Here is a 67500-nt window from a genome sequence, read left to right on the forward strand (position 1 = left end):
TTTCTCTTCACAACCTCCATCACAGACTCTATTCCCATCATCTTCCGCAAGTCATCATTTGTCTTCCTCTCTCTCAACGATACTCCACACATCCACCGAACCATTCGCATTTCCACCGTTTCCAGCCTTTGTTGCTGCTCCATGTTCAGTACCCATGTCTCACTCTCATAAATCATCGTACTCCTCACACATGCAGCATACACCTTTCCCTTCAGCTTCAACGACACTCCCATCTTCGTGAGCACGCTACTCAGTTCCCGAAACTTCTTCCATGCACATCTCACTCTCGCAACCGTCGAAGAGCCTTATCCACCTTCTCCATTCAGCATGTCTCCAAGATAGCAAAATGTTTTCACACCTTCCAGCTTCACACCATCTCCAAGATCCAACTCAACAATTTCTTCACCTGCAGCTCCCTCCATACACACCTTACACTTGAATGAAGCTGCCACACTGGTTAATGACCCTCTCACACCACTACATTTTCGATGAACCCATTCAGCACACATTGTACACTGAATTGTACACATCTTGTACAATATATATATATATATATATATATATATATATATATATATATATATATATATATATATATATATATATATATATATATATATATATATATATATATATATATATACCGATTCCCGAAAAAAATAAAAGCTGAGATTCGACCAATGTGGAGAGTAGTGTGGATGGAGGGGAAGTGGGTGAGTCAGGCTTAAAAGAGGAAGAAAGACATTTCCATACTATTTTACTCTCCAAAACATTCAACGTGTAGTGAATGTGGTTGTGTGCCGATTCTGTCTGCCAGGATCCTTGCATTTCCAGATACATTCCTCCCAAAGCAAATACTTTTCAATTCTAACGGAATTTAAAATTTGTTTCCACAAAAAATCAGAGTGGTCGAGAATGAGCATTCAACTTTGCAATCACACAGCAATCAAAGTTTACATGAAAAGTTAATTGTAACCTTACAATTAATCTCCGACACAGTGCCTAAATTAACTTTATGACTGAGTTGCTGTCTTTATTATTAGGTAAATAAGAATATTAATAATATTATAATGTCACTTGCAACTAAAACCATTGCCCCACCCTCTCCCCAATTTCGCAATTGTTGATACAGCATTAGTTCATGATGACACAACAATAATTGTCCTTAGAGAACAAAACAAGTCATTTGTCATGGGCAGCAAATGGGTGAGGCCTGTATGGGTGAGGATGGGTGCTATCCGCTCTACAAATTTGACATGACCCTCATAAATTCTTATACCTCTGCAATCTCGCACAATTCACCGAGACCTGGGGGTGAACCTGGAGCATCTCTTATATGCTTCATAACTATTTGTGGGGGAATTTCCTGACTCACACTGTCGGTCCTTCATGGCACCGACTACACTCTCTTTGCACTCACATGCCACAGGCCATCTCCGTTCTCAACAACAGCCAACCCTATTGATGAGTGCACCAGTTGCATAATGAATGGCCCTCTCCCCAATTTCATTTTGCTGCTCTTCAAGAAACAGCTTTAAAGCTTGGAGCTACAGAATGCACTTTTCAAAGCTGATTCCAAATGTTTGCAAATACTTCTGTGTTAGATCAACTTATTTCATGACTTCACACCAGAAAAATAAGATAATTCACAAAAGAGAAATCACATACAGCAGAAAGCAAAATCTGAGCTGATCGTCTTGTATCCACATTATTTTTGGATCAGATAGTGCTTTAAGGGCTAAGGTCAACTTTTCAAATTTTCCTTCATTGGCTTCATAGCATCATGATGACACTCCATCTGGTCTGGAAAAGTCTTTTGACTGTCAGGCCCATATTCCCCTTCAGCACCTCCCAATGATGAGGAGGAGGAGATTGAGACCTACTCTGTGTTGAGCATTGGTACTGCTTCAGCAGTCTCCTTGGCTATTGGGCACAATCCTGGATGGATCGCCACTCCGACACAGTATACCAGCATGCAGGCACTCATTCTGCGGACCTCGGAAGGATGACAGGCTGAGTCAACCCCACCTGGTATTAATTCAACACCTGAGCGGGATTTGAACTCAGGACCCTCGGATCCATAGCCCGCCATCCTATCTATTAAGCCAACACTATGGATGAGGTGAGACTGAAAAGAAGGAATAGACTCTCTCGAAGGTTCCAAAGAAGTTCACACATGAAGAGGTGCTTTCAAATGAGTGCACCCCGCAAAGGCTCAGAGAATGATTTACACAAGCACAAACAAAAACTTTAGATTAATCTCTGATTTTTGACTGAACACATGGCCAAAACATATAGGCTAATGAGTTTAAACTGATGTCAACCCAAAGGATGAATCGTGACGTTCCCTGCAATGCATAATGCCAAGGTAACTTATGAAAGATTGCTTCTAATTGTTGCAGAAAGCTAATGACAAATGAAAAATTTCTGGGATCGTGATATCATGCTTTATATTGTCTCCTGCGACGGTGCTTTACCTATGGACTCTTAAGGAGAAATTAAAGAACCGTCAACAGTCGACTCTCAGCAGCTACTTCAATCCATCAACATCTCCTTCATCTACAGATGAACTAATGCCAAGCACATCATCAGTTCTGCCTCTTCCTAACGCCTCCCATGCCATCCCACCCTGCAATGTAAAATTGTGTTCCTGCTCTGTGTTTATTTTCAGTTCAGTGTTTTGTGAATTACCATCTGCACTTCTGACTCAAACATTATTGCGTGAGATCTCGCGAGAGCAGGCAATATCAGCAACAGCCTGACAATAAAGCAGTTATCTTAAACACACCCTTCTCATTCGGGAACTTGGACACAAGATAATTTTGGTAAGTGTCATAACTAAATTAACTTTATTACTGAGTTACTGTCTTTATTATTAGGTAAATAAGAATATTAATAATAATATAATGACACTTGCAACTAAAACCATCGTTATTTCATCGTCCTGATATTTAAACTCTCCCAATGGCACCCCCACCGCCCCCCCCCAACCAGCTGTTACCCGAGAAGGTCCACCCTCCCCGCATCTCCATTAGTATGCCAATGGCGGAGAGCCAATCCAGATTTTCCGCAGGGATTGGGATGGGAATGCACCAATCATGAGCAGAGGAAAAGGTCCCCCTGAGCTGAGATTCGACCAATGAGGAAAGTAGTGTGGATGCAGGAGAAGATGGTGAGTCAGGCTTAAAAGAGGAAGAAAGACATTTCCAGACTGTTTTACTCTCCAAACATTAAACCTGTCGTTAATGTGGTTGTGTACCTATTCTGTCTGCCAGGATCCTTGCATTTCCAGATACATTCCTCCCAAATCACATACTTATCAATTCTAACGGAATTTAAAATTTGTAACCCCAAAAAATCAGAGTGGACGAGAATGAGCATTCAACTTTGCAATCACTCAGCAATCAAAGTTTATATGAAAAGTTAAGATTTTCACAATTGTTGATACAGCATTAGTTCATGATGACACAACAATAATTGTCCTCAGAGAACAAAACAAGTCATTTGTCATGGGCAGCAAATGGGAGAGGCCTGTATGGGTGAGGCTGGGTGCTATGCACTCTACAAATTTGGCATGACCCTCTTAAATTCTTTGAACTCTGTAATCTCGCACAATTTGCTGGCTGCATAGTGTGGCCCTGACTTAGGCCTTGTTTCCTGGATATGTGCTGCTGGGGCACCTGAGACCTGGTGGTGAACCTGGAGCATCTCTTATATGCTGCATAACTATTTGTGGGGGAATTTCCTGACTAACACTGCAGGTCCTTCATGGCACCGACTGCACTGTCTTTGCACTCACATGCCACAGGCCATCTCTTGGGTGCCCAGCTGAAATATATGGACTTCTAAACTGCTCCTCTTCTCCAATATCTGGTTGTTCTCAGCTATTTCAATTCAAATCCTCCTTTCAACTCTCGAGCCACACTCCCAGTCAAAAAACTGCCTGTTGGCACTCACAGCTCCTGATTCCCCGACAAATGTCCCTTGCCAAATGACTAGCATTTTCTAGCTGCCATTTTCCAAAACTTCCAATGATAATGCTTTTGAAAATTAGAGAATTCATCATGCACATGACCCCACGAAGTCTTGATAAAAAAGGATGTGTGAAGGTTCTTTTAAACTCTACTTTGCGTTTCCAAGAACAATCTATGTTTCCTACGAGCTGCGATTTGGCTGAAGTCTTGATATTCTCTCATGCTGAGAGAGCGAGCGGCAAAGTTCATTGGTAGAGATAGCGTAAAATTGTGTAATCTTTTTATCGAAGTACTGCTAAACTGGAGGTTTTTGGATGTGGCAAGAAGGCAATTTGTGTTCTTCAGAGTTAAAATTAATAATTTAATTGAATAGAATATTTTTAAAGGTTGTATTAAAAAAAACAAAAGAAAACATTTTTTGGAAGTTTACCATTGCTGATGCACCATCTTTTTCACCACCCAATGTGACATGATACATCAGTTATTCGCACCTGTTCTTTGTCAGGTCAGGTCAGGTATGGGAGCATGTGCCAGGACAGCACGTTCTTTGTGTACTTTGTGATGTCCCTCAAAAGAGTACGTTTTCTGTTTGGAATGATTTTAAATTTTGTTTGACTGCCAGACAGGCAGACAAGCAAATAAAATTTACCTCACTGTGCGCTTGCTCCCTCGGGAGGACATTCCATACGTTTTGCCAAATTCAGAAATACCGTATTGCTAAACTGTAGGTTCCTGTTCCAATTCATGTTCTGATTCGTGTTCTACATTGTTCAAAATTTTAAATCGAAATATAAAAGGAGCTGTGCATGCATGCGAGTTCCACCATTTCATTGGACAGTTCGACTGACTCTGCCCACAAATTCTATATTTTACCCTTTAGAACCATTTGGAACTACCCTTAACAACATGAGAATTTAGCCTTCAGAATTGATGTTTTTTTAGATACATAGTCAAGGATCAGGATGGATCAGGACACAGAATGGATCAGGATGCAACATAACAAAAGGAACAGCAGGAGAAGGGATCAATAGACAATGGACTCACAGGGGACACTGACACCAAGACTCAGAACAGACACTCCAACCATTACACGACTAAGTCTGGTGGATATAATCACAGAAACTAGGAAAGAATGGACATGTAGGTAATCTTTTTCCAGCAGTGGAATGAAATCAGATAGGTTTCTCAAGTCAAATGTAGAAGTTGCAAAAACTTTTAATTCTGAACATTATAATCCAAGACTGAGCAGGTTTCCACCTTGCCCTAAAAATTTATGTCCGATATTATTTAAGAAAACAACAATATACTCTGTTATATACTCATTTAACGATTATTCAAAAAAATAGCCAGAATTCTTGAAACAAAGAAAAAGGAAGAACTTACTGTGAGCAGTGAACATCTCCTGGAGGTTCTTTGTAGGATTGTTCAGGTGTTTCCATCGTTCCATGAATTGGAAAAAGTCCACCAAGCATGATATCTCCATGTTGTGCGATTCCATATCGTTCAACACGAGTTCGAGGCATACACGTCCTTCCACTCACAGATGGTAACAACAGAAACAGCACGAATGTTAAACTGTGCACAACGTATATCACGTATCCAAGTATATACATCCCAGGTAAATGAACACAGCTGCTCTTTGCAGAAAGCAAAGTTTACAACATTTTTAGGAAGCAAGTTAGTGAAACACTCACTCAAATGAAATCAACTATGTCAGGTTTCATGTCCTTTTAAAGGTAATTTAATTCCCAAATCAACAATCAAGCAAATGTATATTTCAAAATTGTAATTGTCAACTGAAATACCATATCCCAAAAGTACCAAATCATAAACTAAATTTACATTTCCCTGTTAATTACATCAATCATGTTTAATATTATTCGAGTTTTGCCTTTTTGATCAATCATTAACTGCTATTTAGCTTTAATGGAGCATTGATATGAAAACAAATATAATTTTCAGTGGAATTGCAAACATTCAGTGAGAATCAGACATATTAACTATTTGCTGCACGTGCTTCTTGATGATATAATATCAGAGTTCTGTAACTGCACTGACATAGTACAACATGTGTGTGATTCCGACTGTTACTGTGTTCATGGCATGAATCCTTCACAAACTGTTGTTGTAGTTTTCTCGAAGAATGCTTCAAAATATTTTCAATTTCTCTAAATTTAAATCAACATTTTGAATGAGCTGTCATCCCTTTTGTTTTTTGTTAAAATTCCGTTTGTGTCAATGATTCTGTCCATCTGTGCATCCATTTATTCTTCGACTGAAAAGCATCCCCCTGATTTCTGATGCTTTTGTGCTCACAATGAGGAGAGAAGCACTTAAAAAGCGCAAAGAAAACAGAAAACCCACTCAGTGGGAGTACCTCCGATGCAGATGCCCTTCGCTAACTGGATGACTGGATCGGGGTGAAGCCGATTGGACCCCCATTGCTTGATGATAGGAGGAAAAGCATGGGGTAACCTTCCTGGGTCAGATTGAGGTGGTGTGTCAGGGTATGCTGAGGTATCGCCCACAAGACGGCATCTCCTCGGGTTAACCTAAGGCAGTCACTTTGGGTGGGTGCATGGAATGTCCTTTCAAAGTAAGGGTGACAATCTTTCTCTGCTATCATCTGAGTTCCAGCATTTGCAGCACTTTCTGACGTTCACAGACTGGATAGTGGTGAGATCATGGTGGGTGGTTACATGTACTACTGGTATGGTTGCTGTGATGGCTACCATGACCAAGGAGTTGCAGTAGCTGTGTCCACAGGCTGACTCCCATGATAATTGAGGTAACACCTGTCAAAGAGTGTGTTATGAGACAGGATTTGTCAATCCTTGGGTGTCATTTCCTTGGTCTGTGAACTGTGTATGCTCTGACTGGGGCAAGTGAGTTCACTGTGAAGGACGCATTCCATGTTTTGCTTGAGTCTGTGGTTAATCAGTGCCGCAGGCGAGATACTCTTCTAGTCTTGGGGGGATTTCATTACATCGACTGGCACTGACAAGGCTGGTTGTGAGACAAACTTATGTTGTTTCCTATGGGTCTGCAACTGAACATCAGAATATCACTAAGTTCCTTGACGTTGCAAGATGTCATGGATAAAGTGTGGCTGGATCATGGTTTCAGCACCAACAGCCTCATTGCTGTAGTTGTTATTCTAATGCTGATGGTGTGGCAAAATAGATCGACTATGTGCTTGTTGATGGTTGCTGGAGGATGAGTCAGAACTTGAGGGTTCCAAAGTTATGAGTTCCTCAATGTTAACCACAGGCTTATTGTCGCAACCCAGAAGTTGCAGCATAAATCCAGGAGAATGGCACCATCCAGTCTAGGCTGAATGTTTGCAAGGTCAAGGGTGAGGGGGTAGCTGAGGAGTTTGCGAACAGGCTGAGAGAGGATTTGGAGGGTTCGTGAGTGCCTTCAAGGTTATCCTCCTTGATATTGCTGGTGGATGTGTTGGAACCCACTATCAGGCGAAAAAGAACTTTTCCTCCAAAGGGATAATGGATTCCATTGACCAGTCATTGTGCCAGGCTTAAGGGCAGAGCTGAGCTGTTCAGGGAGTTGAGGCATAAAACTGCACATGCACTGAGGGTGGACAAGGAGGCTAATGTGCAAGGAAGCTGTGAAGGGGAAGTGCATCACTTGTGGTTAAGTGATTATTGGCCTGCTTAGACAGGAATTCATGCATTGCATGCCTCCAAGCCCATCCCTCGGTTTACTGCAGTTAGAGTAGTGGGTGGTTTGCTCTTGATAGAGGAGTTAAAAGTCAAGGCCATCTGGGCCGGTTATTTTGAGTGGCTGTACCAGGCTCACCACCTGTTGAGTTGAATGTGAGGTGTGTAACTATCCCTATTGCTGACCCTACAATCCACTGTGAACCACCTTCGTTTGTGGAAAAAACAGACTGTGGTGAACTACTTCAAAGGGGCTAAAGCTCCTTTGTTCTGTGGTATCAAGGCTGAACTTCTCAAGGTTGGTGGAAATGTTCTCATGTTGTTGTAACAGGTCTGTGCTCTGTTTGGAGCAAGGCCTCCTCCAACCTGACTGAAAGAGGGACCTTGTTGTCCCTCTTTGGAAAATGAAAAGTGGTCACCAGGACTGCAAAAACTTCCAAGGAGTGACACTACTCACAGTGCTGGGCAAGGTCTTTGCTCAGATAATTATTGATAGTGTTTGCCACCATCTGCTTGAGCACCAGCACACAGAGCAGTCAGGCTTTACAGCAAAGAGGTCAATGAGTGACTGTGTCCTTGTTCTTCTCGTCCTCACCGAACACAGATAAGAGTTTTGGCAGGGGTTGCTTGCAGACTTTGTTGACCTCCACAAAGTGTTTGATTCAGTGAATCGTGGGATGAGGGAGAAACCTCTGAAGGTTTCTTAGACTTGTTGGGGTGCCACCAAAACTGATGAATCTGGCACTGAGAGTGCTGTGAAGTGTGGTGGTTGCATCTACAACTGATCTACAGTTGTTGCTGGAGTTTGCCATGTGGTCTGCACTGGCTCCAACATTTTTCAGCACTTGTATGGACTGGATTCTCGGGAGAATGTTGGAGAGAGGCTGTGGTTCATAATTTGGGAATGTCAAGATATCTGACATTGATTTCGCAGTTGATGCAGTAATCTTTTTATAAACTCTGCGTATCCTTTTGGCGGTCGTGATGGCACTGAATGAGTCACATAAGTCACTGGGATTACGGGTTTCCTGCATCAAAAATAAGATCCAGGCTTTCAATGACTTCTTGGTATCCTGTCTGTACCTGTCTGCTATCTGCTATCTACTATCTGTTCTTCTATCCTGTCTGTACCTGTTTTTGGCGAGGATGTTGAGGTCTTGGAGAGATTCACTTACATTGGCAGTGATATTCATATATCAGCACGTTGTGAGCCAGAGGTCAATACATATCTTGGTCAGGCCGAGGAAGTTATTTATTCACTGGATCATGGGGTGTGGTGTTGTCGATACCTATGCAGGAGGATGAAGTCCAAGTTTTTAAGTCCTTTCTTCTTCCAGTCTTGCTCTATGGACGTGGGCCTTGGAATCTGAACAAGGATCTGAGATGGAGACTTAACTCCTTCGATACTAGGTCTCTTCGGGGAATCCTTATCTACTGCTGGTCAGACCTTGTGTCCAACAAGCATTTGCTGAGAGAGACTTAGAGGAGATTTGGTACCTGTATAGTCCGTTAACATCAGCTGCGGCTGTACGGAGAAGTGCCTCGTTTTCCTGATGCTGATCTGGCTCACAGATTCTCTGAGCAAGGGAGCCTCGTGATTGTGACAGGCCAACGGGCCGACTACATGCCTCTTGTTTGCAGCAGGTTGATCGGCATCTCAAGGAGATGGGGATGGACCAGGAATCTGTCTGGGGGATGGCAAGATGGAGGCCCCTGGAGTACCGGCCGAAAGTAGACACAGCGACACGCTGCACCCTGACCATACCTGACTTGCCCTGAACATTTTTTTGTATAAAGTCCAAGCTTGTGAAAGATCAAGAACACAGAACTGTTCAGGACAAAACAGCACAAAAGGAACAGCAGAGAGATATGGCAGACACCAACAGCAGGGCCGAGGGACAAAATAGAAATGGGCAAACAATCGGTTGGGTAATGTTGAAGGGGAGGGGGAGAATGCATGGGGTGGTTTAAAGGTAGTAGAAAAGGGAGCTTAAAGGATAACAAAGGGGAGTATATTTTAAAGGTACTTTAAAGGGAGAATTGTGGGGGATAAGGTGGACACTGAAGCAAATTTCCACTGGGAAATTTTGTGGATGGTGGAGAGGTGTATGAGTGGTTTAAAGAGAGTATAAAAATTCATGGTTTTGTTTGGGGGATGATTCTGGTATTCGTACTTACTGGCGGAAATCTAATAATCTTGACCACTCACTTAAAGAGGGCTGTGGAAGGTGAGATGAGCCACAGCTGCCTTACCTCTTCTTCATTCCTTGCCCCCATGATTTCTCTAAAATTCACCAAATTCCTTAAATGTACAAAAATTATATTTACAAAAAGTTCATAAATTTTGTCTGCATTTTCTGTTCAAGAGAGGGCAAGGGGTGGGTGGGAGGGAGGAAACAGGGAGGGGAGAAGTGGCATGACAGAGGGGAAAATTGGTGTGAGGAATGAAGGGAAGGGGTGGGATGAGGGCAGAGGAAGGGGTGGGATGAGGGAGGAGGAAGGGGTGGGATGAGGGAGGAGGAAGGGGTGGGATGAGTGAGGAGGAATGGGTGGGATGAGAGAGGAGGAAGGAGTGGGATGAGAGAGGAGGAAGGGTGGGATGAAGGAGGGGGAAGGGGTGGGATGAGGGAAGAGGAAGGGGTGGGATGCGGGAGGAGGAATGGGTGGGATGAGGGACGACGAACCCAGCATTGCCCAATAACGCCAGTTACCTTTGCTCATATTTATTAATTTGTGATGCCTTTTTGAGTGAATCATTCACTTTCTGTGCTGGTTTACTATTTTTATGATCCACTTCATCAATTCAATCAACATCCACCCATTTGGACCATACTCTGTGCAGAGTGTTGGTGCTGCCTATGCAGTTTCCTGGGCTATTGAGCACAATCTTGGACAGGTCGCCACTCCGACGCAGGATACTCGAATAGTTCAATCATCCCAGCAAGCTGGTACTCATTTTTCTGACCTCAGAAGGATGACAGGCTGAGTCAATCCCAACTGGTATAAATTCAACAGCAGAGCAGAATTTGAACTCAGGACGCGAGGATCCCAAGCCTGCCCCTGAACCATTAAGCCAACACCAGCAAAAATCGAATTGAAATATCACAATTATGATGTAGTAGTCATGGCGACTATATGTTATAAATTTCAACCTGATCGGAAAAGCTGAACGGAAAAATGCTTGTTGGACACAAGGTCTGACCAGCAGTAGGTAAGGATTCCCCGAAGAGACCTAGTATCGAAGGAGTTAAGTCTCCATCTCAGATCCTTGTTCAGATGCATGGTCCAACTGCCAGAATGAATTATTATTTTGAATCTGCGTTCAGGGATTTAGTTTGATGATGTCATTGGTGGTATCGATGCAATTTCTCCAAAATCAGCGCAATAGGTTTGAGCGTGATATATAGCCTGGTGTTGGCGTCGTGGTTAGGGTAGCGGCTTGGGATCCAAAAGGTCCTGAGTTCAAGGCCCGTTGGCTGCTTGAATTAATACACACCAGGAGGTTGACTCCGCCTGTCATCCTTCCGAGGTCGGCGAAGTGAGTACCAGTGTAATGGGCCCGGTGTATGCCCCGGTTAAAATAGGTGTACCATATCCCTGTGTCGTAAGTGGCGACCAGGGTTGCGTCAGGAAGGGCATCCGGCGTAAAACCTGTGCCAAATCACGATGCGGATCATAACGGATGATCTGCTGTGGCGACCCCTAACGTGACAGCCGAAAGAAGAAGAAGGAGGGTTTGAGGGTGATAAAAAAGGTTGCCATTGAAACTTTATTCAAAATTAATGATTTGTGATTTACCATTAATGGAAAATGTACTCAAATATGACCTGATTATCACAATTCTATGTGCTTGAACATGTATCTACTTTTAATTTACATTTCAAATAATCATATATTTTTATGGATTGAAAGATGATCAATTTGCCTCGGAAAGGTGTCCAAAACAGGTTGAACTAGAAGGGGAGCAATGGGGAGAGTGCAAAACCTCCACCGCCAATACTGCTGGGTCACTCAAGTGAACCGTATATCTTATTCATTAAATATGATATCAACAGTGCTGACAGAGTTATAGTTCTTTTCTCTAACATCTTCTTTTTTTTTTTCTTTTTTTTTGGGGGGGGGGGGTTAGAAATCACTTAAAACATGTAGAAATGCAAAAAAAAATTCTCAAATTTTTTTTTTTGGGGGGTGGGGGTTGGAAATCACTTAAAACACGTGGAAATGCAAAAAAAAAATTCTCTTTTTTTTGGAGGGGAGGGGTAACAATCTTTTTGGGGGGGGTTGGAAATCACTTAAAACATGTAGAAATGCAAATAAAATTTTCTCTATTTTTTTTTTGGAGGGGGGGTAACAATTTTTTGAGGGGGGTTGGAAATCACTTAAAACATGTAGAAATGTAAAAAAAACTTTTTTTTTCTCAAACCTTTTTTTTGTGGGGGGGGGGGACCAAGTCCAAAATTTAATGGCATGATCCTTGGACCATACCTAGCCCCCCACCAAGTTTCGTCGAAATCCGTCGAGGAGTTTTCCCGTAATACTGTTCACAAACAAACAAACAAACAAACAAACTGGAGGGGAAGCACTCGGGAGAGTGCAAAACCTCTGCCGCCAATACTGCTGGGTCACTCAAGTGAACCTTATATCTTAGGGCCCTGCCACACCTTGACGTTTTAGGCAGCAATGGCAACGTATAAAAATGGATGTAAAACGCTGGCGTACGCTGAAATTTTGATATTTTTTTAAAAGTTTTGGCGTATTCATAACGTGTTGATTGTTTGCATAACATATTAGCTAACGGGCACACAACGTTTCGTTGTGTTATACATAACTTTTACCAACGAATGCTTACCTTGTGTTCGGCGTTCAAAACCTATGACAAATGAGAGTTTAGCTTACCCTTTGCGTGCTATTCGTATCACCAGCAAACTCGTGGCATAGCCAGTTAAATACTTGCCGGACGCCGATTGAAATCAAAACTGCCTGAGAATTTGAAGTGTTAACATTGCAGTCACACCTTGACGATTTTGCCAGCGTATGCCATTCTATGAAAAATGTGTTTACAACGCGAGGCACACGTCAGATACGCTACAGGTAAGTTGTGTATACGTTTAGAGTATGCTGGAAATCATTGAAGTACGCTGGCATATTACCTCGTCCATTTGGTACGCCGTGAAATTTCAAGCATGCTGAAAATTTTAAGACGTACTCGATGTAAGGCTCACACGTTTCGCATGCATTGGCATCTGTTCCAAGCACGTTCCGCGATCGTTTAAACACGGCGAACGCACGTTAGTTCTAGGTTACTCATAAGTCGAAGCACGTCAACGTAATGGCCAACATACTTGAAACCAAATTTCTAATCGATGAATAACGTGCTTTGAACAAATGAGTAGCATCAGCTTAGCCTATGTTTAACGTGCTTGGAAACTATGAGTAACGTGCATTGAAACTATGTATAACTGGCCTTGAACCAATGACTGGCATGCTATGAACGTAAGAGTAACATGCGTTTTCCCTATGAGTAGCATGTTTTTAACCTAAGTAAAACGTGCTTCTAACCTTTGAGTAACATGCTATGAACCTATTTGTAATGTATGTAAAACACACATTGTCGTATGTAGAAGAATTAAATTGACGTCTTCCGGACAACTATAGAACTTACTGAAAGTGTTTCTAACTTACTTCTACCGTGTACTGGCGTATTGGCAGCGTTTAGGGGAATTGGTATATAAAATGGGCTTCACATTAAAAACCCATCATTGTTCCAGACTCCATGGTGAGTAGATGTGAACGCTGGTAGTATCAATAGTAGCAGTACTATTACGAGTAGTAGGTGTTCGTGACAGTAATAATAGTAGTAGTAGTAGTATTACTAGTGGTAGTAGCATTGGTAGTAGCTGTATGTCTGTGTCAGTATTAGTATGTGAGCGTGATGTGGAGGCTGTGGGGGATGATGGATCCTCGTTGCGTCAACGAATAGGAGAATACTTTGCACCATTGTTCGATATTCTGCAAGGGCTAATTTTTTTTCCTCATTCCGAAGATGAAATATTTCTTTGTTTTACTATTGAAATTAATAAAAAAGACTTTGACGAATGCATAATGTACTCGTAATGAACACAGAACGCTTCGTTAACTTATAGATTAGTTATACCAACGATTGCTTATCGTGTTTTAGGCATCCACAGCCTATGCCCAACGATAGTCCAGCGCATGCATAACGTGGGAGCGCATCGTTTATGATTACGTGACGTATGCTATCCATTGACTGCAACTGAACTATTTTAATAAACGGCTGTCACTCGCCTATTGTTTTTTGACGCTGGTGCAAGGCAATTCAAATCGTTTCCATTGAACGAGTTAACTTGCTGTCACTGGCCTATTGTTTTTGGACGCTTGTGCTTGGGCAATTGAATTCGTTTCAATTGAACGAGTTAAATCGCTTCCACTGGACTATTAAAATGATTTCATAATAATCATTGGTTAACCTTCGACCCACTCTGGCTAGCAGCTCGTCGAACATCGCTGGAGGCATTCGCAGGAAGTTCATGAGGGATGCAAGGTCCTCGTTCCAGAGTTCCACCATGAGCTGGTCATATATGCCGTAATGGCATCGCCTCCCGATCCATGGTCTGACCCAGTTCCTTCTCCTCCATTCACGTCTTCTTCTCCCGGCTCTATTGGCACGCAACTGGTGCAGTGTCAACTCGATGAGGTCATGTTGATGTTCGAGGACAGGTAGATATTGTCGTCTCAGCCTTGCCGTATCCTTCACCTCTCGGAATGACATCAACATGTACTCACCACGAAGTCTAAAAGAAAGACGGGTTCCTCCTGCGAAGGCCCTTTTTATATACCAATTCCCCAAATCGCTGTGAATATGTCATTCTACGTCAGCTGTTTGTTAGAAACGTGTTCAGTAAGTTGTGTGGTCGTCATGAAGACGTCAAATATGTCTGCATACGTATTTGTTCGTAGGACATGCTCTTCAACTAATTCCCAAGCACGTTACTCGTAGATTATAAGTCACGGGTTCCCTAAACATTACTTTGATGTGTTTCGATGTATGAGAAACTTTCTAGTAGCACGTTGCGAGCTGTGAACAACGTTCGTGTAGTGTGCTTATAAAACGTTACCTCGAGTTTATCAATAAGTTTCAGGTTTGCAAATGTTACCTCAACGTGTTTCCACATATGAGTAACATATCAATAACGTGTATCAATGATCGCATAACGTGCTTAAACCTTATGGCCAGCGTAGCGGAACGTGTGAGCCAAATGCCGAGTACGTCGTGAAGTTTCAAGCACACGAAAAGTTGAGAAAAACCACAAAGTTCAACGATTAAAGCCAGCGTACTATGACTTATAGCAGTGCTTTTCAGCATGCTCTTAATGTATATAAAACCTACCCATAACGTATTCGACGTGTGCCAGCGTATTAAGCAAATTTTTCATAAATCGGCATCGGTTGGCTAAGTCGTCAAGGTGTGACAGCCCCTTTATTCATTAAATATGATGTCAACAGTGCTGACAGAGTTATAGTTCTTTTCTCCAACTTTTTTTTGGGGGGGTTGGTGGTGGGGGTTGGAAATCACTTAAAACATGTAGAAATGCAAAAAAAAAAATTCTCTATTTTTTTTTTGGGGGGGGGTAAAAAAAAATTGGGGGGGGTGGAAATCACTTAAAACATGAAGATATGCAAAAAAAAAACAATTTTCTACAAAACATTTTTTCTACAATATTTTCTACAAAACAAAAACAAAAACAAAACAAAAAAAATCCATCAAGCACTTTTTTCCATAATGCTGTTCACAAACAAACAAACAAACAAACAGAAAGGGGTGAAAACAGTAAACTCCATCCACCTTCGAAGATGGCAGAGGTTAATTATTGAGTCCCCCGGACTCTGTATAGAAATGATTGATGAAGTATGTGACATACGTCACGTCACCAATCACGTATGTCACCAACAACAACTTCGGTATTTTAAAGGAGATTCACTCGTAACATTTTATAATTAGTAAAGGTACAAAATTGTACACGATGTTACACAGTTACTTGCTGTTGTTGTTTAATTGCGATTTTGTAAGAAATTTCATTCCTTCGATCAAGAGAAGGTTGATGTGACGTCAGACGATAGTAAATAATTCCTCATTCCACCACAGCGCCGCCTATTTTTACCCTGACAAGAGAAGTACATTAAAAGAGTTTTATTAACGCCGTATAAATAAAATAACCCAGAGTACAATCACCATAGCAACCATAGACTGAGGGTTTCCTGAGATATCCCATAATGCCGTGCGTGCCGCCATTTTGGTTGAAATCAGTTGACTCGTAACGATGGAGTCAGGAGCTCCACAATCTATCACGTTCACTTCGTCATTGTGATTTACTGCAATGGAAGGATATGCTTATTATTTGTCTTTGTTGGGTCATATTTACCGTTTCTCACTTCTTTAGCTTGCCAATCAATATGATACCCGAGCAAACTTTGGGTGGTTTGCAGTTTCCCTCCCAGATTTGTCACATCAATACGTAAACTGTACAGTGTGTTTATATATACTGTATATATAATATGGAATAGGCAAAGCCTATAAGCGAACGTAGAATTCTTCTTCCATTTACTTCTTAAATATATATCAAATTAAAGTCTTTTTGCAATGAAAAAATAAATATTACCTTAACATTACCTTCACAATGACAACTACACCGCCAAGAACAGGATCTCATCTAAAAAATTAATATTACCTCAACATTACCTTCACAACGCCAACTATACCGCCAAGAACAGGATCTCATCTAAAAAATTAATATTACCTCAACATTACCTTCACAACGCCAACTACACTGCCAAGAACAGGATCTCATCTAAAAAAATATATACCACATTGAACGTAGAATTCTTCTTACATTCGCTTCTGACTTTACCTATAACTTGTTCACAACTGTATATGCAATTTCCGGTTACTTCGGCCTGGATTCGGGATCAGCGATCAAATAATGTAAATCACAATGAAAAATTATTTTTTGATGATGCGGGAGATATCTTTATTAAAATCAGTGGAGGAAATATACACCATGCCGGATATTATTTGGGTCTTTCATGTCTCTGTCGATGCCTTTATCTCCTGGCATGCATCATTCCCCATGACAAAAACGGGGAAAAAAAAAAAAACCAGAAACAAAACAAAAACGGAATCAAAAGGGTCATAGATAATGACACGGATTCAAAATTGCCATGGTATTGTGTTGTGTTTTCCTATTCTCTCATGTGCATGCGTTAAGTAATATTCACAAGATAGAAATAAAACCCAATCGTGTTTGTACACCGCATAGCGTTTAAAAACAACCGGAAGCATAAGGGTCACAGCCAACGACACGGATTCAAAATCGTCAGGGGTATTGTGCTGTTGTTGTTGTTTCCTATTCTCTCATGTGTACGCGTTAAGTATGAAGCTAACTGCGTTCGCTATTAATAGGCTACGCCACGTGATCGTCGGCGATATGCTGCAGCGTTATGCATACGTTAGACTATCGTTCGGCAGAGTTTTGAACGCCGACAACACGCTTAGCATTCGTTGGTATGTTATCTATAAGTTAACGAAACGTTCTGTCTACGTTAATAATACGTTATGCATACGTCCAACTCGTTATTAATACGCCCAAAACTGAAAAAGCATCAATAGTTCAGCATACACCAGCGTTTTACATACATTTTGATACGTTGCCATACGCTAGCTAAAACGTCAAGGTGTGACAGGGCCCTAAGGTCGGCAATTAGCCCAGTCTACGAGTGGCATCTGCTTTCAGAGTGGAAGTCAGGCGAACACCCAACTCAGTTTTGCTGCAATCCCTAAATGACTGCATGTGCCGGATGAGCAAGTATGAAGAAGTGCAAAATACGGATTCCCTGTGAACCCAGCAAACCAGCAAACAATTTTAAGACCAGATTTTGACAATGATCGCCTGACTGTACTGCTGTACTGTAATAGTCATCCGTACTGCTTTACACAGGTATATGCACACTGCCAGCCTTTGTGGAGAGCCTAGACTCAAGAGTGTCACATAAAGTATTCTCAGCAAGGTAATACAAGATGAACCTGCTTCTCAGGTTAGGAAAGGAAATGGTGATGCGGGCATGGAGCTCGGAAAACGAGGCCCAGGGAGGGAGAGTGAACCGGCGAACTTCTTTCAGAGAAGAACAATCTCGGCAGAGTCCCAGAAAGGCCTTCACAAGGATGTCCCGTTTTCCCTGTCTCTCCATTTTTCGATGCTCACAAACCACATGATCTCTCCACCTGCCGACTGTTTGATGCTGTACAAGAAAATGCAGTCACAAAATGCCCCTCAAACATGAAAACACCACAAGGCAATTGTCAGAAATTGTCTGATCACCCAAAAATAATTTATTGTAGGGGAGACTGGGGTATGTTGAGCTGGTTCACTTTATTTCTAAAATTCCTATTGCCATAAAAATAGATCTGATAGTTTCTGACAATGGTGCCTGAGTGCACTACACAGTTGTGTATCCCGAAGAACAAACATTTTATTCAGTCAGCACAGTTTATGCCGAATTGAGTCCCCGGGACTCTATAAAGAATTGATTGATGAATTTTGTGTGGACAGTGGCTTGAAAACGGGAAAGCAGGGGGGGGAACACATCAATGGATAGGTTATGAGCTGTAGTTGTGCACCTTGACACTGGTTTTTTGACAGACATGAAGATGCGAGGAAAAAACGGTATTTTTAATCACGCTAATATATTATATTGCGAGACGCCAACCATGATGACGCTGCTAAACATCCACTCGCCGAGCGGCAGCACCTACCTCTGTGTATCTATTCATGGCGACACTTGGTGGTCCGAGGGGATTCATATGTTCAAAAGAACATACCCTTATATTTATTCGGTATAATATAATTGCCTATCATTTAAAATATATTCTGCTTACCGAGGGAGTTCAATGAAATAATTAATATAAGGTACCAGCAAGTTTGATTGGAGATTTTATTTGAGCTCAACTTGAGTATTGGTATAAGGAAATATCCATATGTGATCACTATGCCGCTGTTGGCTTCAGATTATATAACATTTCCTCACCTGTTCAAAAGTGGATTGACCTTTCTTCCTTCCATACCATAGAACTATGTGTAATCCATCAATGCACCCAACAGACTGCAGTATTGAGGTCATTCTGTGCCTGCAGAGAATTTAAACATCTGGTTATGTTATAATTCTTCAAAATTAAGGTGATTGCTGCACAAAAGCTGAATGTAATCTCTTCCAAGAAACCTCAACCTGTCGACAGTGGTGCCAGCATTTGGGGAAGAAAAACATACTTCATCTCACTGAACACTATATAAAGAACTCAACATTTCCATGTATTTTAGAATTTGGAGGAAGACTCATGTCATAATTGCAAATGTCGAACGCTTTATTCGATCAGTATGAAAATGTTGAGGGACATCTAAGGCTATATTGCATGGGGGAGGGGGGGGGGCGGTGAGTGGAATTGATGACATTATCGGTCATGTTGTTTGGCAGTCATATTTTTTCAACATAAACCCTTGCAAAATCTTCTTTTCCGAAACTGCTCAACGGATTGAGGCGAAACTTTCCAGGTATGATTGCATCTCCATGAGTAACATAAAAGTTCTCCAACTATGACACAATAAGTCACATGTTTTGGCAGCTATGATATTTTGAAGAATAAATCTTTAAAAATCCTCTTCTCAGATCGAGGGCTTAACATATCAACGGCAATATTCACCCACTTGTTCCACAAGCCTTGAAGATGCCAGGGTGTTCCCAAATAATTAAGAGGTCAAATGGTATTTGATTTGTTCATTTGATTTGCCGAAAGTTGTATTGATAATAGATCATTATTTTCAGGTGATCTTGTGGTAACTGACAGGCAATGGCAACAGGTGTTTGATTCACTGGTCAAATCATCCATGTACATGTGCTGGTAGCTGTGAAGAAATGGTATTACAGTTTTAAGTGATGGCCATGTGTATGCCATTCTGCACTGTGTTTTGCCCAGTTGGAACAAAATTGGAGCATGCATGTTGCAGAAATGGTTGGGGACATGTTTGAGTAGCAAAATGGCCACCAGTCAGCCATCTTGGTTCTGATATCAAAAAAATAACATAAGACATCATTCTTTATTGGATTGCTAAGTTTGCACAACATCGGTAAATGCATGTTTGAGAAATGATTGAGGATGTGTTCAACATCTTTTTTTACAACTAAAATAGTAACCTGTTGACCTTCTTTGACCTCATCGTGAAACAAGATGCCATGCATATGAAAGCCATCATTCGATATATATATATATATATATATATATATATATATATATATATATATATATATAAATATAAATATATATATATATATATATATATATATATATATATATATATATATATATATATATATATATATATATATATATATATATATATATATTTCTTTTTGAACAAGATCAGTAAATGCATGTCTGAGAAATGGTTGCGGATGCACGCATGTTCGCACGGACACAAAAATCGAGACCAAATCCATGAGCACCCATTTCAGACCAAGTCCAGCGGGCAAATAAATACTTAGTTATAAAAATTTATACTTTGTTAAAATTTTCAAATTTACTCCAGATTTTGACAGTTATTTAGTCCATGTGATCCGATCTTCGACATTCAAATTATATTTAGATTATAAACTTTAATTAGCCTGTGAGAGTAGATCATGCAAAACTGTATCACAGGTCAGGTATGGGAGCATTTGCGTTAGCAGTGAGTCACTGCATGCACTTTCTGTCAGCACTCTAGGGGCCTCAGCCGAGCCATCCCCCAGGCAGATGCCTGGCCCATCCTTATCTCCTTGAGATTCCGATCAACCTGCTGTAACCATGAGACACATGGTCATCCTGTTGGCCACCTCCACGAATGAGGCTCCCTCACTGAGAAAATCTGTCGAGCAGGATCAGCATCAGGAAAACGAGCCACATGCTCATAATGGTGGAGCTTACACTCACGGACTATACATGTAACAAATCTCATCTGATTCTCTCGCAGCAACTGCTTCTTGGACACAACGTTTGACCAGTGATAGCCAAGGATTCTCCGGAGATACCTGGTACCAAAGGAGTTCAGTATCCATCTCAGATCCTTGGTCAGAAACCAAGTCTCACATACATAGAGCAAGACAGGAGGCACCAAGTACTGAAAACAACTTAGATTTTTTCCTCCTGCAGAGGTACCGACAAAACCACAAAACGTCTATTGAACTCTTGATCAGAACATGCAGAGAAGGGAATGTCACTGCCAACGTAAGTGAATCTCTCCGTGACCTCAACTTCTTCACCACAAACAGGAACAGATGAGACAGCAGCATCCCAGAGGTCATTGAAAGCCTGGATATTAATTTTGACCCAAGAAACTTGTAATTCCAGTGGCTCCCACTCCTCCTTCAGTGCCTTGAGTGCCACAATAAGGATATCCAGCATCTCCGTGAAGATGACTGCATCATCTGCGAAATCCATGTCAGCGATGTTTAAATTCCAGATCTATGCACTGCAGCTTGATTTATCTGATATCGTCCAAATTATCCACTGCATACAAGTGCAAAAAAGTGTGGGGTAAGTACACACCCTTTAGAAACTCCAGTCACAACTGGGAATATGTCAGATAGAACAACCACACCTCACAGGACTCTCAGGACCAGAGTAGAGTTCAGAAATCAGATTGATCAGTTTTGGAGACAACCCATGAAGACCCGGAGTCCTCCAGATGACATCCCGGTTTCACTGAATCAAATGCTTTGCAGAGATCAACATAGGCTGCAAGCAGCCCCTGCCAAAATTCTTGACTTCACTCAGTGAGTACCTGTAGAGCAAGGATGTGGTCAACCATTGATCTTTTTGGAGTAAAGCCCAACTGATCTGGGTGTGGTTTCTCAAGCAGATGCTGGCAAACCCTATCAATAATTATCCAAGCAAATACCTTGCCCAGCTCTGAGGGCAGTGTCATCCCTCGGTAGTTGATGCACTATTGAGATCACTCTTCCCTTTCCGTAGAAGGACAATAAGGCACCTCATCCAGTCAGTTGGGATGATGCCTGCATTCCAGGCAGAGCACAGAACTGCATGCAATCACATGAGTACAGCATTTCCACCAATCTTGCGAAGTTCAGCATGGAGGTCACAGTTCCGAGGAGCTTTACCACTTTCAACTGGTTCACTGCAGCCTGTGTTTCTTCAAACAAAGATGGTTCACAGTTGATTGGAGGGAAAACAATCAGGATATTTACATCCCTGGTGTCCAGCTCACCAGCGGGTGGGTCAGCTTGCTACAGCTGCTCAAAGTAAGCGGCCAAGAAGGCCTTCACTTCAGACTCCTCCAACAAGATCCCACCTCCCTCCGCTGCAACTGCAGTACACCTTGGGATGTACTTGGAGGAATGCAATGCACACATTCCCATGTAAGCAGGCCGAGCATCACTTGACCACAGGTGATGCTAAAACTCTTTCAGATTCCTCACACACGGGCTTCTTTGTCCGCCCTTTCTTGTACGTCCGCCCGCACATACAATTTTATCCCTCAACTCCTGACACAGCTCTGCCATCAAGTCTGACCCTGGGACTCTGGTTAATGGTATCCATTTAATTGAATCCAGTATTGGAAACAAAATTCTTCCTCGCCTGATGGTAGGTTGCAAGATATCTGCCAGAAACATCAAGGATGGTAGTCTTGAACGCACTCCACAACTCTTCAGGTTTGTCCAAAACACCAAGACCACCCAAATTCCTATCTAGACTGTTCGCAAACTCCTCAGCTACCCTCTCATCCATGAGATTGCAACCATCCAGCCTCAGCTGGGATGGTACCATTGTCCTTGATTTAAGTGCAACTTCAGAGTTGCCACAACAAGACTCTGGTAGTTGTTGAGGAACTGAGCAATCTGGAAGACCCTTCAGTTCTGAATCATCCTCCATCGACCATCATTGAGCACATGGTCAATCTCCTTTGCCACACCACCAGCTTGGAATAGCAAGTCCAGCAATGAGGCTCTGGGTGCTGAAACCATGAACCAGCCACCCTAAGTCCACAATATCTTGCAAATGAAGGAACTTGGTGCTATTCTGGTTCACAGTTGTACACCCATGTGGGGACCAACACACGTCTCATATCCCGCCCCATCAGTGCCAGTCGATGTAATGAAAACCCCTCAAGACTAGCAGAGTATCTCACCTGGGGCACTGATCGACCACATACTTGAGCGAGGCATATAATCCCTCCTTCACAGTGAGATCACTTGCCGAAATCAAAACAGTTGTTTTGTCGTACATTGTGAAGACCCTTCAATCCCGGCCAATAATTCAGGTGAGTCAACTGAGGATACTCGAATGTGTGGTTTATTTGGGACACTCGCATGCGGAGATGTGGTGTAGGACTCGAACCAACAGTGGTCAAGACTCCGGATCACACTGAAGAATCATTCTACAAAATGCATTTATATAAAACACATTACAAGGTGGAGAAAGCAAGACAAAGAAGATACAACTTGGCAAAATGGGCTTTCCCCCTCCCTACAGCCCTCGGGTGAATCAGCCATAACAGAGTTCTCCAGCCGTTTGTTGACACTGCGCACTGGAATAAACAATAGCCTGCAGAAGCGCTCTGGCAAGGACATCTTGTAACACATCGGAAAGCAAACTGTGAAGTGAAGGCAAAAGGTTTGGAGACGCAACTGCAGCAGGACGTCCACAGACACAGTTTGGCACCAGATTATGGATGGTCTTTGGCTCAGAAGAAGCTCCTCCACCCTCTGACAGGTTTTGTTTTTCGTCCTGCTGGGTGTCCATATCCATACACCATCCTCACCATTAAACCTAGTGGGGAGACGGTTTAGTCTCTGCCAACATGACCATGAAAGTGGTTAGTACAGGTTTTCATGGAACCTGAAGCAAGACACAGATCTGATCTGGCCTGACCTGACAATAGGCTAAATGTTGGATCATTTAATTCATGAAATCACTCCAAGCTTCTAATTTAAAAACTATAGTACTTACAAAAGTGAGGTATACAGTTATTCAACGGTATTCATAAATGAGGAATTTGATGATATCAATGAGTAAAAATAAATAAATATATATCTATATATTTTTTTTTTTTGAGCGCTTTATCATTATTAAACCATTTAGGCCTGTTCCAACTCAAGGCAATGTTCAGCAGACTGAAAAATATGGCAATTTAAGACCCCAGCGAGGGAGTGCAACGTGACTGAGGATGCTCCTTAAGACTCCAATGAGAGAGAGAGAGTGAGGTGTCTGAGGATGCACCTTGATAAAGGATCATGAAATAATGTCGTTAATAATCTTCAAAATGCGTGCTTAAATTCACCAAAACACCCAGTTCACATTATTGCACCACTTTGGAGTTCCCTTAGTATGCGTGTAAAATTTGGAGCTGCTCGATTTCATGGTTTTGGAATTATGGAGTAGATGGACGGACAGACAGTCTGAATCTGAAACTTCATATATCAGATCTATGTATGACCCAATGTGAGGGAAGAATTAAATTTATGACATTCATAAACCATGCCAAGAAACTATGTGACATACTAGTGTGCATGGGTTATACGGGGATATGGGCCATAACAGCAGTGGGCTATAATCATAGCGTGTTCAATTAAAGATGGTATTTTTGTTCAAAATGAATGCGTGAGTGAGACTATGTGGTCAACGAGTGCTGTTCTAGTTATACACTGTGACTCGTGATCTGTCATTTATTGGTGAAAGTATTTTGGATTGTAACACATTTTTGGAAACTTACAGTTTGCTCTGGTGCCCCTCAAGTTAGTTGATAAACGGTGAATCGACTGATTCAAAGCACAGCAATCCACTGTGATGCACTGGAATATAAATAAATGCATTCAACAAGAAAACATCTCATTTCCTCAAAGGCTTAAACTAAACCGATCACCAAAAAACACCAAAGGACATAAGTCAGACAAAACGATGCAACATCTTCATGAATACATAAAAATTAGAAAATACGCTTATGATTAACCATTCTTAAAACACAAAACACAAACATATGTCTTTTTTTAATCCAGAACCGACCATTTAAATGCTGAACTTTTCTGTGTCAAAATAATTGCCACAATTTTTATGCTTCTTGGAATTCTTGATTGTGCATTCTTATCAATAGCATCAATAACGCGTTTCAAAAAAGTTTCCTCATGACCACTGGCTATAAAAACTCCCTAAGAATTAATATCATTTTGCTCTGTTTTCAGAGAATTGACAAATGTTATGGCACCACATCTTTGACTCCTGTGCTTTCATATGATTGCATGCCCTGACGTTGATGGTGATACACAGTGTCCGAAGCCAAAAAAAATCAAAAACCTCGTAGAAATTTATCTGCCAGCAAGATCAGTTTCACCAAATGCAGTAAATGGTACTCACAGGTAAACCAAGCAGTGATGATTGCAGGTAAACCAAGCAACGTCACAATTACAAGTCTTTAGCAATGTGCAATGGTGGAATCATGACACCAAAACCAATATATATTTTATGAAACATTTTATTTTGTTCAACCCAATAATTATTTTACACTTTTAACCAAGACCACGTAGCATTTTGGTAACATGATGCATCCAAAAAGTCCAAATGATATCGTGATAATAGTAAATATTTTTGTAATGATATTGAATGTTCCTTCTGTGCTATTGTAAGCTGGAACAAAGGCCAGGCAAACGAGTAGGCAAACAGTCATGCTGAAAGTAATGAACTTTGGTTCCTCATGAACAAAATCAAACTTCAGTGCCTTGAAAGCAAGAGCGTAGCAGGAAATGGCAATAAAAACGAGATAGGAAAGTGAACTGACTGGCCACGCCATTGATGTCCCTCCACACTCTAAAGTTACCACATTGGTTTTGATCTCTGTGTTACGTATGAGCCTCGGCTTCCCAACTAAAGCCCAAATAAGACAAAATATGATTTGCGGCATCAGGCAAAGTATCACCATGAGTTGGTCACCAAGTGTTCCCCACTTATAAAATGAGCCACCTGTGGATAATATGAAATCAATAAAACAGACACTTACATTGTGAAAGAACCTGTGAATGGTCTGTATGGAGAAGCAATTCGTTAAAAGTACAAATCAACTTCAGTTTTAAAAATCCGGATGATACTAAAATTGTAACAATTGTAACAATTAGATGAACAAAGAAACCAAAATCTAGCAGGAACCCAATCACAAATAAATTCCGAAATCATAAACTTGTCAAACACTTGGAATATGTCTTTCAATCCAACCAAATCTCACACTTTTATTAAGACTTTGAAAGGACTGTCTGACAATTCCCCCCTCCCATCTACTTTCTTCTCAATCCTCTTGAAGAAATTCAATCAATCAAACAACTGGGTATAACTGTCAGCCATGGTTTTTCTTGGGCAAACCACATTTCAAAGTTCAGCTGCCGACTGGGCATCCTCCATCATACAAAATCCTTGCTTGGCACACCTGAACTCCTATTCACCTCCAAGGCCTTCATCTGCAGCTTGATGGAATACTGCTTTCCTTTCTGGGCTGGGTCCACTGCTCCAAATCTTGCTCAGTTTGACGCCATCTGAAAGTGCTATTCTCGTTCAAAATGTTTTTCAATTTTCAATTAAAAAAATTAAAACATTATTTTTTTATTTTTTGGATACCACTTCAAGGCCCGTGTAAGAGCTAATACACAGAAATGTATTGCGAGGTAGGAGACAACAAGGGCAGGAGAAGGAAGCACAAACTAGTGGGGAACAAAGACAATAGGATATCTGTACAAGGGAGAGGAATGGGGCAGGGTACACAGGGTAAACAAGGTGGTACTGCATGGACTTTCAGGAACGGAAAACAGGGAATATGAAGGAGGTGGGTTTGCGGTGGATTAACAACGTTAGCAAGGATCAAGATTTTGGATGGGCGAAGATTTGAGATGGTGGTGGACAGCTGTTTTGAAGACTTGGAGTGAGGAGTGTGATTGAAGAGACTTGGGAAGTTTGTTCCAGAGAAGGGAAAAAAGAGGAATGAAAGTGAAGGCAAGCAGTGATTCTTGATTTTTGCAGTTTCACCAGAAGGGGGGTTTTGGTGGCCCTTGAGCATCTTGAGGAAATATAGGGGAGACAGATCACAGACAGAGCAGGGGGGAGGGCAAGGCTGGAGAGGAGACAGTGGAATACAGAAAGACCACTGACCTTCCTCCGGTGAAATAGTGAGAGGCCCAAATATTTAACTTAATCACAGGTGATACCAATGATCCTAAAACTCTTGGTTTCCACAGCATGGTCAAGCTAGGTGTGATACAGCAGCAAGACCGAAGGGGGGAGCAGTACTCCATCAGACTACGGATGAAAGCCGGTTTGCCAATATAAGTATAGTAAAACAAAAATATATGAAAGTAATATTTCCGAAACTTGGTGAACTAAGAAAGATATTATCAAAACAAATACAGCAGTGGCATATCACCCAAAGGTTTTAAGCTTTATGGTTTATCGCCTGCAGGGGGCAGGGATGGCTTGCTCCGAAACTTTGTTACATTGGCAAGTGCATAAATTGGTGAATGACGAAGGATGAATCTGTTATTTAATGGAGCAGATTCTACAAGGGATGGTGGAGGAAGTTGATCTGCCTCCAAAACGTGAGATGTTGACGAGAACGGTGAGCGAGGAAAAGGATTCAGAAAGTCTGCTAGAAGAGGTTCCGCAAGTATTGTGGACCAAGCACGATAATGATGTGGGTCGCATCATTGGGCCAGCACCCCGAGTGGTCAAACTAAAACCTGGAGCGCATTGACCAAACGTACGCCAATATTGTCGCCGAAAGGAGGCGCAGGCTGGAATAGGAAAAGTAATTAAATCTCTGAAAGAACAAGGGATAATTGTGGAAACTTCAAGTCCGTGTAACACACCTATATTGCCGGTTAAAAAGCCACAGAAGGATAAGTTGAGATTTGTTCTAGACCTGCGAGAGGTAAATGAGGTGATTCAACGTGTTCACCCAGTGGTACCTTGTGCAGAGGTGCTAATAAAATATATTCCCGCAAGCTCCACCCATTTCATGGTAATTGATTTATGTTCTGCATTTTCCTCGGTCCCTATTGAAGAAGAATCACAATTTTTGTTCGCTTTAACGTATAATGGCCACCAATATACATGGATGTCCTGCTGCAGGACTTTGCTGATAGCCCTACATTGTTTTCGCATGTGCTGCATAAAGACTTAGATGAAGTAGTATTAAGAGGAAATTCAGTGATGCGACAAAATGTGGACAATTTGCTAATTTGTTCCCCAAATATGGAAGCGTGCGAAATAGATACGCTACAGCTGCTCAAGGCATTGGCGAAGAAAGGCCATAAGGTAACCAGTGACAAACTGCAACTGGTGCAGGAGAAGGTTAAGTATTTGGGCACCAAATTTTGCACTGGAAAATAAAGTTGGACAGGGGAAGGGTAACTTCAATTGCGGAAGTGCCCCACCCTTGTACAAAAAAGGACACAATGCGGTTCCTAGGCATGGCAACCTACTGTGGGCAGTGGATTGTCGATTAGGCAATTCTGACTTAGGAACTGTATTGTTACGAATCTGTGCCCACCGGCGTGCGAACGACTGCTTTTCACTGAATCAACGCCGTATGCCCACCGGACGAACAATTCAGTCGTGACTTTCCGGATCAACGCCGGAAACCAGTCACGGGTGTGTTGCAGGCACACCGCAACCTGGTCCGTATTTTACCCGTGAGTCACAGGTTCGGCTCGCCGAATATCGATTTACCTTAGTACGCATGCGGGTAGACGACTGAGAGATTGTACCTCAACAAAGGCCTGCTTGGACACGAACCGCTTAAGCGTTTCGTTCCGTTCTGGGATAACCGAGCAGTGTATTATCGCCAGGCCTCGTTGGACCCAATTCCATTGTTGGTTATTTAACAACCAACTATATTCCGAGTGCAATATGGCAGTTCAATTTAGGGGAAAATGACGCAACAAACAGGTTATATTCAAACAAGCACATTTATTATTACACAAACATGCACGTATACAGTAAAGCAATGGATGGGTGAAACATATGCAGTTATTGTGATGAATGGGTGACGGGACAAGACGCAAGCAAGGCAAAGAGTTACCACCGTCTATTTATTATGTACACTTATCGGCAGTTCTACTTAATGGGACACGGCGCTAAAACTTTCATACAAAGCAAAGCAAGGAAAAGACCCAATCAAAGGCGAGGGGTGGACTGGACCTCTCAGGATCTTTATGACGTGGAGCTTTGTGGACCGAAAGAGCCCCACGAGACCGTGCAGGTTACTTCCACCCTCGTGGTGCCTCGATGTGGCGACCCGCGACGTCCCGTCCCCACGGCAGCGAGCGTAGCCGCGGTTGAGCCCAGGCCTTGCCAAGCGGCCGGGTGATTCGGGCCCCAGCCGGCAACGCTTTTAGAGGAACAAAAGGGTCTTGATGCTCTTCCAAAGTTGATACTCTTTGTCAGAACCCGTCCGTCCCTCAGCGATGCTCGGACTGTCCTGAAGCCCGATCACCTCAGACCGTTTGACGCTGGCTGGTGAGCTCTCTCCGGCTCTCTCCCCCTTCCACACATGAACGCGCAGCTCCGCGCAGCACAGCAGGCTTGGCCGCGCTCCAGCTCACGTCTACTCCGCGACACTCGAACCTCTCCACCGACTGCAGGCTCCAAGCTCCAGACCTCCACGCAGCTCCTTGACCTCCCCAGACTGACTTCCACTCGCTTCTCTTCACGCTGCGTTCAGTGCGTGCTTTTATTTCCACCGCACCTCCCCCCTCCCTCCACGGCACGCGGGGGAAGAATTCACCCAAAATCAGGCCCCCACTTTACATAAACTTTGAGCCCTAGCTTGAATCGCACCTCCCCCGTCCCAAAGCGCGGGAAAGCAGGAAAGGGGGGGGGAGGGGAAATCCCATGCGTGTTATTGGAGCTTCTTCTTCCCTGATGAGCATCCATGACATAGATGTCATTCGCTGCGGAGAGGTTTGTGGTGTGGTTGTTGTTATGAAGAAGGTTGGCGTTTTGTGGTGGTCGTGAGGGTGGTGTGGTTGGGTGGTTGTGGAGAAGGTGATTCTTGCTTGGCGGGGTGGAGAAGGTGGTGAGGCGATGGTGGTTGTGGGAAAAGTGGTGAGGATGGCGTGGTTTGTTGAGATGCGGATTTGGTTGTGGTTGTGGAAATGCGGTTGATCCAAAATAACGATAGCAAAAAAAAAAACACTACCTCAAAGATCACAGCCCTGTTAACACGAAAATTTTCGCTTTAGGCATCAGTGTGGAAATTTACCTGAACACACACTTAGCAATATAACTGATCTTGGCGATATCCTTTATCGTGTCCTGTGAATTTCCACAACGGTAACTATGTTATAGGAGATAAGAATCAGCCCAATGTTAGAATGGAACTGGAAATGGATGTACACCAATTAAGTATGTGCTTCGACTCAGACCTTGAGCCTGAGAAGTTTTTGGATGGAGATTTTACTGAATGATTTGTTAATCAGAGGGTTTGGCATGTGATTCTATCTTTGTTGGGGCAGGTGGCATCTCTCCCTGGGTTAAGGCCCTGTCACACCTTGACGATTTAGCCAGCGTATGCCTGACATATGAAAAATTTGGCTGAAACGCTGGCACACATCGAATACTTTATGGGGAAGTTTCTATGCGTTAAGAGCATGCTGGCAGACGTAGTAATACGCTGGCATACGTCGTAGTACACTGGCATTCGTCGTAGTACGCCGAGCTGTTAGACAAATTTTCCATGCTTGAAGTTTTACGACGTATGCCAGCGTCTGACTCACACGTTCTGCATAATGCTGGCCATAAGTTGTAGGCACGTTACATGATCATTGACGCACGTCGACAGACGTTACTTGTAAGTTACTCATAAGTCGAAACACGTCAAGGTAATGTTTAGCGTACCCGAAACTTATTTCTAACGTATGAGTAACGTGTTGTAGGCACGTTGCGCGATCGTTGACACGCTTCGACACACGTTACTAGTACGTTACTCATAAGGCGAAACACGTCGCGGTAATGGTTAGCGTCAGTGTTCCAGACTCCATGGTTTTTTTTTTCTTCTTTTCTTCGGTATGACGATGATGTTAACAGTTCGATTTCTAGTGTGTTTATAATATAATATAATTAATAGGCTGCCGCTCAACGATTTAAATCATAACCACACTAGAAATCGAAGTGTGAACATCACCGTCATACCGAAGAAGAAAAGAGAAAAAGAAAAATTACCCCCTTGCGGGAGTGACGGTCATCTCTGCGAGAAATAATACCACAAGTTCTCAATGGTCAGTTATGACCGAAGACTACTGCGCAGCTCCACTGCGCAGCTCCACTGCGCAGCTCGAACTGTGCAGCTCGAACTGCGCAATTTGGTGAAAGATGACTTGGCATTTTGGCGCACGTGTACAAAATTATATTTTGAAAATAAATGCCGACGTTTACATTTCGGGTTTTGAAACTTTTGCACCTTCGGCGGAAAATGTATGAATATAATATACACGGTCAGCTGCTATGCAATGACACCATTCACTAACTTTTACCATGCCCAGTAGAGAATATGTAGCCTCCTGAAGGTAGGTCAGTTTTTGCAAACTTTGAAGTCATGTGACGTGAAAAAAGAAAGCGAATATCGAAAATCCGGCCAGAAGAAATTTAGATATTGTCCCATAGATTCATATGCCACAATCAAATTCAAGATTGCGTGAGAAATGTTGGAGGAGATAGATTTTGAAATTCGTCATTTTCGCATTTTTGCCAAATTTGAAGTCACGTGACACGAAAACGAAAGTGAATGTTGAAAATCCGGCCGGACCACATTTAGATATTGTCCCATAGATTCATTTGCCACAATCAAATTCAAGATCGCTTGAGAAATGGCGGAGGAGATAGAATTTGAAAATCGTCATTTTCGCAACTTCAAAGGCCTCGTGACCTTGACCTTGACCTTCGGTGACCTTGGAAGTCATACAATCGTGTACGTCTCATCGACCTCTACCAGGATCACTAATGACCAGATATCCCGCTTCAATTTCATTGTGAATGGAAGGACGGACGGACGGACGGATCGAAGGACATCGACGCTCATATTATTAGGTCATGCTCAAAGAGATGACCTAACAAAGAAAAACAGGGAGTCTGGAACACTGACGCTAATCATTACCTCGACGTGTTTCGACTTATGAGTGATGTACAAGTCACATGTGTCAACGATCGCATCACGTGCCTACAACTTATGGCCAGCGTATGCGGAACGTGTGTCATACGCCGAGTATGTCGAGAAATTTTCAACATGCTGAAAATTTCTCGACGTACTCGGCATATGACGACGTATGCCAGCGTACTACGACATATGCCAGCGTGTTCTTAACGCATACAAAACTTACCCATAACGTATTCGTCGTGTGCCAGCTTGGTTCGGCAATTTTTTCATACGTCGCCATATGCTGGCTGAAACGTCAAGGTGTGACAGCGGCTTCACACTTCGATGTCTAGTGCGGGTATGATTTGAATCGTCGAGCCGCAGCCTATGAATAGCCTATGCCACGTGATCGTCGGCGATACGCTGAGGCACGCTATGCATAAGTTAGACTATCCATGGGCATAGGTTGTGAATGCCAACAACACGCTCAGCATTTGTTGGTAGAAGTTATCTATATGTGATTGAAACGTTCTGTGTGCGATAATAATACGTTATGCATACGTCCAACACGTTATTATATGCCCATAACTTTTAAAAAAACATCAATAGTTCAGCGTACGCCAACGTTTTACATACATTTTGAGACCTTGTCATACGCTGGCTAAAACGTCAAGGTGTGACAGCCCCTTTAGAGAGGTGCAGTGGGAGCCTTTCGACCACCATGGAGACCATCTGGAGCTACCCCGAAGGATGGAACTCTTCCCAGGGAGCGGTCTGTCTGTGCCACAGAGCTGGGTCATCTGCCAGCCTGAATTGAGAAGATGCTTGGTTGTGATTTAATAAAACATTGTTTCTTAAAATAACATTAGGAGGGAATGTTGGGATTTGTACCTTCTTCTTATTAACTTTGTTTGTTCCAAAAACTTTTACTCACTCTCCTTCAGTAGCAAAAAATAGACTCCTGCTTGCTGTTCACAAAACGAATTTAGAGCACTGTGTGTTGAGATAAGGATGTGGTCAGTAATCCACAAGAATGCTGTTAGCAGCATTAGGGAGTTACTTTACTTTGAGTTATCTTGCTTGTTTGACAGTTGTTGGAAGATATAAGCCAGCTGCTCTCAGCTGGTCCTGGGAAAGGGGAGGACAATTGTGAAAACAGCATTTGACAAAGATAAAACTGTGCAGAAAAGAGAGTGAATCAACTGCCCTGGAAGAGCACTCTCAGAGCTTCTTCAATTACTTAATTGGAGTTCCTGGTGTTTGCTTTCCATGTGCACGTATGGTATACAATAAAGTTTTCTCTCAAGTACATCGACGTCTTCATGCCTTAACTGCAAGTGTGACCGACGAACCGACGACAGACCATACACGGAGAATGACAAAAATACGCATTGTGCAAAATGCAAGTGGTACTATGGAACGCCAAGACTTCCCAAACATTGTCGGCATGCCCGCTAAGTGCGACAGCAATTTCATAGGGATCGTGTGACGGCGAGCCGAGTTTTTAGTGTGCAAGCTTGGTATTATAATAGATATATATATATATATATATATATATATATATATATATATATATATATATATATATATATAAATAAATATATATATATATATATATATATATAAATATATATATATATATATATATATATATATATATATATAAATATATATATATATATATATATATATATATATTATCAATATTATTATAATTGTTATCAACAAAAGTCCTTTTTTACCTGAAGGACGGTTAAGTTTGCATGCCATGCTCGCTAAGCATGAAACAGCAAATGTAATAAACACTGAGACCATTGGATCACCAATGGAGCATTTCTTGTCATCTGAAGCTTCGAAGAAGAGAAAAGAACTCAAAAGTGATCCCATGAGGGCCAGGAGGAAAAGCACAATTACACTGACGTCAGTGGTTTTGATCACCAGTTGATCTCTATAATGAAGCACGACAATTCCAGCAATCATTATCATCATCACGCCAATCAAAATGAAGCTCGTCATAATTAATGCTGCAGGATTAGTGAATGCCAAGAAATCTTCAGGCATTTGATCGCAGCCATTTTTCTCTTCATTTGATGAAAAATATTGAGGACATGAGAAGCACTCCAAGGAATCTGGGAAACAAATTTTAAAAGTCAAATGAGAATCAATACAATGCAATTTCCACTTCAAACATGAGGTCAGGCAAATGCACATTTCAAAAAGCTGTCGCACTCAGAGGTGGGTTGCATAATTTTTGCTGAAAAAAAACGAAGATACAATAACTTCACCACTGGTTTTGGAAATGTTGCATTTTCTGGAATCTTCTTGCACAATCTGTCACTTTTGCTTCAAACTTGTCTTTCCAAATTGCAAATTATTTTCATTGTTCTCCAGGATATATATATATATATATATATATATATATATATATATATATATATATATATATATATATATATTGAAACATGTGGAGTGTGACGAGCACTCCCTGCGATCCCCATTGGACAAAAAAGGACATGATGCGGTTCCGCGGCATGGCAAACTACTGTGGGCAGTGGATTGTCGATTATGCAATTCTGACTTAGGAACTGTATTGTTACGAATCTGCGCCCACCGGCGCGCGAACGACCGCTTTTAACCGAATCCCTGCGATCCCCATTGGACATTGGACAACATCCCTGAGGGTCATTTACCCAGTGTTTATTGTCCAATGATAGACACAAGGGTGCTTGTTTGCTGGTAACGCTGATTCGTAATGGAAACGCTGGTTAGACAAAAAAGTCCCGATTGGACTCCCTGCGATCCCCATTGGACAATCCACTGCCCACAGTCTCCTCCTCCACTGTGCTTGCACTCTCTCAGAGAACCCAATGGTATGGGTGAATGCATGTGAAGGTGCTCCATTTGCGCTCCAGGGATTTGAACGCCCATCAGTATGGATGGCTGCATGCAGTGGTATGGGGCAGTTAGTGATGGGAGAACAGCTGGCGGTGACAACAGGAAAGTTGAGGACCTGCGATATGGCCGGCAATGAGGTGAGGCAACTGGGATGCAGCGAAAATCCATCAGGCATGAGGTGAATAGGTGTGTGGGTGTACAAAGACGAGAAACACACGAAATGTAATTGAAAAGCACCAAATAAGCAAGCTGTGTGAAGTGAAAAAGAGCACTGTACAGCAGGCATCCTCAGGTCAATAGACCCTAAGCTTTTGCACAACCACTCATTTCTGGTCATGTGCTGGTGCTGGTGCTTGAGGTCAGAAGGTGGAGTGCTTTGTATTTCATGGTGGAAACATCAAGCAAAAAAAACGTCATCACATCATCGATGGGCGACTCTGCTACTTTTTTATTTTTACTTGCGTGTAATCTTGTGTTGTATGTATATGGGTGATAATGCGTGTGAGGTTGTTGTTGTTGGTGTTGTTGTTTTTTGTGTGTATTGGGGAATCTTCCATTCTCCAATTGACAGATTTACATGGGAAACTTCATGGAGTCATGGATGGGCTCTGTTCGACCACCTCTTCAGAATGGCAGCCTACCGAGCATTGGCGATGCGCGCGTGCGCACGCGCACACACACACACACACACACACACACACACACACACACACACACACACACACACACACACACACAGAAAACAGACCTCAACATAAGTTAAATCGAAACCTGCACCCTGTGTGTAGTTTCATTTTTTTACCAGAATAGATAAATAATGAAATTACATGTATTTTTTTTTTTTTGGCCAAAGAGGTCTCAGAGGAATTCTGAATGTTATCCATTGTCCTCTTGTACCTCGTGCAAACAAAAGTGGTAATTTGCGGGAAGTGGTAGTCAAATTACATATCTCATAATAAGGTGATTGCCCCAAAATAAAACTATTTAAGATCACTCATTATTTGAAGGTTTCATTGATTGAGTGATTATTTTTGACAGGAATTGGAGTGGTTTTGTTGATTACCTAAAATTTATGTTGAAAATCTTCCAGTGGATTTTATAAGTACACCGACCTGTTCCATTAGAGTATTCTCGACTTGTGCAAACAATGCAGTCAAAGCAGCAAAACGGTTCCCCTTTACGTGCAACCTTCCTCGTTCCTGGGACGCATGACTCACTGCACACCGACTGTGGAACCTGGAAAACATTTCTGTTATGGGTTACAAAAAAGTATTTTTCTGTGGTATAAGGTCATCAATGCAGTGTTGGTTTATGTTTTCCGCAACTTACAAAATGAGTAACTAGAAAGGCAGTCAGTTGAGCACGTACCTCCGACAGAGTGAGCAGTTTACGCTTTGTATCCAAGTAATAGGTCGGATCTGCATCCGAACCTTAACCAAAATCTAATTGGCTTGTTCTTATCGCCTGTCCAAATCATCCACCAATTTTTTTCATTATGCGTTCATATCTTCATGAAATACCATACCATGTTTCAACATTGGTGCTATAACACATTTGCAAAGTGTCACTAAAATTTCGAGTATCCGGATTCAGATCTTCAACAAATTCAGATCTTCATCCTTGTCACACACCCAATCTGCCCACCATGTTTCATTCGATTCTGTCGAAAGCGTTTTTAAATATCATGCTGTACTGTACTTTAAATTGGATTTGGCCCTGTCTCTCAATGATGAAGAATCACTTCAAAAAACAAAAAATTCTCATATCTGGATCTGATTCGGATCTTCACCAAAATAAAATTATTTCGTCATCGTCTGAAGGAGTAAGCTGGATGGCGGTCTCTCTCAACAATGGAGCATGCTCATCCTGGATGTGTTCAGTTGTCACTAGGCTGCTAAAACCAAAATGCTGCTCTCTCAGAGCAACACTGATCTCGCCATCATCCCAGGTGGGATGACATTGCTCCTGCAGCTGCTTGATGTGTACATTTACAAGCTGTTCAATGATGGGCTACGTCATTGCTGGTCAGACTGGATAATGAGTGGGGAGAAGAGCTACACCAAGAGCGGGAGGATGAAAAATGTCGAACTTCTGATGATCTGTGGCTCGATCATCAAGGTGTGCGAGGAGATATGGTTGGACATCATCAAGCTGCATTTCTGAAATGCTGCATCTCCAACATCATGGACGGCACATAGGACAACATAATTTGGGAGGAGGAGGCTGCAAATGACAGTGACTGTTACGTGGACAGCGAAGGGGACTTGCTCTATCTACCCTGATTTGGACAAGGAGTTGTCTGCCATCTTCGACGAGGAAAGCATTGATGAGGATTTCATCGGTTTAACTGAAAAGCTTCATCAAACCCAAACGGCCTTTTTCAGGGCGACAAATCCATAATAAATATGTATGATACTAGTATGAATCCCTTTTCTTCCTTTCTCTAGTAACAAAAAACAAATCTTCTTGAGAGTATTAAAAAATAAGGAAGAAAATTAAAAACTTATTGGTATCCCCTCCACTCTCATCAACTTCTTGAAAATGAGAATAAGACTGTTAGACGAAAATAAGTGGACATAGGAGTAAGCTTGTTGATACCTCCATCACTTTGTTACATACAAAGTTAATGTACAAACGTATTTAGATAGAGATCAGAAAATAAAAACATCAATATATTCATTTATTTGAGGGTGAAAAACATGGGTGTGGTGAATACACCGGGAAAGGTTTTTTTTGTTTTTTGAGGGTGAAAAACAGGGATATGATTAATACACAGCAGCGGTTTATACACCGGAAAATTCAGTAATCATTTTAGGAGAGGAATGTTTCTTGACAGTTTACTCAGCAATCAAAATAGTTCCCCAGAAATTTTCTGCCTCAGGTCAAGAAATTAGCAGCCTATGAGAATTAACCTGCTCTGGAAAGAAACCTCCATCTTATTACCCTGTACCGCCCCCCCCCCCCCCCCCACTGAGCGAGAGACAGGGTTTTGCAATTGTGTGTGTGTGTGTGTGTGTGTGTGTGTGTGTGTGTGTGTGTGTGTGTGTGTGTGTGTGTGTGTGTGTGTGTGTGTGTGTGTGTGTGTGTGTGTGTGTGTGTGTGTGTGTGTGTGTGTGTGTGTGTGTGTGTGTGTGTGTGTGTGTGTGTGTGTGTGTGTGTGTGTGTGTGTGTGTGTGTGTGTCCAGGCCATAACATATTCACTGACTGAGCTTTTGTTATCAAATCTTCATTAAACCATCATTTGGAGAACATGAATATGGAGAACACAAATAAGTAAAATGGACAATTGTTTTTTTTAGTTGTTGTTTTTATCAAGTTTAGTAAGAATACAAAGCAGATGCAGATGGGCTTTGGATTTTGAGAAGCTTCGAGTCTTCCCTTGAATCGGTGTTGCCTGGCCTACCCAAAATAGCTTAGCATATTAATTCTACGTTCTGCTTGAATAACGTAGTCAAGTGTCATTTCTCATATGTAAATAAAAATGTTGCAATGTTTTTGTGTTTTTTGCCAATTATTGAGAGGATTTTATAAAATAAGTCGAATATTATTTAATCTACGTGTGCAAATCTATAACTTGTAACTTTGCAAATATGATAACTTACATTTTTATTCCCATCACTCCAAAAATATCCATCATTTTTAACAAAAAACCTCTGATCAGGTGGAGCTTTGGAATCATAGTACCCAATGGTTTTAAATATTATTTCACTCTTGGCATCTCTTTGCCAAATTATTTGGTCATAGAGTCCAGGAGGGTCACCGTAATCATCAAAAAACATCTCTCCCAAATCCGTTTTAAATTTCACTTTTCGCATGTAAAACAGGAGCTGAAAAAGTGAGGGGTACAAAGAAAACCATGCTATTTTATTTCCTTTTTTTAACCATGTTGTTCACAACACATTGTTGTTTTTACCACAAAATAAAGAAACGGTAAACAAAGAACGATTAATTCTTACTTGCCATGGATGGAAATCAGATATTCTGCCACATGTCCCATTGTACAATGGACTGCCATGGGACGTACAAGTTTGGATGTCCATCAAGGCATGCGCGACAGCATGTACAGTCAGATAGGTATAATATGATAGATATAGTTTGGAAACATCTGTAAACTGTGAGTAAACATTATCTAATGATTCTTGGCCTGAGCACGGTGGAAGTTCAATTTTTTCACCATCCCAGGTGCATCTGAAAACATCTTCCCACAATTCAACTACATAATCATTCAATGATTTCTCATTCCGATAAAGTGGGGTTTCTTCTCCTATTTGTTCCCCACTGATTGTCAAATATTTTCTTGTCTTGTTGATATTCAAGTAGTTTGGGTAATTTGATGTAAAATTATTGCTTTGCTTTACTGTACATATCTAAGGGTGCAAAACGTGTCGTGAAAGTTTAATTAAACAATGGTTTGATTTAGTTTACAAATTACGATAAAATTTACACTGTCGTACAAACGTTGCAATAAATCAAAGTGAGTACACACACTCAAATTTTTCAAAATCTGAAATAAATATTCTGAGAATAGCATGTATCATGTGAAATTCATTTTCCAGGTTACCACACCTTGCTTCATGTCAGGCTTTCAAATGAACTTTCATGTTTACAAACACATTCAGGTTGAAGATATGGTGTATAAGAGAAGGAAGACTCTTTTCAATGAATACGATCAAACAAAGACAAAATGTCATTTGGCTCACAGCTGGAGTATTTCATTTCATAAGGGAAATAAAGTGAATGAGTGAAAAAGACAAAATGTAAGAGCCCCGTTGTTTTAGTAATATTGTTGCATGGAGTTATAGGACTAGCCCATATCTATGTACAACTACAATTGTCACCAGTCTACCAGTCGGCCATATTTAATTTGATCACAAAATAAAGTGAGGTGCACGTGTATGTCATCATGCTCTTTTTTTCTGCAAATTTTGAACACAATTGGACAATGTATATTTGCGAAATGCTTGGGGATACAATTCAGCAACAAAATAGCCATGAGTTGGCCATTTTGGATGTGATCTCAAAAAAAAAAACACCTGCATTTGCAAGCCATTTTCTTTATCTGGGTAATAAGTTTGCACAATATTGATAAATGCATGGTTGAGAATGTGTTCAACATCGAGGTTTTTTACAGCTAAAATGGCCACCAGTCTACCAGTCGGTCATCTTTGCACATATAACAAAGTAAAGTCAAGAGGAAATGTATGCCATCGTGTGCTGTGCTTGTGCCAAGTTTGACCAAAATCGAACCATGAATATCAGATAAATGGTTGGGGACACGTGTGAGTCACAAAACAGACGCCAGTCGGCCATCTTTGATCTGATAACAAAAAAATGACATGCATATGTAAGCCATCATTTATTATCTGTGTGCAAGTTTGAACAATATCGGTAAATGCATGTCCGAGAAATGGCTGAGCTTGTGTTCAACATCAAATTTTTCACAACTAAAATGGCCATCATCTTAGATCAGATTTTGATCAAAATAACATGCATATGTAAGCCAACATTCATTGTCTGTGTGACAAGTTTAAGCAATTCCGGTAAATACTTGTCCAAGAGATGGTTGAGGAACTGTTCAATATCCAGTTTTTGAAACTAAAATGGCCGCCAGTCAACCATGTTCGATCCGATCTCAAAATAAATGACGTGCTTTTTAAGCCAACATTCATTATCTGTGTTACAAGTTCGAACAAGATCGGCAAATGCATATCTAAGAAATGGTTAGGGACGTGTTGGACACCGGTGGGAGGGTTCAACAACTAAAATGGCCGCCGGTCGGCCGTCTTTGATCGCATCGTGAAACAAAATGATGTGCATATGTTTTTCACCATGTGTTGTCTTTTTGCCAAATACGGATAAAATCGGTTCATACACATCTGAGAAGAGCGCGCGCGCACACGCACGCACGCACGCACGCACGCACGCACGCACGCACGCACGCACACACACACACACACACACACACACACACACAAGAAAATCGAGACCAAATCCACAAGCTCTGATTTTGGACGATGTCCAATGGGGACTAAAACGCATGAAGAATGAACTCACATATTTGTTTCAAACATGTAGTTTTAGATGAAGTTTTAAGAGTGGATGAAGGTCGTTGAACTTTTGGAATGCTTCATCACAATGCTGCCTGATGTATCGAAGATGTTGCAATGACATTAGCATTTCTCACTTATGAAATTTGAGTTGTTGGTTCTCTCTGAGATCGTGAGTGCACTTACACTTGTTCAGGGAAATTGAAGAGCTATAAATCTGAGCCAAGACAGAATACAAGCTTGAAAATTGCCTCAAGATTGATTTACACAAAATAGTATAACTCCATATAATGCAAAGAGCACCAGAGACCTTTCATATTAAGGCCCGGTCACACCTTGACGTTTTAGCCAACGTATGCCGATTTTTTGAATTTTTTTTTCTAAAACGCTGGCACACGTTGAATACGTTATGGGTAAGTTTTGATAACATTGAGAGGACGCTGAAAAACACTGCCATACGTCGTAGTACACTGGCTTTAAACGTTGTACTTTTTGGTTGTCCTCAAACATTTTCATACTTGAAATTTCACGACATATGCCGGCGTATGACTCACACGTTCCGCTACGCTGGCCACAAGTTGTATGCATGGTCTGCGATCGTTGACAGACGTCAACACATGCTACTTGTAAGTTAATCATAAGTTGAGACACGCCGAGGTAATGTTTAGCATACCCAAAACTTATTTCTAACCTATGATTAACGTGTTGTTGGCACGTTACGCGATCGTTGCCACACGTCAACAGACGTTACTTTTAAGTTACTCATAGGCTGAAAGACATCGGTATAATGGATCATCCTTGCGTCAGCGTCCACGGCCACGGCCAGGACACTTATTTGCAGCATTCTTCAAACTTTTCTTCGGCATGACGAGGATGTTCACACTTCGATGTCTAGCTTGGCTATGATTCCAATTGTCCATCGGCAGCGTCTATTTAAAATAGTCGAGTTTGAGCGTTTTAACACGTTCAGAAGAAACGCTACAAATTTCAAAACCCCAGCAACAAAAAACAAAGGCGAGTGACAGCAATTTAAATCATTCATTGTAAACAATGAAAATAGCTGAGTGGTACCGTTTAAAAGTCGTTGAGTGTAAAAAAAAAAATCCAATTGTTGAGCGCAAGCGTCTACTTTCAATAGTGGAGATGCAGCCATTTAAATCGTTGAGTGGCAGCCTATGAATAGCAAACCCTACGTCACCAGCAAAGATAAACTGCCGCACGATATGGATAAGTTAGGCTATCGTTGGGCATAGTTTGTGAACGCCGGCTACACGATAATTATTCGTTGGTATACCGTATCTATAAGTAATCAAAGCGCTCTATGCACATTATTAGTTCATTGTGCATTTGTCCAACCCGTTATGAATAGACCTAAATCGTAAAAACAAGCTATAGCTCATTGTTGAAAAAGCTCCATAAAAAATTAGCCGCGAAGAACTTCGAACAATGGTGAAAAGATGTCTCCTACCCGTGGACACGCGGACGCAAGGACGATCCATCATAACCCACACCCTCCCCCTCACACTCACCTACTACTGCCAACATGAACAAACTAATACTAATACTAATACTGATACTGATACTGTTACTGCTGACATGGACATCGACTCAAAAAGGACTCGAAAACACTGTTGGGTTCCCCTTTTATGAGCAGCATTTTTATATACCAATTCCCAAAACCGCTGGGAACACGTCTTTATATGGCAGTTGTAAGCTAGAAACACGTTCATTTATTTTTTTTTGTCGACCGGAAGACGTCATTGGAATCCGTGTACATACGTCAATGTGTGTTGGGACTACGTAAAGAAGTGGTTCAAAGCACGTCAAACATAAGTTAGAAATAAGTTTCGAGTAAAAAAGACATTACCACGACGTGTTTTGACTTATGAGTAGCTTATAAGTAGCCTTTGTGGACGTGTGTAAAACTTATCCCCATCGGATGCGGAAGGTGTGGCATACGCCGATTACGTCGTAAAATTTTGAACATGTTTAAAATTTCTTGACGTACTCTACTTACTACGACGTATGATAGCGTACTTTAGCGTTCTACTCATGTACACCAAACTTACTCATACCGTATTTGACGTGCCCCAACGTTTTAGACACATTTTTCTTAGGTCGGCATATGCTGGCAAGATCGCCAAGGTGTGACCGCGATGTTGACACTTCCATTTCTACGGCAGTTATGATTCGAATCGTTGTGCGTCAGCCTTTTAATAGGCTACGTCACGACATCGTCGGCGATGCGTGCAACGCACTATGCCTAAGTTAGACTATCGTTGGGCATCGGTTGTGTAGGCGGACAACAGGTTCAGCATTCGTTGGTATAAGTTATCTATAACACAACGAAACGTTCTGTGTCCGTTACTAATGCGTTATACATAAGACCAAGTCGCTATGAATACGTCCGAATCTTTAAAAAAAAACATCAAAAGTTCAACATAAGCCAGCGTTTTACATACATTTTAATACGTTGCCATCGCTGGCTAAAACGTCAAGGTGTGACCGGGCCTTTAGTGGGGCAGATAACAGCAATTTTTGAGAGGAATCGTGCAAATGATGATACAACCATCAAAGTTGGCACATTTGTTCTCCAGGGGATTCTAATCAAATCTGCCTGATTGGCCATTTGAAAATCCAAATTTTGAAAAATTTGGATTTTCAAATGGCCAATTTGATCAGAAATGCCAAATTTGATGCTTGTATCATAATTTGCACGATTTTTCTACTATCTACTACACTATATTAAGATTTGTGGCCCTCATTGGACTTAGTCCGAAATGGTGGATGATGAATTTGGTCTTGATTTTCGTGTCATGCATGCGTACATTCCTAACCATATCTCAGACATGTGTGGACCGATTTTATTCATACTTGGCAGAAAGACAACACATTATGGTGTGTATAAGCACGTCATTTTTTTGACAGAAGAACCAAGATAGATGACTGGCAACATTTTGTTAAAAACCACAAACCCGGTGTCGAACATATCCTCAACCCTTTCTCAGACATGCATTTACCGATGTTATTCAACTTGAAACACAATGAGCCTGGTGTGGCTCAGAGATTAAGGTGGTGGGTTGGGATCCTTGGAGTCCTGAGTTTAAGCCCCCCTGGGCGCTGAGTTCGTATCAGGAGGGTTGACTCAGCCTGTCATCCTTCCTAAGGTCGGCAAAATGAGCACCAGTATACTGGTAATTATCCCTGCAGGGTCAAAGGCGATTAAAGGGTTTGCGTCAGAAAGGGCATACGGAGTAAAAACGTTGCCCCAAGAAAGGGGGCCATGATTGGAGCCTGCAAAAAGCTGAGCCCTGCTCTGGGATAAAGGCTTTCAAATGGTGTGATGATGATTCAACTTGAAACACAGATAAAGAGTGATGGCATCCGTCAGCAATTTTGTTTTGTGAAATGACATCCAAGATGACCAACTGGCAGATATTTTAGTTATTAAAAAAAACCTGGTGTTAAACACTTCCTCAACCATTTCTCGGAAAAGCTTTTAACGATGTCATTTAAACTTAGCAGACAGATAACTAATGATGGTTTACATAAACACGTCAATTTTTATCGATATCAGAACCAAGAGGGCCGACTGGTGACTATTTTAGTTGTAAAAAAAACCCAAAGTTGAATACGTCCTCCGCAATTTCTCGGACATGCATTTACCAATGTTGTTCCAACTTGGCACACAGATAAAGAATGATGGCTTACATAAGTACGTCTATTTTTTTTTAATAAAAAAAGAAGAGGTGCATGATGGCCGACTGGTGGCCGTTTTAGTTGAAAAAAAAAAAAAACACGATGTTAAGCATGTCCTCAGCCATTTCTCGGACATGCATTTACTGATGTTTTTCAAACTAGGCAAACAGATAGTAAATGATGACTTACATAAGTCCATCATTTATTTTCGACATCAGATCCAAGATGTCCGACTGGCGGCCATTCTGCTACTTAAACGTGTCCCCAACCATTTTTCCAACATGTATGGTGAGATTTTGTTCAAACTTGGCACAACCACAACACAATATTAGCATACACTTTCACCATACTATATTTTGCCATCTGATCAAAGATGGTTGACTGGTACACTGGCAGCCATTTTACTTGTTGAAAAACCCTGTGTTGAACACATCCTCAACCATTTCTCAGACGTGCATTTACCAATCTTGTTTAAAATTGGAAAAAGATAACGAATATAGCTTACATAAGCATGCCATTTGTTTTCAAGATCAGATGCAAGATGGCCGACTGGTGGCCATATAAGTTATATAACCTGATGTTGAACACGTCCTCAAAAGTTTCTTGGACAATCATTTCCCGGTGTTGTTCAAACTTGACACACGCTAATGAATGATGGCTTAAACGTGCACATCATTTTTGTTCAAGATCAGTTCCAAGATGGCTGATTGGTGGACATTTTGTTAATTTAATGTGTCCCCAACCATTTCGCAGACAGGCAGGATCCGATTTTGTTCAAACTAGTCATAAGCACAGTACATAATGGGATACACGTGCCCCTCACTTTATTTTGCGATCTGATAAAAAACCAGCCAACTGGTAGATTGGCGATTTAACTCCATACAAGAGTCCATCAAAGATGGCCCTTAAACTCCATACCTAAAGATTACTAAAACAACGAGGGCTATGAAATTTGTCTTTTTTACTTTTTGCTTCCAAGTTTGACTTTCAATTCACTTGATACAAAGTGCTTGGTTATAATTCTCTTTATTCGATGCTTCAAAATTGGGGTCTTGGTGCCATTCTTAGTGGAAATATTATAAATTCACCTTCGATCTTTGGAGATCTCCTTCAATCTACTTACTGGTTTAGAATATCGATGATTGTCAACTCTTCTATTTGCGAAACAAATCCCAAGTAATTCAATTGAAAAAGCTCTCAGACTCCAAGCAATTACATTACTTTTTGGAATATCTGTTCCATTTGGTTGTTTTCTCCCTTTTTAAGTGGCAAAATAAAAAGTTAACCCACCCAGTGCCCAAAATATCCACATTCTTTTAAACAGGAGTTTCAATAACCAAGTTTTCTGACAGGATAATATAGAATGAGTGAATTTGCCTTTGAGCTGCATTATCTAGGTCTGATTACATTCCTCATGATAAAACAAAACAAAAAACTGCTGGATTGTGCGAATTCTGTGGAATCTGGGGAGTGGTGGAAGGTTGATAAAGTGGAGTTAGAGAGAGAACAGAGTAGTGGCACTAGAAAAAAAAAAAAACAACAGAGAATGCCTGTAATGTGAGAGGAACAACCCTTTTGTTTCAGTATTATGACATTACATTCCATTAATCTTGGGCTTCAGATGCTCCAGAATTCAGGAGAAACCATTGGGATGCTGGAGTTTCAACTCCAGCTCAGAGATGTGAGCACTAATTCATTATACAATGAACAAATGCCTTGCAGGTTGTGAAGAGATATGATTTTTCAAGTTCAACTTTAAATCTGCCATGATCTTTCTTGGGAAAGCCACATTTCCACCATGGCCTCCAAAGCCAGTTGCCCACTGGGAATCGTCCACGTGCAAAGTCCTTCCTTGGCCCACCTGAGCCCCTGACCACATACAAAGCTTTCATCCACAGCCTGATGGAGGACTGCTCTCCCCTCTGGGATGATGCACCTGCCTACCACCTTTCTCGGTTTCATGCTGTGGAAACGAAGGCATTTTGGATCATTGGCATCTCCCGTGATGAAGCTGAGTCTTTCGGCCTATCACTCTCTCACTGAAGGCAGGTCGGTGGTCTTTCTGTCTTCCACCATATCCTCTCTGATCTCACCCCACCTGCTGTGTCTGCAATTTGTCCTCACCATATTTTTGCAGGGCGCTCAATGTCCGCAAACAACACCCTTCTGGTAAAACTACCAAAATCACGAATCTCTGCTCACCTTCACTCTTTCATTCCTCTTTTTCCCGCCTTTGTAATAAACTCCCTCACTCTATTCAATCCCATTCTTCCCTCCAGTCCTTAAAAACAGCTGTTCACCACTACCTTTTAGCATCCCCCATCCAAATTCTTGATCTTTTCTACCCCCTTTAATCCACCCAAAACCCACCTCATTCAAATTCCCTGCTTTCCAACATGAAAGTCCCTGTAATGTCCATCTTGTATTCCCCGTGTTCCCTGCCCCATCCCTCTCCCTTCCACAGATTTCCTAATGTCTCTGTTCGCAACTGTTTTGTCCTTCCCACTACCCCCCCCCCCCCCCTTTGCTGTACGTTGTGTGTTAGTTCTCATACGAATCTCGACAAGGTATACAAAAAAAATCTCAGACGATACCCCATATGTAGTTGGTTTTACAGGCCAGTTTTAATATAAGAACAGCCAAAGAGAGGTCATGGTGAAAAGTGAGGGTTGTTAAAAACAATATCATGGCTCGTGAAATAGCTGAAACATAAAATAGATCTAGGATGTTGCAGAACAAAGGGAACAGTATAAAAAGAGTGGGGGCAAGACAACACCAACAGTAGGGTTGAGGGACAATACAAAGGGAGACTTTGAGAAATTAGGGATGCCGAGAAGAATGAGGCCAATGTGTGAACACAGGGGGTGAACAAGATTAATACAACCGCATCCTGTCAGGAAGGAAAAATTGGAAAAATGGAAAAAGGTGGCCTTGGAAAGTGTCAAGTATTGGAGAAAGGATCAAAGTTGTGAATGCTGTTGATCATCTAAGATGGTGGTGAGCAGTCATCCTGAAACCATGTAAGGAAGAATGAGACTGAAAAGTGAAGAAGTCAGTTCCTCAAGTGGGTGAAAGGAGGAACAATGAGTGGAGGCAAGTGGTGATTCGTGATTTTGGGAGTTTCACCATAAAGGTGTCACTTACAGACAGACCACGTGCACCTTGCAGAAACTTGGGCAGAGTTGGAGACGAATATGCAAAGGGAAGAGGGTGCAAGATTGGACAAGGTTGAGTGGAAGACAGAGACCACTCAATTTTCTGTGAGGTGAAATTGATAGGCGCAGAGACTCAGTTTCATCTTTGGGATAATCCAATCATCTTGAAGACCTTGGTTTCCACAGCAACAAGCTAAGCAAGGTGTGACGCAGGGGTGCCAAGCCAGAAGGGAGTGCAATAATCCATTAAACTGGAAAAATAGTTCAGCAATGCGAAGGAAAGACTTTGCACGATGGAGGATTCCCAGTCGGTGATTGGCTTAGGAGGTGAACTTGGAAATCCTGTTTACCCAAGAAAGATCAAGTTGATCGTCAGCCCCATAAGTTTGTCAAACTGAACTTCATCAATAGTCTTGTTAAGAATGTAAAAGCGATGGATCACCAAATGGTTCTTTCGGAAAGAGAGTGAGAGTGTGAGATTTGTCAGATCACGTGTCACTGGCATTGAAGTTGATGAGACTAAATTTTCTCCAGGTTTTCGCCATGGAAAGAGATCGGAGGATTTATATGAACAATCCTACCAGGGTAATAAGGGTGAGACTGTGAGAAATTCAACAAATAAAGGATGTTCCATTTATCATACCATCATCTCATAATTTCCAAATCAGGAGATGCATCCACACATGGAGCTGGTGTCTGCAAATCATAGATACTTATTACATGTCTGTGGGATAAAAATAAAACGTTGGCCCTATTGATTTTCATCATCTTACGTGAATAGAAATGATAAAAATGATACTCATTACCTGGTTTCCATTGAGATAATCTTCCTTCAATATAAAACTTGTTTTTTTTGGCTTCACATTTCTGAGGAAATCTTGAAATTCTGCAATTTGTCCTGATTTTTCTCCAAAACCGATTGTGCCTTGAAAGATGTGAACATATCGAGATGTTGAATACAGCTGTGATGTGATCCAGTCAGATGCTGCGATCCATGTTTTCCCAGTGACATTTTGCAAAATAAGCTCTCCAATCAATGGCAATGCATCTTGTTCATTGGAATACAGTATGATTACACTTGCTCTTGTCTCTGCCACAAGTGTTCCTTCAATGCCACAAAAATAAATATTCAGAAGTTAAACATTCAATTTAATGATTTTCAATTTTATGCATAACAATGTTGCAGGCAATTTTCATCCCCATGCTGACCCCCTCCCTCTCCAACCAATGCACATGACACTGCCATGTCCCCACAACTTGATTCATCATCAACTCATCCATGTCTCTGATGCTTTACAGGAAGGGCACACATCTTACCTTTATGCAAAGGACCCACAAATGAAACAAACCTGCCACCTTAAAAAGTCGAGGCATCTCACCCATACAAAGATATATATATACAGAGCAAAATTATTTTGTTGACGTGGAGCCTCTGTATGATTTCCATGCTGACTATAAGTTGTTGGGTTAGTAGTTCACAGGCAGGGCACAGGTACCACATCCCTCAGATGGACAATTCCATTTGCAAGGAATAATTGTTGGATGTTAAAGATCGCACTTGGTGTTTCACGATTAATAAATTCCTACATTTACGAAGATAAATCATCCAGTGTTATTTTTTACCATGCGACTTCTACGCCAGCAATAAACCTATCTTTTTTTATATCTCTTCTCATGTTTGCAATATTTAATCCAGCATACGCTTGCCTCATTCATTCCAGAAATCAAGTCCATGCTTTCCTGCAATCCCTGGTGCTCCCACTTCTCAATTTTTTTTTGCATTCCAGGTCTCCTATTCTAATCAAAACACCCCCTTTGGGCACCTGTTCTACTAGTTCCTGCAACTTTCCATGAAATCCCCTCATATTATCTTCATCTGCAACAGAAGTTAGAGCAAACATCTGAATGATGGTTGTGTTCCCTGGATGTCCTTACAACCTCACTATTATCATTGACAACGTTGTATCCCAGTGCTGACGATGCTGCCTCCTTATGAAAATGACTGCCACTTCATTTATTTTTCAAGTTTCCTGACCAACAAAGAACACTTTGAAACAGACCCAAACCAGGACATCGAAGATCACTTATCCCCAAAATTGAAGAAATTCTCCTCTCAATCTCTCTATTTATTGCATATAACTTTCTATGATTTATTGACATTTGCATTCCATGTCCCAATGTTGTGAACGTTTGAGATGTTCAGAGTACGATTTTCAGTTGTGGCCACCTCAGAAAATGGATTTCCTTCCTGGTTTGATCGTCATCTTCAAAACCAACAGTCCTACTAAACAAAACACTTTGCTCTTCAGCAGTAGCCAACCTCAGAAAATGGATTTCCTTCCTGGTTTGATCGTCATCATCAAAGCCACCAGTCCTACTCAAAACACTTTGCTCTTCTGCAGTAGCCATATGGTTGCTTTCACATGTGTGGGGCACATCATTTGGTGGTAGAGCATTATCACTTAGTAATAGAATCTGGTCATGATTGTTTTCTTGGCATGTACAGAAGTGGTTTTCCATTCCTATCTTCTGGACAGTGTCCATATTAGAAGGGTGATCCTGGCCATTGTTTTCCAGAAGAGAATGCTATGCCGAGAATCAAGGCCATGATGCCATTACTGCCTATATTTGCTAGCTGCCTGCACGGACATCCACGACCTGTTCCTATTTCTTCACTTGCCTCTGTTTAGGAGGCCAAAACAGGGCCGTACACCTTGCCTTAGGGTGACATATGGGTTAAGTTAACAAATGTGAAGGTCACCTCCTTAAAATAGGATTGCTGCCATTACCCCATTCAACCCTTTAGGTTTGTTTCAATAATCGGAACTGTAAGGCAATGGCGGATTTGGATTCAGAGCGATCATCTCCTTGATGAGTTGAGAACCAAAGCAAACAAGCCCCATCTGCCCAAAACAACTGTTTTTACAAAGCGATGGATTCACCTTTTACCTCTGCACGTGGTCGTGAGAACAACGACAAGAATAAGTGAGAGGCAAGAACTGGACTGTCAGAAGCTGTTTGAGATGTTGAACCATTGGAGTATTTTACACTCCTTGAGAGCTTATCCATATATATATATATATATATATATATATATATATATATATATATATATATATATATATATATATATATATATATATATATATATATATATATATATATATATATATATATATATATATATATATATATATTTGAAAATGTGTCTGTGTGTTTCTCTGTGACCTATGCACGCGAAAAGTACTGGACTGATCCTCACCAAACTTCACATGCTGACAGAACATGTACCCGGGAGTGTCCCGATGTAAAAGAATTGTACTTCCCTCTTCCGTTTTCCGAATTATGACGTCATCACCTGATGTCATAATGTTAATTTTTCAAGTTCAGCCGATTGACATGGGGCCAACGCCATTTGCAATAGAATGAAAAAAAATAATGCTACAGTTAATTGTCGACAATGACTTCTGACTTCCGGTTTCCGGATTATGACATCACCGATTTTGTAACATTAATTTTTCAAGTTCAGCCGTTTGACATGGGACCAATGGAATTTGCAAGATAATGAGAAATTAATACTACAGTCAATTGAAGACAATGACTTCAGACTTCCCGGTTTCTGAATTATGACTTATGCGTCGACACACTTTTCGTAACGTTAATTTTTGAAGTTCAGCCGATTGACATTGGGCCAACGCCATTTGCAATAGAATGAAAAAATAGTGCCACAGTTAATTTCAAATTCCCGTTTCCGAATTATGACTTATGCATTCGACACACTTATCATAGGCCCTATTCACATCAACAAACGTCTCTTGTAATGAATCATCAACACAAGTCATATTTTATTGAACATATAGGTCGTCGTCGACTTACGACCATGATCGGTTCAGAATGACCAGTCGAAAGTCGATTTGGTCGTAAGTCAACCAACCTTTATTGAAAGTGTATAGGCCTATGCAAAAATTACCATATGTATATTATACCGTATAATGATATAATAATCATCTGTAAGTCATATTTTATTTACATTTTCTTTGTTCATTATTGTTATAACCATGGTTATAAAAACCATTTTTATTGTTACTGTATAACGTTTTTACATCACTTCGGCCTGGATTCGGGATCAGCGATCAAATAATGTAAATCACGATTAATAATTATTTTTTGATGATGCGGGAGATATCTTTCTTAAAATCAGTGGAGGAAATACCCACCATGTCTGATATTTGGGTCTTTCATGTCTCCGACGATGACTTTATCTCCCGGGACACATCATTCCCCATGACAAAAACCGGAAGCAAAAGGGTCATAGCCGACGACACTGATTCGAAATTGCAAGGGTATTGTGTTGTTGTTGTTGTTGTTCTTGTTGTTGTTTACTATTCTCTCATGTGCACGCGTTGAGTATGAAGCTCACTACGTTCAATATTAAACGCTGTGCGGTGTAAAAACATGATTGGGTTTGATTTATATGTTGCGAATATTAAACGCTGTGCGGTGTATAAACACGATCGGGTTTGATTTCTATGTTGTGAATATTAAATGCTGTGCGGTGTAGAAACACGATCGGGTTTTATTTCTATGTTGCGAATATTAAACGCTGTGCGGTGTATAAACATGATCGGGTTTGATTTCGATGTTGCGAATATTAAACGCTGTGCAGTGTATAAACACGATCGGGTTTGATTTCGATGTTGCGAATATTAAACGCTGTGCAGTGTATAAACACGATCCAGTTTGATTTCTATATTGCTGAAATGAATGCGAGGGAAAACCCTTCAGAGTGGAGGCTTCATTTCAATTGATTGAAGCCGAACTACAGACACATCAGGGAATACATGTGCAGCAAGGAATACATGTGCAGCAAGGAGTAGATGTGCAGCAAGGTATACACGTGCAGTCGATCACCGCAAAATAAATCAGCAATTAGCACGGAGTCCGGTATACTCTCAATTCTTACCATTCAACGAGCACCAAGTGAACCACCGCCGTAAATGACAATGCCCCAGGGACAATCCCACCGACCGCGCGCAATCTCGGTTTTATCTGTCCCGTGTGCGAGCCGTGTGACATGTGATTACGCGTCACATCCTTCAATTCATCACAGTTGCGAATATTAATAAACGCTGTGCGGTGTATAAACACAATCGGGTTTGATTTCTATGTTGCGAATATTAAACGCTGTGCGGTGTATAAACACGATTGTGTTTGATTTCTATGTTGTGAATATTAAATGCTGTGCGGGTAATAAACACAATCGGGTTTGATTTCTATGTTGTGTATATTAAACGCTGTGCGGTGTATAAACATGATCGGGTTTGATTTCTATGTTGCGAATATTAAACGCTGTGCGGTGTATAAACACGATTGTGTTTGATTTCTATGTTGTGAATATTAAATGCTGTGCGGTGTATAAACACGATCGGGTTTGATTTCTATGTTGTGAATATTAAACGCTGTGCGGTGTATAAAAACGATCGGGTTTGATTACTATGTTGCGAATATTAAATGCTGTGCGGTGTATAAACACGCTCGGGTTTGATTTCTATGTTGCGAATATTAAAAGCTGTGCGGTGTATAAACATGATCCGGTTTGATTTCTGTGTTGTGAATATTAAACGCTGTGCGGTGTATAAACACGATCGGGTTTGATTTCTATGTTGCGAATATTAAACGCTGTGCGGTGTATAAACATGATCCGGTTTGATTTCTATGTTGCGAATATTAAACGCTGTGCGGTGTATAAACACGATTGTGTTTGATTTCTATGTTGTGAATATTAAATGCTGTGCGGTGTATAAACACGATCGGCTTTGATTTCTATGTTGTGTATGTGGTGTAGTCATGCCCACGGGGAGGGGCATGATGATGATGCATGATGGGCGTGATGGTGGAGGAGTGGCCGTGGGGTTCGGCGAGGGATATGAGGTGTGCACGCCTCATAGTCGAGCCGGGCTGTGTTGCACGAGTGCGAGCGCGGGCGTACTGTGCCCGCGGCTCTCCTTTATTCCGTACGCGGTACACTCACGAGCCGGCCGACTCCAGCATTACTACGACACCTCAGACGGCGTGCACACCTCATATCCCTCGCCGAACCCCACGGCCACTCCTCCACCATCACGCCCATCATGCATCATCATCATGCCCCTCCCCGTGGGCATGACTACACCACAGTGTATATTAAACGCTGTGCGGTGTATAAACATGATCGGGTTTGATTTCTATGTTGCGAATATTAAACGCTGTGCGGTGTATAAACACGATTGTGTTTGATTTCTATGTTGTGAATATTAAATGCTGTGCGGTGTGGTGAATTAACGTGAATCAAGGGACATGACGCGGGATCACATGTTGTGCGTCTCGCGTATAAGGGGATGTCTCTCTGCGGCACGAGTGATTGTCCCCGGGGCATTGCTATTGACATCGGCTGTCCACTTGATGCTCGTTAACTGAAGGTGCTCATTGACTGGTGAGAATGGAGATTATATCGAACTCCGTGCTTACGCGGATTAGTCTGCAATGGTTAACTGCACATGTATACGTTTCTGCTTATGTACTCCTAGCTGAACCTGTATTTCCTGGTGTGTCCACAGAAGCGGCTCCAATCAAATGGAATAAAGCCTAAACTCTGAAGGTTCATCTCTCGCTCTCATTTCAATTTATTCCATTTAATTTTCTCGGCTCTCTCAACCAAAGATGGACAAGATCTACAAACCAGAGAGGTTCGACGCAGACCCAAACACGACTGACGCAGAAATGAAATGGTCACATTGGTTCTGCTCCTTCTCACACTATCTGACCATCATCGCGGAGGGAGCTGACAAATTTGCCGCTCTCGTGAATCATGTCTCGCCCGGCGTGTACAGGCTCTTCTCGGGGTGCGACACTTACGAAGCAGCGATTGACGTACTGCAGGCGCTCTACGTGAAGCCCAAGAACGAGGTATACATACGACATCTTCTCAACACACGCAAGCAAGCAGCCGGGGAGACAATCGATCAGTTCCTGCAAGCTCTGAATCAGCTGGGAAAAGACGGCAGCTTCCGGGCCGTAAGCGCCGAGGAACACCGAAAGGAAGCGACACGGGAGGCATTCATCCAAGGACTCAGATCAGCCCACATACGGCAACGCTTACTAGAGAAAGCGCAACCCACTCTTGACAAGGTAGTCGATCAGGCTCGAGCGATGGATACGGCTCAGCAGCAATCTGAGTCATTTGGGACACCGATGCTGCTCATGAACGCTGCTACGATGGGAACCCAAGGAACCCCACTGGCACAGACTCAGCCAGACATGAGGGATGGAGAAACACCCGAGGAGCCGGATACCCAGACCTCGTCAAACTCCTCAGCAACTGCTCCGGTCGGTAAATGCTTCTTTTGTGGGTACAAAAGGCATCCTCGTCAAAAATGTCCAGCCAGAGATGCCACATGCATGAATTGCGAAGCAAGCTAGGGCATTATGCCAGGGTATGTAAATCTACTCTAAGGAGGAATAAACCCACTTCTGCGGCTCTCTACTCGCAAAATAAATTGACTGCAGCCTCTCCGATGAGGAATCTATCCAAGGCTATCATCAACGTGCGAATTAACGGGCATATGGCTGAGGCACTGATTGATACCGGTAGCTCTGAAAGTTTCGTCAACAGCTCGCTAGTGAAGGGCAGGAAATGGGTAATCCACCCGACTGACAATACGGTATGCATGGCCGCCACCTCACTACAATCCCGCGTACGAGGGTACTGCAATGTTGAATTGGACGTAAAAGGGTACACGCATCGGGATGTAAAGGTGCTGGTGCTTCGTGATTTGTGCGCAGACGTAATTCTGGGTCATAATGTCCTCAAGCAGCACACGAGCATCGAAATACCCTTTGGAGGAAGCAAGCCTCGTCTAATTTTAAATGCGCTGACCACCGCGGAGGTGACGTCCCCCAGCTGTTCGCTAACTTGTCGCCGGTCTGCAAACCGATAGCGATCAAATCGCGGCGATATACCACTGCTGACATGAATTTCATCACTTCAGAAACCAAGCGATTACTGGAGGAGGGAATTATAGAACCGAGCGATTCGCCATGGCGCGCACAGGTGTTAGTGACCAGCAGTCAGAACCATAAGAGACGGATGGTTGTCGATTATTCCCAAACGGTCAATCGCTTCACCCAACTCGACGCCTACCCCCTGCCGCGCATAGATGAGATGGTCGAACGCGTGGCCAATTATAAGGTATTCAGTACCATCGACTTGCGAAGCGCCTATCATCAAATTCCCATCCGAGAGGAAGACAAACCGTACACTGCATTCCAGGCAGGGCGGCGCCTCTACCAGTTCAGAAGGATACCATTCGGTGTCACGAATGGAGTAGCTTGCTTCCAACGGGTTATGGACGACATCATCTCAGATGAAAACCTCGAAGACACTTTTGTTTACGTGGATAATGTCACAGTGTGCGGTAGGGATCAGAGGGAACATGATAGGAATCTGGACAGATTCTTGAGCATTGCTGGAAAATATAATCTGACTCTCAACTACGAGAAATGCGTATTCTCGGCAAGGTCAATTGACCTTCTCGGCTACACGATAGCCAACGGCACAATTAAGCCTGATCCTGAGCGATTGCGCCCGCTCCGTGAGCTTCCACCACCTCAGGACTTGCAGACAATGCGCCGGGTGATCGGGATGTTCGCTTACTATGCAAGATGGATTTCGCAATACTCCGAGAAAATATATCCCCTAGTGCATTGCAAAAACTTTCCACCAGATGCCGCTGTCGTGAAAGCTTTCCACGATCTCAAGGATGATATCAGTAAGTCCGTGGTTTTATCGATCGACAGCTCGGTGCCCTTCGTGGTGGAAACCGACGCTTCAAATCACGCCATAGCTGCAACACTTAATCAGTCTGGGCGGCCGGTCGCTTTCTTCTCGAGAACTCTCTCTAGAAGCGAGCAGAGACACTCGGCAATAGAGAAGGAGGCGTACGCCATCGTCGAAGCGCTGCGTAAATGGAGACATTATTTACTGGGAAACCACTTCACGCTCGTTACGGACCAACGATCCGTGGCTTTCATGTTTGATGGGAAAAATAACGGGAAAATTAAGAATGAAAAAATTATGAGATGGCGGATAGACCTAGCCTGCTACAGGTACGACATTGTTTACCGGCCCGGGAAGGAAAACCCTGCTGCAGATACCTTCTCCCGGGTCTACAGTTCGGCAACAATCAGTCAGGCTTTGCAAGACCTCCATGTGTCTCTGTGCCACCCAGGGGTAACCAGGATGGCACATTTCGTACGCAGGCAAAATCTTCCCTATTCTGTTGAAGATATTAAACAAATGAATGCTTCATGCCCTGTTTGTGCTGAACTAAAACCCAGATTCTTTGGCGCGGCATCTGGCAGACTGATCAAGGCTACTTCCCCCTTCGAGAGACTAAACATCGACTTCAAAGGGCCCCTGCCCACCGAGACAGACAACAGATACATATTCACCGTTGTTGATGAATATTCAAGGTTCCCTTTCGCGTTTCCGTGCTCGGATATGACCTCGGGCACTGTCGTGAAATGTCTCTCTGACCTCTTCGCTATGTTTGGGAGACCTTCGTACATACATTCAGACAGAGGGCCGTGTTTCATGTCGGCCGGGCTAAAACAATTCCTATTAGAGCACGGCATAGCAACTAGTCGAACGACGGGTTACAACCCACAGGGGAACGGGCAGGTGGAAAGGTATAATGGAGTTATTTGGAAAGCCGTAACTCTGGCGCTGAAATCGAGAGGACTGGGCCCCGAGCGATGGGAGGTTGCTCTTCCTGACGCAATGAATTCCATACGCTCTTTGCTCTGCACGTCCACAAATGCCACTCCTCACGAACGTATGTTTACTCACCAACGACGTTATGTTGACAGTCAAACGGTGCCCAACTGGCTGACCCACCCCGGTACAGTGTTCATGAAACGCCCGGTACGACAAAGCAAGTATGAACCGCTGGTGGAGGGGGTCGAACTCATTGACACTAATCCAGAGTATGCTCATGTCAGGCTCCCGGATGGCAGGGAGACCACTGTGTCGGTTCGCCATCTGGCTCCCGCCGGTACTCCTCCCGCCGGTACACCACCTCCTGGCTCTCCTCCTTCTGACATTTCCCCCCAGGAACTCCGCCAGGCGACGGGGCTGCCGTGTTCCCCCGAGGGCGATCGAGGAGTCATCCCGGCACAAGTCGAGGCTCACCAAGAGGATCGGGAGTCTCCCTCAAGTGAAACTGCCGTTTACTCCCGGAGAGGTCGACGAATAAGGCCCCTCGACGACTCAACCTGTAAAGGGGATTATCGGCATTCTCGCTGCTCATGCTCCTATATGCCCATTATATCATATATCGATGCTCATTTCCATGCTCCTACAACTCAAAATAATCACTGCTTGGCATGTATGCTCCTGTAGATCTATTAGTCCGCGTTGCTTGAAATGTATACTCCTATAGAGCTAAAGCAATCATGGTGTGTAAGATGGGCCCCTAGTTACATTTTAAAGGTGAGGAGAATGTGGTGAATTAACGTGAATCAAGGGACATGACGCGGGATCACATGTTGTGCGTCTCGCGTATAAGGGGATGTCTCTCTGCGGCACGAGTGATTGTCCCCGGGGCATTGCTATTGACATCGGCTGTCCACTTGATGCTCGTTAACTGAAGGTGCTCATTGACTGGTGAGAATGGAGATTATATCGAACTCCGTGCTTACGCGGATTAGTCTGCAATGGTTAACTGCACATGTATACGTTTCTGCTTATGTACTCCTAGCTGAACCTGTATTTCCTGGTGTGTCCACAGAAGCGGCTCCAATCAAATGGAATAAAGCCTAAACTCTGAAGGTTCATCTCTCGCTCTTATTTCTATGTTGATTTCTTATTTCTTATTTCTATTTTTCTTATTTCTATTTCTATGCGGTTTCTATGTTGTGAATATTAAATGCTGTGCGGTGTATAAACACGATTGTGTTTGATTTCTATGTTGTGAATATTAAATGCTGTGCGGTGTATAAACACAATCGGGTTTGATTTCTATGTTGTGTATATTAAACGCTGTGCGGTGTATAAACATGATCGGGTTTGATTTCTATGTTGCGAATATTAAACGCTGTGCGGTGTATAAACACGATTGTGTTTGATTTCTATGTTGTGAATATTAAACGCTGTGCGGTGTATAAAAACGATCGGGTTTGATTACTATGTTGCGAATATTAAATGCTGTGCGGTGTATAAACACGCTCGGGTTTGATTTCTATGTTGCGAATATTAAACGCTGTGCGGTGTATAAACATGATCCGGTTTGATTTCTGTGTTGTGAATATTAAACGCTGTGCGGTGTATAAACACGATCGGGTTTGATTTCTATGTTGCGAATATTAAACGCTGTGCGGTGTATAAACATGATCCGGTTTGATTTCTATGTTGCGAATATTAAACGCTGTGCGGTGTATAAACACGATCGGGTTTGATTTCTATCTTGCGAATATTAAACGCTGTGCGGTGTATAAACACGATCGCGTTTGATTTCTATCTTGCGAATATTAAATACTGTGCGGTGTACAAACACGCTCGGGTTTGATTTCTATGTTGCGAATATTAAACGCTGTGCGGTGTATAAACATGATCCGGTTTGATTTCTATGTTGTGAATATTAAACGCTGTGCGGTGTATAAACACGATCGGGTTTGATTTCTATCTTGCGAATATAAAATAATTGAAGAAATAAATAAACACTTCCGGTCATGATCTCTTGGCATGCATCATCCCCCATGACAAAAACTGGAAGCAAAAGGGTCATAGCCCAGACATGGATTTGAAATTGCCAAAACAAGGTATTGTGTTGTTGTTGCTTCCTTTTCTCTCATGTGCACACGTTGAGGTCGAAGCTCACTACGTTCGCTATTATACACTTTTCGTTGAGAACAGTAGTGGATCAATACATCCTGCCTCACCCCAATATGTTCATTTTATACGTACACATGCGATGCAGAGACCGTCTTATATTTCCTCGCCAAATATAGACGATACTGTGGTGTACTGGCATGCGGGGGCAGGGCACAATGCGGGAGCTTTGTGGAGGCGTGGAGGAGTGTTTTTTGTGGTCACGTGCCTGCAAGGGATATAGGTGTTCGCGCCGCCTGAGGCGTCTGTGTAGTCTGTAGTAGTGTGCATTCTGACGGGCAATAAACTGAGTTCGACAACCTTCACGACTTTCCGAGTCCTACGGCCCTCCGGACAAAACAGTGGCGACGAGTCTGTTTCGGATCGGCGTGTGCAAAGTGTCTGGGTTGCGTCGGTATTGATTTGGAGTCTTTGGCCGGGGCGATTGGATCGCTGAAGCGAGAAACTCAGAGCAACTCGCGCGGTTCGAGTTCATCACCTGGCGAGGGTCCCAGAGAAGCGCATCGCGAGTTTCGCGCACCCGCACGCACAGTCTTCGGTGCCAGGCGTCTCGCCGTCACAGGACGGCTTGGGATGGCGGAAGGTCGGGGCACGGCGCACGGACGAGTGCCCGTCTTCGTCGGAGACGACTTCGAATTGTTTTCTGAACAATTGGGGTGCTATTTCCACGCGAATGATGTCGACGATGAAAGCAAATGCAAAGCGATCTTGCTCGCCTCACTATCAGCGGAACATTATCGGCAACTAAGTGATTTAGTAGCGCCGGATAAGCCCAGTGACGACGGGCTGTCGTTTCAAGATGTGGGAGGGAAGATGAAAGCCCACATGGCGCCGGAGATGTCATTGCAGCTGGCTCGATACCAGTTCGATCACCTCGCGAAGGGTGCGGAGGAGCGCGTTGCAGATTTCGTGGCACGGGTGAAGCATTCGGCCGTGGCTTGCAAGTTTACGGCGGAGGAGCGTCCAGCTCGACTCAGAGAGCGCTTTATTTCTGGGCTGCAAGATGCGAAGATGGTGTCGGCCATTCTGTGGATGCGAAGTGTCGACGTTGCATTCGAATCAGCGGTCGAGACTGCTTCAGCTGTCGAGCAGACACTCACAGATGTCCGCGCCATCGCCGGCCAGGACGTGATGGGTAGTTCCGGCTGGGGCATGACGGGTGACCCCAGGGTCCACGTGATGACCCAGGTGCCCCAGGTCACGCGCACGTCTGTCGGTGCGAGCCGTGGGCACGCGCTGCAGCGCGGCCATGCAGGGAGCGAGATGGACACCCAGGGGTGCTGGGGGTGTTGTGGTCCGCACCTGCAGAGAGTGTGCCCGTATAAGAACACCGTGTGTTTGCATTGTCACAAGGTGGGACATCTGAAGCGTTTGTGTCGAATGGCGGGGGCCGCCGTTAAGGTCTTGGATAGCGAGGTGCGGGATGACCCCAGCGACCTGGAGAGTGGCCTGCAGCCAGGGCATAGCGATCCCGGCGGCCCGGAGCAGGAAATGCAACCAATGTTGAGCCTGTTTTCGATTGGTCCGGAGGTGACAAGACCAATAACAGTGGAGGTCGAGGTGAATGGCCAGCCGATCGTGTTTCAAGTTGACACCGGGGCTGCAATGTCGGTCATGGGTGAGCGGGCGGCTCATGGCCGTCGCGGTGTTCCCCTTGTCAAGACGACCTTATTGCTATACACGTACACCGGCGAAGCGATTGCACTGCTTTCTGTGACAGACGTCTCGGTGGTCTACCGAGGTCAAAGCGCCCTACTCTCGTTGTTTGTGGTACGAGAGGAGGGCCCGCCCTTTTGGGCCGCGACTGGTTGGTGCACCTCAGGCTAGACCTCCAGTTCGTACCTCCAGGTGCACCTGTGCCTCGTTCGATAGCCGAGGGCGAGGTTCTGGTGGCAGGAGCCGCGACGATGCAACATGGGCTTCCATTCATTGCTTCCGACGAAGATGTCTGACGGGGCTGGAGCAACGGGAGCCATACCAGCGGTGACGGGCTCTCGCACACTCGCTATGCTCATGGAACAGTGCACACCCATGTCGTTCAGGCGATTTCAGTGGGGGATTGGAGCGAGCCGGTCGCGTTCAAGAAGTTCACGGAACGCGACCATCGGCGACAAGCAAGTCATCGCAACGTCGCGACGACAACCAAGAGGCATACATACGATGTGATTCAGGGGTTGCTATTGTTGCGTATTTGATTCTCGCTGCACGAGTGATGAAATTTAGCATTGTTAAAATAAATGCCGACAGTTCGTGTGTGAGCATAATATGTTTGGCTGGGATCAATCGATGGGATGTCCGATATGATCGATGTGATGTGAAGGGCTTGGGGGCGATCGTGGTGAATAAAGAGGTCTTGCCGATCTCCAGCTGCGAGGGCAGCCCACGGTTCGCTCCCCTGTCATGTGTGGGGATTATGCTGGGGGGGCGTGCTGTACATGAGGGGAAGGTTGCGTCGGAGTGGACGATGTTTTTGCTGTGGGATAACACTGATATGTCTCCAGGCTACGCTGACCGTCTGTGTGGATGTGCATGGTTTTCTCGTTTGGGTTGGATACGCGGTTTTGGTGTGGGATTCAGAGATCAGCTCAGAGCTGGGGCTGGTTCGCTGTTCAGCGTTACCCGCACCCCTGGTTTTGCCAAGGTCAGACGTGCCTGGCACCCTGGAGCGCAAACCTCTGTTCTCGCCAAGGCCGTTCGGACGTGCGTTGAGATCTCGGTTGGATGTGATGCGTGTGTTTGTTATGGGATTGATGGTGCGCCCAGCCGACGGCGCTGTTCAGCGTCACAGACCATCCTTGATATGGCCAAGGTCAGACGGGCCTGGTGCTGTGCAGCACAAACCTCTAGGCTCGCCAAGGTCAGCCGCACTGGCGCCGCGGGGCTTCCAGGCTCGGAATGTTTATCTGATTCGGTTCTGTCTGGGGGAGATGTACCGCCTTGTCGACCGGGGGCATTTGATGGTGCCGGGGGAGGTTCGCTCGAGAGGTCATCGCAACCGCGCCGGAGGGCGTGTAAGCATGAGCCGTCTGGGGGCGCTTCTGCTGCATAGTGATGCTGTGCTTCCCAACTTGCTTCTTGATATCTTTAACGCGGTCAGGGTTTTTGTGGGTTCATCGTGCAACTCAGTATTCAGGCACCTGTCCATGCCATTTTTGGCTCTAGTTGCTTTCTGTGTGGTGGTGCCTATGCTTTTTGATTGTTATCGTTTTTGTGCCTCTTTGCTTTTATGTCATGGTATTCTGTGCCGATTATGCTTATCATTATGATGGTCATTTTATAATCATATTTTTAGGAGGGAGAAGTGTGGTGTACTGGCATGCGGGGGCAGGGCACAATGCGGGGAGCGTTGTGGAGGCGTGGAGGAGTGGTTTTGGTGGTCACGTGCCTGCAAGGGATATAGGTGTTCACGCCGCCTGAGGCGTCTGTGCAGTCTGTAGTAGTGTGCATTCGGACGGGCAATAAACAGAGTTCGACAACCCTCACGACTATCCGAGTCCTACGGCCCTCTGGACACTACAGATACGGCGTCCATGGTATTTGATACACTATCATAGGCCTTATTTACATCAACAAAAACCTATAGAGGTCGTCTATTATACACATTTCCTTGAGAACAATAGTTCATCAGTATCAGTACATGCTGCCTCACATCAATAGAGGTATTCTAATATACACTTTCGTTGAAGCTGAAGCGGAGATATTTTTCCCGAGCAATTCCTCATCATCAAGCAGGTTTCCTCATCAAATCCTCACCAATTCCTCATCCATTTCTTATCCATTTTGCATCCATTCCTCATCATCAAGCATTTACCTCAGCAATAGGACCAATACCTCTATCAAGAGGTCATGCTAAAATAGAGTGACTATTTACTTTTGTATCTTGGAAAAAGGTTGGTTGTGCTCATTCCCGCGGACCCCAGTAAAAATCGCGAGAACTCCCGCACTTATTGAGCCGGACCTGCGTGTTTGTCGCAGGGCTCTCGGGACTAATTGGCCTCCCCAGTTGACAGCGGATCCCCTTGCGAGGACTCCCGCGACCTGAGTTGTCGGGCATAGTCCCCCGACGAGTTGCCCCGACCACAACCACCTCGCATAAAATTAATTCACACATTAATACATAATAGTAATATTTTGATCATTTTAATAAAGTAATGATGCCTCCTAAAAAGCGAGGAAGCAGCATTGGGAGAAAAACGCCAAACGCGAAGACTGTGAGAGCATCACGAGATGTCGAGACCGAAGAGAAAATGACATCAAGGTGTCAAAGAGACCGGTCGCTTTCGGCAGCTGCTCGGCTTGCAGAGACTCCTGAATCTGCGGACGCTCGGCGCAGAAGCAATCGCCAAGCAACCGCAGCAATGAGAGCAGCAGAGCTGCCTGAAGCTACGGACGCTCGACGAAGAAGCGATCGCCAAGCAACCACAGCAACGAGAGCAGCAGAGCTGCCTGAAGCGATGGGCGCTCGACTTCGAAGCGATTGCCAAGCAACTGCAGCAGCGAGAGAAGCAGAGCTGCCTGAAGTCTCGGACGATCGACGCCGAAGCAAACGGTTGCATTCTGCTGCCAATAGAACCGGCCCTTTCAAATCATCGAAATTGGAAAGAGAAGCCTTTAACTATAGACCGCATAATCAGTATCAATTGATCCCTATACTTCAAATAGGTGGGATGGATGAGATCTGCCATCATTGTGGGGCATGAAAATTCAAGAAAGAACCTCCTGGTATGTGTTGCAGTGGAGGGAAAGTGAAAATCACTGATATATATGAACCACCAGAACCGTTGAAGTCTCTGTTGGATGGCACGTCTGCCCACTCGCAACATTTCCTCAGCAATATCAGGAGGTATAACTCATGCTTCCAAATTACATCATTTGGAGCTTAAGAAGTTAGGTTACCGGGCTACTTCCCTACGTTCAAGGTTTGTGGGCAAATATATCATCAAGCCGGGGCCATTTTGCCACAACCCGGAGAAGAACCGAAGTTTCTTCACATCTGCAGTATTTCATGGGCGATCACAATCAGGAAGCTCAACTTAGGTGTGGCGTTGTTGAAGATATTCGTCTCGAGGTGCTTTTGGACTTGCAAAAGATGTTGCATGAAACTAACAACATTGTAAAAAGTTTCAAAACAGCCTTAGAACAGGCTCCCAGTGAAGACATGAGGGTTGTAATTCATGCTGATATAACTCCTGCTGGAGAGCATGAGAGAAGATACAACGCCCCACAAGTAAATGAAGTGGCCATCGTCATCATTGGGAAAGAATTCAATGGGCGTGACATAGTCATACACTGCAGAATGAGCAACTGCAGTGAATCAGTGAGACACACCGCTCCTATGATCCCCTACAGTACCCGTTGATTAACTGGGAAGGACAAGATGGCTATTGCTTCCAAATATGGCAGTTCAATCCCACGACCGGACTAATGAATGTTCGAAAAAAAAGTATCTGCGAATGATGAGTATGCATACAGAGTCATGCATAGGCAAAATAGTTTCAATATTATTTTGCATTGTCGCCAACTGCTCCACCAGTATAGAGTTGATATGTATGCAAAGATTGAGTCTGAACGACTACTATTCATCAGAACTCATCAGCAGTAGTTACGCGTGGCTGATTATGTACATCTCCGTGATTCTCTAACCAATGACGGCCATGCAAATGTTGGTCAATTAGTTATATTACCATCATCATTCACTGGTGGACCACATTATATGGCAGAACGCACTCAAGGTGCAATAACATATGTTAGAACTTTTGGAAGACCTGACCTTTTCATAACTTTCACCTGCAATCCTCAGTGGCCAGAAATTGTCAAAGAACTATTACCAGGACAAGTCGCACATGACCGACATGATCTAATAGCGAGAGTCTTTCAGAGGAAAGTCATTCTGTTGATAGATCTTATGACGAATTTTAACGTGTGTGGGTCTGTTGCTGCCTTCATGTATACCATAGAATGGCAAAAACGTGGTCTTCCACACGTACATAGCTTTTTTGGCTCAGAGAAAAACTTAGACCCACCCAGATTGACTCAGTCATTCGCGCTGAATTGCCCAACCCAGAAGAGGATCCGTTTTTGTACGCTATTGTGAAACGTCATATGATCCATTGTCCATGTGGGGTAATAAATAGCAAGGCACCCTGCATGAAAAATGGAAAATGTGGAAAGAGGTTCCCAAGAGAACTCCTCCACGAAACGCAGTCGGATAAAGATGGATATCCGTTGTATCGTCGGTGGGCACCTGATGATGGTAGATTTGAAACAACAGATAAAGTTCACGGTATTCCTGAACCCGTCGTTGTTGATAATAAATGGATAGTTCCATATATCCCATTACTATCCACCATTTTCAATGCCCATATCAACGTTGAGTACTGCAAAAGTGTAAAAGATATCAAATACATATGCAAATACATTCACAAGGGCAGTGATCAAGCCGTTGTAACCATTGAGAGAAACGACATCAACGAGGTTCAAAAATATGAAAATGGTCGATATATATATATATATATATATATATATATATATATATATATATATATATATATATGCACCAATGAAGCCATATGGAGGATATTGAACTTCCCCATTACTGGCAGGTTTCCTGCAGTTATTCACCTGACAATTCACCTTGAGAACAGGCAGAGAGTTTATTTTACAGATCAAAATGTCCAACAATGAGCGGAAGAACCTCCAATTTATAACTTACTGGCATTTTTCAAACGATGCAAAATTGATGACTTTGCTTGAACTCGACTGTACGCTCAGGTGCCAACGTATTTCACTTGGAACTCGAGTCAGAAACGTTGGAACAGGAGGAATCAAGGTTCAGAAATTCCAGGATATCCCTGTATTTACAAATCTGACGCATTGGGTCAAGCGCACACAGTACATCCCAATAATTTTGAGTGTTTCTGCGTTCGCCTCCTCCTGCATGTGAAAAGTGGTCCAGTGAGTTTCATAGACCTGAGAACAGTGGACAGGCAAATTTTCAGCACATTCCGTGAGGCTTGCAATCTCCTCGGACTCATATAAGATGATGCCCATTGGAACGCCACGCTTGAAGAGGCAACTATTTCTCAATCCCCATCGACCATGAGGTATCTATTTGCTATTGTGATAACTGCGTGTGAGATGGCAGATCCCAAGAGCCTATGGGACATTCACAAAGAGGCCCTGTCTGAGGATGTAAAAAACAGAGTCCAAATAGAACATCCCCAAGAGGACATACAGTACACACCAGATATGTTCAATGAGGCTCTGATATACATTGAAGATTTGGCATTATACACGAGTGGGAAAGATTTAACGAAGTGGGGACTTCCCTCTTCTAATAGGTCTGAAAGCGCAACCATCAGTCGAGAATGGTTCCGTGAAACAAACGACAACACAGATACTCTCGCAAAGTTTGTTTCTGACAATGAGCCGCATATAGTACAGGATGAGAGTAATGCATATCAACTGATTTCTGAAGCGGTTCAAGAGGAAGTGGTGTGATATTTTTCTTGGATGCCCCGGGTGGTACTTACAAAACATTTGTCCTCAACCTTTTTCTTGCTAAGATGAGGAGCCAGAAAAAGATCGCATTAGCCGTTGCTTCATCCGGTATTGCTGCAACACTACTTTCAGGTGGCCGAACATCACATGCTGCTTTCAAATTGCATCTCGACTTAGCTACAATGGAATATCCGGTTTGTGACATTAGCAAAAAAACTGAAGCAGAAAAAGTGCTGAAGAATTGTGACCTCATAGTTTGGGATTAAGGTACAATGTCGCCAAAGATAGAACTATGCGAGATTTAAGAGGAGTAGACCTGCCTATAGTTGGAGTTTCGCTCGTTATTTCTGGTGATTTCAGACAATTTTTACCTGTAGTACCCTGTGGCACTCCATCTGATGAA

At 42.9% G+C, this 67500-nt stretch overlaps 2 protein-coding genes across 2 annotated transcripts; one reads left to right on the forward strand and one right to left on the reverse strand.

Moving 5' to 3' along the window:
• Positions 1 to 25260: 25260 nt before the first annotated feature.
• LOC147035726 (extracellular calcium-sensing receptor-like) lies at positions 25261 to 49054 on the reverse strand. Its single transcript, XM_085869261.1, has 5 exons — positions 49021 to 49054; positions 48478 to 48776; positions 35883 to 36006; positions 33618 to 34004; positions 25261 to 25724 (listed from the first exon to the last, which is right to left on the reverse strand). The coding sequence occupies exons 1-5, from the start codon at positions 49052 to 49054 to the stop codon at positions 25261 to 25263; spliced, it is 1308 nt and encodes a 435-aa protein (XP_085725387.1).
• A 4923-nt stretch (positions 49055 to 53977) lies between these two features.
• LOC147035727 (uncharacterized) lies at positions 53978 to 55129 on the forward strand. The gene is made up of 2 exons (XM_085869272.1): positions 53978 to 54143; positions 54268 to 55129. Exon 2 carries the CDS (start codon positions 54371 to 54373, stop codon positions 55127 to 55129), a length of 759 nt encoding a protein of 252 aa, XP_085725398.1. The 5' UTR covers positions 53978 to 54143; positions 54268 to 54370.
• The last annotated feature ends 12371 nt before the right edge of the window (positions 55130 to 67500 follow it).

This window comes from Eptatretus burgeri, chromosome 1 (assembly GCF_056783735.1).
Source record: "Eptatretus burgeri isolate ZD-2024b chromosome 1, Ebu_testis_v1, whole genome shotgun sequence".
Classification (NCBI taxonomy): domain Eukaryota; kingdom Metazoa; phylum Chordata; class Myxini; order Myxiniformes; family Myxinidae; genus Eptatretus; species Eptatretus burgeri.

What these genes read in the sequence shown, in the direction of transcription:
- LOC147035726 (XM_085869261.1), bottom strand. Translation starts at nt 49,054, where the DNA reads ATGGGTGAGATGCCTCGACTTTTTAAGGTGGCAG. An exon ending in TCGACTTTTTAAGGTGGCAG is followed by an intron (nt 48,777 to 49,020) that starts GTTTGTTTCATT and finishes GTGGCATTGAAG; the next exon opens with GAACACTTGTGGCAGAGACA. An exon ending in CAAACTTAACCGTCCTTCAG is followed by an intron (nt 25,725 to 33,617) that starts GTAAAAAAGGAC and finishes TATTATCCACAG; the next exon opens with GTGGCTCATTTTATAAGTGG.
- LOC147035727 (XM_085869272.1), top strand. Translation starts at nt 54,371, where the DNA reads ATGGACAAGATCTACAAACCAGAGAGGTTCGACGCAGACCCAAACACG.